At 37.1% G+C, this 72,089-nt stretch overlaps 1 protein-coding gene across 1 annotated transcript; it reads right to left on the bottom strand.

Moving 5' to 3' along the window:
• Positions 1-43,460: 43,460 nt before the first annotated feature.
• Positions 43,461-62,475, bottom strand: ANXA1 (annexin A1). Its single transcript, XM_006067682.4, has 13 exons — positions 62,286-62,475; positions 55,325-55,401; positions 55,120-55,228; positions 54,399-54,493; positions 53,226-53,339; positions 52,696-52,786; positions 50,998-51,077; positions 50,748-50,804; positions 48,871-48,964; positions 47,439-47,534; positions 46,294-46,352; positions 44,827-44,949; positions 43,461-43,804 (listed from the first exon to the last, which is right to left on the bottom strand). Exons 2-13 carry the CDS (start codon positions 55,388-55,390, stop codon positions 43,748-43,750), a joined length of 1,041 nt encoding a protein of 346 aa, XP_006067744.1. The 5' UTR covers positions 55,391-55,401; positions 62,286-62,475; the 3' UTR covers positions 43,461-43,747.
• Positions 62,476-72,089: the final 9,614 nt, after the last annotated feature.

Below are 72,089 nucleotides of genomic sequence, written 5' to 3'. Positions count from 1 at the left end.
TAGTGGTTTCTTCTCCACTTCTACATCCCGTACACTGTGTGCTTTTTTTTTTTCAAATGTGTGAGTTCTTGGACAATACAGATTTTGACATTTCCCATAATATAGAATGGCTCAAAAATCATTACAATCAACAATCATTACAATCAACTGGGTGAAATGGCTGGAAGATGCTTAAATGCCTTTAGTGCCAGCTTCTCACTCACTGAAGCAGACCTCAGACCATCTCTCACTGTTGATTAGGCCACGGCTTAATGCATTGTAGCTGGGACTCTGATTTGCTAGGAAAAGGGGAGAAAGGGGAAAAGAGGCAAAAAGTTGAATGTTTTAATATGAACTGAAAGGTCTCTCTCCTTTCTATATTTTGTAACTTCTTACTGCTCATATTTTCCTTCTGGTTACATTGAGAAGATATTTTGGGGATTCTGCATTAGGGCAAGGTTCTCTGTGCTTCCTGTGTGACTTCTCAATCTTAAGAGAACTAAGTTTGAGAAGGTTTTCCCTAAATGCATGTGATTTAAAAATTTATTATGAAAATGAGCTCTGTGCTCATCTCAAAGATCCAGACAGACATCTCCACATGATGGAGAGAATCTTAGTCTGTAAGTCAGTTCACCCAGGATTCTCGTCCAGTCACTGACAGATGTTGATGTAAAATGGACACATTCCTGCATCTCCCTAGATTTAGTAATCTGTAAAACAAATTAGAAACTTGGCTAAACGTTCCTAGTATTTCCTTCTATTCTAAAACCCCTCTAATTTCTCCCTGACACCATGGAATAAATACAAAAATCCTCGCCAAATAATCCATGTGTTTGTTTAAGCATCAAGCCATGACAATACCAACAAAATAAGTTATACCTATAGACTGCTCATTATTTGCAACCTCTTGTTAGTTATTAGTTCTTATAAACTAGAACAATTCTAAGGAAATTATGTGAACGCAAAGAGGGAAAAAGTAAAAAATAAAACCCATGTAAGATCCTACCAAGGAAAGGATCAGTACAGATGTATCTTTATGGAGAAATAATAATAGTAGAAAATTCTATTCTGATGTCCTCTGATTGGAGATAACCAACAATGCAATAGATGAACAGAGTCTGCCCACCATAATTCCACTTGAAAGAATGATTGAGGAAGCTTGTAGAGAAAAAGTGATCCTAGTGGAAGAAAAGTTTTTCAGGCTTGACCCATAACATCTCTGTATAAATACCAACAGGAGTGAGGGTGGGTGGACTGACTCAGCGCCTAGGACCTGAGTTCTGGAATAACTCTTATTTTAACTTGTTTTCTAACTGATGTTGTGGTGTAGGGTGAGGGACTAGGTAGGAGGAGGAAGTTGGCAATTATTTTGTTGGTAGATTTAAGCACCCACACTTCCTGGTGAGTACAAATGACATGAAGTGGTTCAGAGTTGAATACTGTTCTATTTTAATAGAAATATATTTAACAACCTATAACTCGTATATAAAAACCTATGAATTTTAAAGATACTGTTTTTTAGGATGTCCAAGGAAAATAAGTAATTAATCTGAAGAAAATGGGCAATAAATAATAATCCTTGTGGTGTGCAAATATAGCAAACATCTTAAAGGTGACCCATGAATGGGCAAAGTGTGGGGAAACACTTGACTTTCTAATTTCCTGTCTGTGCATATGTTTGGATTTTATGCAAGCTTTCATTTCTACTTTTTTTTTTTTTGGAGGGCATTTGAGAAGACATATTTTTAAATAATCAATTTAAAATGCTAACGGCAGCCTCCCATCTTTCTACTTGTTTAAAGGGGGATTTCCTCCCTCTCAGAACAAGGAAAGGTAGGGCTAAGCACAGTTCATCAAGACCAGGAATCTTAGCAGCAATGGTCTGTTGTAGGCACTGTTGAAACAGATTGGTTATAACACCATGTCTAATAATATCACGGAAAGCAAAACTATGATGGGTGTCCAACTTGGCAGGCCTTCCTCCAGAAAGACCATTTCGTTTTTGGCAACCAAAAAATAAAGCTTCATCAGATATACATGAGAGATGATTCACAGCATCTAGTCTCCAGACCTTACTTTCCTTCCTCCCATGGAGACAAAAAAGCCACAGCTCTTACCTCTAAAAACTGCATCACAGGAAGATGTTTTCAAAGCACTCTTCCTGGTCACTAACTGCTATAGACTGAAGAATTGTCCTGTTTCTTTAACGGTAATGAATAACAATGATAATACACGTTTTCCTAACTATGCTGGGAAAAAAAATCAAGCCTTTAACCCTTAGGTGATGTTAGGTGGGAAAATGTAAATTCTTAAATACATCATTTTATAGTGATTAATCAGTTTGGTAGGGTTATGGGAATTATAACAGATACTAATTTTTTTATTATTATTGAAAAATGGTAAATCTTGAAAGGGACATTCTGTTGCTTCAGAACTATAGTATAGAGCACTGATTTGGGGGCCATATTTAACCTCCAGTTAATTAACTGTTTGGCTCTAGGAATGATATTAAACTTCTATAAGGCTTCAGGTTACCTATGCAAAATAAAATGATAAGAATATGAAATTTAAAAGGTATATGTAATATTAAATGATATATTAAGTGCATAGGAAAGCAACTGGCATATTTAAAATTAAAGGCATTATTTTTGCATTGATTTTTATACATACAAGTTTCAAGGTCAACTTGATACTGTAGCTAAAATCTGGAAATGTCAGCTTGTTGTGCATAGCTACACTTTTATTAATGTTGTTCATTAAGTTTCTACTTTCTACATTCCCCTCCCCTGCTTTGCTCTATTTCATTCTCTATTGTCTTCTTTTAAGAACTTGTAGTTGCTTGCATTGTTTCCCTGCATAGTGGAGGATATTGGCAACCCATGTTTTATTGTATTTCATTTTTAGGGATGTGTTCTCAGCCCCTTAAATGTGGCACTGCATCTCCTTTTTGTATTGTCAACTTTTTAAAAAGCTTGATTCATTTAGCTGTGCACAGGCATGTTGTTAGAACTAGACTCTCACAATCCACTTGGGAGAACAAATAAAATCTTCCAGCCTCTGCTGATGCATAATCAATAAGGACCTGCCTGTTTGAGATTTTACTTATCTTATAGCTACCTCTGGAGCATAAAGGGAGATTAGAACACTTAAGAATTCTGGGGGTATTCATAAACTTTGCAGAGAGATTTTGGTTTCTGACTTAATGGACCCACGGTGAATATTTTTTATTGTTTTCCATCTACTGGAGATAGATTATCCATCTCTTTCCCTTAAGACATCCAATGTTAGCACCCGATTTACTCCTCAATTAGCAGGTTCAAATCCTTATCTCACTGCTGTTTTTGGCAGTACTTTTGGGAGAATATAGAAACATAGACGTTTCCTGATTTGACAGTTGGTGAAGGGGACTGCAAACTTTTTACTATATTATTTTGTCTTTTTCATTTAGCAAGTAGGTAACTCAGATACTAACTGTATTAGTTTCCTAGACCCACAACTAAGTACCACAAAATAAGTGGTTTAAACAATAACAAAGTACAGAAAGCTCTAGGCAGAATCTGCTCCAAGCCTCTCTACTAACTTCTGACAGTTCCCTGTCTTGTGGCAGCATGACTCCTGTCTTCATCTGACTTTCTCTCCATTTGAGTGTCTGTGTGTGAGTCAGTGTGTGTGTGTGTGTGTGTGTGTGTATTCAGTGGTATCCAACTCTTTGCGATCTCATGGACTGTGGCCCACCAGGCTCCTCTGTCCATGGGATTTCTCAGGCAAGAATTCTGGATTGGGTTGCCATTTCCTTCTCCAGGGGATCTTCCCGACCCAGGGATCAAACCCACATCTCTTGCATCTCTTACATTGGCAGGTGGATTCTTTACCAACTGCATCACCTAGGAAGCCCTCCCTATGTCCAGATTTCCCCTTTAAATAAGGATAAGAGTCCTATTGCATTAAAGGCTTCCACCCCTACCCTGGTATGACCTCATCTTAACTACATCCACAAGGCTCTATATCCAAACAAAGTCACAAGTCAACCCATAACACAACTGAACACATAAAGTCATCTATGAATTAATTACTCTATTCTAAGACCTAGTCTATAAGAAGAGCTTATTTTTCAGATTGATCTCTGGTAGATGAATTTACAGCATAGGGCTCCCAAGGATCTCACTCAAGATACCGAGTGACAGAAACACCTGGAAAAACACAGGGACGATTCTTGTTGACTGTGAGCTGACTGTGTAAGGAGAAATAGCACCTATCTTTTCAGTGCTGTGCCCCAGGTCTCTAGCAATCCCAACACACACACAAGCCAAGCATGGAAGCTTCTCACATACAATGTGGATTCACAACGTGACAGCACATCTGTACAGTATAAAAAGTCTAGACAGACCACTTCATGAATGTAATTCACACCTACGCAGAGGCGTAAAACTGTGAATATGTTAGCTCCAATTCAGATAAATTAAGCAATTGTTAAAGCATCTGATTCTTATTTCATAAGAGTGAACCTGACATAGAGGTCCATCTTTACATCTAGTCACTCTAAATTCTTTGAACTTACAGGGATGGGTCCTCACCATTCACATTGACCTAGGGAATTTAGTGAAAGCATGACGATAGATTTCAGGTGTACATTTACCCATAGAAGCAGAGCTTTATTTGGGAGACAGTCACTTAAATAGTTCCTTTAAAACTATGGTTTACTGAAAATTATGTCTATGCCTAACAATGCTTAGCACACAGCTGGTGCTGAACAAAGTATTTGTTGAATGAATAAAAATGACTTACCAAGAAATCAGTACTTACCCTACTTTAAATTTTTTCCATAACTATTCATTCATCATGGACATTTGAACTGGAGACTAAGACAAATGGGAATAAAGGAGAAAAAGGCTGAAGACAGAAAGGTGAAGAAAAATGCAAAGAAAAGGAGAGAGAAAGAGAAAGGACATCAGAGAGATTAAAAGATCATAATTCCTGTTCTGGGTGCTACACCACATGGCCCTTTCAGAGGTCATTCTTACTAAAGTACACTGGTACTTTCAAACAGAACTTGGAATTTGAAATGGCTTTTGAAAATGTAACATTCATTTAGTGTAAGATAAATTATTTGTTTCAGTGAAGTGAAAGTTGCTCAGTCGTGTCCAACTCTGCAACCCCTTGGACTATACAGTCCATGGAATTCTCTAGTTCAGAATACTGGAGTGGATAGACTTTCTCTTCTCCAGGGGATCTTCCCAATCCAGGCATTGAACTCAGGCCTCCCTCATTGCAGGTGGATTCTTTACCAACTAAGCTATCAGGGAAGCCCAATTATTTGTTAAAAGATTTTTTTTTTTAATGTTCAAGAGGCTGAGTTATAGCAAGAACTCTTAAATCCTATTGGCTTCTTTTGATTGCATTTGCAAGTACTTCATGAAAATGTGCAAATCAGCCCATTCTCAGTGTTTCAAGCTTCCTGTTGATTGTGTGACAGAGTTGCCAAGCACATAACACATTTGTTTTATAGCACCACATGATGAACCTACAGTGTTTTACCTCCAGGACTGAAAGTCCTTAATTTGTTCTTTGAGGAACAGCCTGTTTTCATCAGGAGACACGCTTTCGTTGATCAAGCAATTCTACAGAAAGTGAAATTCAAGAAAAAGGATCTGGAGATATGGGTTAGTGAGGAAGTATCTGCCCAGTGCCTGTGAAACATAGCAGTTCTTATTTTCCAATTAAACACATTTATTACTTTTTAAATGAAGTTTCCAGAATAGGCCTACATCCAGCATAACAGCAATCTCCAGGGCAAAGAAAAAAAAAATGAAACAAAAGCAAAGAAAACATTGATTAGTGACTCTGTACTGAGTGTTCTGTTTAAGAGAAGTCATATAAGTGTCAAAGAGTATACAGCATATTTAAAATATGACTTTGGTAAAACTTGCTCTCTGCTTAAGAATCTATTATCTTTTTTTAAAATCCAGCTTAAATATGTTGTAGAGTAAGGAAAAATATATGTACAATAGATACTGTTTTTCTGGTTGGTATTAGAATTCCTCTTAGGGAATACAACAATGCACTATATATATATATATATATATATATATATATATATAAATTATTTATCTCCTTCATGTCAGCCACTCATCCCCCAACTACCCTCTTCAGACACTGAGGAGGTAGGGGTGAAATGGCAGACACTTCTACTCCCCATGTGCAATTTACACTCTAGTCTGCATTAATGTGTGCTCAAGCATATCTGTCTCTTTGCAACCCCATGGACAGAGGAGCCTAGCAGTGCTACAGGATAGTCCATGGGATTTCCCAGGCAAGAATTCTTGCGTGGGTTGCCGTTTCCTTCTCCAGGGGATCTTCCCAACCCAAGGCTTGAACTCAAGTCTCCTGAATCTCCTGCAATGGCAGGCAGATTCTCTAGTTTGAACGCATCTGAAAAAAATCACTGGGGTTTAAGGTGAGGTTTGGGGAGCCGGGCTGAAGAAAAATAAGAAAGACTTGTAATGTACTCAGAATAGGAAAGGAGGAGTAACTTAGGGACAGGGCGAGCACAAAATCAAGTAGAAGGTAAGGATTTAGAGAAAAGAGAGGGATAAGAATAAGGCAAAAGCTTAAACCTGAGGTAGTGAAAAGGTCTGAGAAACACTGAAAAATCAAGTTGTCTAATATCCAGCTTTAAAATATCTGTTGAGCAAGTATTTTGTTATTACCTGTGAACAACCAGAAGAATCCTCTACACTCCTGGAACTACCACCATACATAGAGAACTGGCATTTAGAAGAAGCTAGAAACTGGAGCAGAGATGTCTAGTAAACATTACACACAGGGTAAGTCAAGGGACTCGGATAGGTCTAAATGAGAGATGAAAATCTGAGCATATCTTAAAGTGCTGTGGGGCCTCAAATGAAATCCATTAAAGAAATCTCTTCCACTCGTGTGTGTGTGTGTGTGTGTGTGTGTGTGTGTACATACCTGTGTGTATTTATTTATTATATACAAATAATTTCAGGTTAGAACTGGACATGGAACAGACAGGTTACAAATCGGGAAAGGAGTAGGTCAAGACTGTATATTGTCACCTGCTTATTTAACTTCTATGCAGAGTACATCATGAGAAATGCCACACTGGATGAAGCACAAGCTGGAATCAAGATTGCTGGGAGAAATATCAATAACCTCAGATATGGAGAAGACACCACCCTTATGGCAGAAAGTGAAGAACTAAACAACCTCTTGATGAAAGAGGGGAGTGAAACAGTTGGCTTAAAACAACATTCAGAAAACTAAGATCATGGCATCTGGTCCCATCACTTCATGTCAAATGGATGGGGAAACAATGGAAACAGTGACAGACTTTATTTTGGGGGCTCCAAAATCACTGCAGATGGTGATTACAGCCATGAAATTAAAAGACACTTGCTCCTTGAAAGGAAAACTATGACCAACCTAGACAGCATATTAAAAAGCAGAGACACTACTTTGCCAACAAATGTCTGTCTAGTCAAAGCTATGGTTTTTCCAGTTGTCACATATGGATGTGAGAATTGGACTATAAAGAAAGCTGAGCATCGAAGAATTGATGCTTTTGAACTGTGGTGTTGGAGAAGACTCTTGAGAGTCCCTTGGATAGCAAGGAGATCCAATCAGTCCATCCTCAAGGAAATCAGTCCTGAATATTCATTGGAAGGACTTATGCTGAAGCTGAAACTCCAATACTTTGGCCACCTGATGCAAAGAACTGACTCATTTGAGAAGACCCTGATGCTGGGAAAGATTGAAAGCAGGAAGAGAAGAGGATGAGATGGTTGGATGGCATCAACAACTCTATGGACATGAGTTTGAGTAAACTCCAGGAGTTGGTGATAGACAGGGAAGCCTGGTGTGCTGCAGTCCACGGGATCGCAAAGAGTCAGACACAACTGAGCGACTGAACTGAATTGAACAAATAATTAACCTTGAGAATTTAGACTTGAATCCCAAATTCAACAGCCAGACATTTCTGTTTCTTCAGTTGTAAAATTAATCATGCCTGGTGCTACCTGCCTTCACAGATCCTCAGTATGCACATCTGTGTGATAGGGGTTATTTCTTTCTGTTCCACAGAACAATTCTGAAAGCCAAATTCAACAATATGCATTACAGCAATTTGTAGTTTGCCACCTCCTAAACAATAAAATAAATAATAATAAAACAATAATTTTTATTTGGACACCTCTGAACATTCTAAAGCTCTTTATTGTACATTATCTTCTTTTTTGTTTACAACTACTCTGCAAGATAAACCTTACTAATACTACTGAAAGGCAATAAGAGAAAGCTCTGAGAGGCTAATTGAGTATCTCAAAGTCACACAGCAAATGTGAGCGATCACTTCTTATTTCAAGAATGGCATTTTTTTACAACATGCATTTTTTCTAACTGCTTGAAGAGATATAACAAATAACCTGCAGGAACATCAGTTTCACCTAACCCATCTTGCCTCTGACAGTAAACCAACTCTGTACAAATGACCCACTGTCAGAGACTTTGAACTGTCTTTATATTCAGTTAAAAACGAATATCCAGAGGTATGGAGCCATTCCCTTCTCCAAAGGATCTTCCAACCCAGGGATCGAACCCAGGTCTCTTGCATTGCAGGCAGAGCCACCTTTACCCTCTGAGCCACCAGGGAAGCCCAACACATGGAGAGGGTAGACTAAAAGGGAAGAAAGTGAAGAAAATGTTGACGTTGAAAACAGAGTTTTTATCGTGCTGGGTAATTGCTTTCCATAGGGTCTTTTTTTTAAGCAGAAATTATAGATCCATAATATGCTAATGAACATTCACACTCACAGCATGTGCTATAATGACTCCAAGTGGAAAAGCATGCAATTTCCATTCACTTTGAGCAGGCTGCCAGATGAAATCCTACCTGGTTTCAAGCAATCACAGATTAAATAATATCAGTAGCTTACATAAAATACACACACACCCCACCACCGTCACCACCAACATCACTACCGCCACAATAAAATAATATTCTGAATTACAATAAAATAGAAATAGAATCAGAGAGGAAAAGGAATCTTCAGAAGAAATTGTGGAATGACTCCCAAATTAAGCATTTTTAAAGGTTAAACAAAGCAGAATATATCAGGGAATCTGATGGAAACCTCCTTCTCATCCTACTTTACTGTCAATTACGATTGTTAGAAATGCCAGAACCTGAGAGGCATAACATCAACAAAAAATGTTGTAGTGATATTAAGCACAGGACAATCCTCTTAACACTTTTTATAGACCAATACAACTTCTCACCTCTCCATATGGCTCAGCTAGAGTATGGGTGTATTATACATGTATGTGAATAGAGTACCCAATCTAGCCCCTGCCACCCATCCCTTCACAATAACACAGTTGCCAGCATTTCAGATCTGAGCACACTGAATTTAAATCATTTACTCATGTTCTCCCCACATCACTTTGCCAACTGATAGGGAAAACCCCAGTCAGTAAGTGCTGATAATGTTCATTATTCCTGTCTGTGCTGTGTGACTGCAGTATGGTACAGACATGACTCTGTGTGGTACTGTCACCTCTTTTTTCTCCTGTTTTCTCCACTTAGGACTACAATAGATTTAGCCATTTGTCCTAATTGCTTCCTGAAGATGAAGTTATTCTACTCTTGCCCTTCCTTCCAAAGAATTCTATGCATGGTTGAGACAATACTTCCTCAGTCCCAGAAATATACATCTTATCTAGTTCCCCAATTTAAGACAGTTCTATATTTATGTATACATGGATATACAAGTGAATACACAGGTATGGTTTTAGGTTGGGTTCCTCCAGAACCTTGAAATCAGGACTGAGTAAAAATAGTTGGTTTGGAACTTTATCCCAGGAAATATTAGTGAAGGAGGGCAGTCATAGGTTGTGTTAATTCTTCTTCCACTTTGCAAGAGGGCAGACCTGACTCCAACTATTAAAAAAAAAAAAAAAGCCGCTGGTCAAAGACAACAGAGTGTGGCATTTAGAAGTCAGCTGTTTGTCAAAGACAAACAGAATGTAGCATTTAGAAGTCAGAACTGGATGCATTACTGGTTAATGTCCTAAGGAATATCACCAGGCACCAGCAGCATTTGCTTTAGGATAGATATAATGCAAACAGGATAATAATGGAGTGCACATGTCAGGGTGCTGTTAGGATAAAATGGATACATGTGTATAAGCCACTAGGGTCTGTGCGTGATAAGTATTCAATAGGCATGTTATGCCTATGATAATTATGATTATGATGATAGATTATTTTATCAATTTGTTGTTTCTTCATTTTCATTTCCATAGTTATCATTCATCTCTTCCTTTTCTATATTCCTTGCCTGTTACAGAAGTTATTTTATTGACTTATGATTATAGTAAATTATTAAAATGTAGAAAATAGAGAGATACAATTGGAAATACAGAAAGGAGCAATGAGTGGGACTGAAAACACATATCACAGTGACCTACACATTTGTCATGACAGATATATTATACATCAACATATAGATATTTCTCAAAGCTGTTTAAAAGGCAAGATTAGCAAGATGGCAAGCCAGAACTAGCTTCTTGTTAAATCTGAGCAAAGATGCCAAGAAAGGATTGAGAATCTCTTCTGAAGTCAAGAGGCCTGGGTGTTTCAAGATCCAAAGACAGCACAAGGGAAAAATCAGCCACATTTTCCCTAAAAAGTGTGTTCTATTACCAGAGATACAGAACACATCAGCATATGATATGTTTGCTCTTTATACACAGATGTAGTGTGTGGATTGGTAGTATTTTTATGGCACTGAGACCAGAATTAATACTCCACAGTTCCATTTATTAAGTAGCTAGCTCCAAGCAATTGAAAAAGTATTTATGGTTCTAACAATGTAGTAATCATTAAAAAAAACACATATTTAAATAAAAAATAATATTTCTGTTTATTTCTTAAGTAAATATTATAATGGAATCTGCTTTCTGTTGGACACTGCATGCTAACACTACCTGCAAAATCTAACTCTTGCTTTCCTTCAACTAAGAATAATCTTTGACTTTCTCACCTGTGTTTCTTACGTGCGATGGCAAGTGAGAAGTGCCAGGGAATCAAAGTCCCCCAAGAGTATTTCCTAACCAATTAGTGATAAGAGTTGATGTATAAATACTCCAACTCCCTTAGCCATGAAGGGGTGGAGCTGAGGTGTTTGTTCTAGTCTGTCTCCCTGAGTTCCCTTATGGCATTAAGTTTCAGTTACCTACAGTAGAATTCTGCATGATAATGCACCACTTTACTGGCTGCTTTTCCTTCTGTTTAATTTTCTTACTCCCCTTCTAGCATTTCCTGGAATCACCACCTAATCAATAACCTTTGTACTTGAACACTTGTCCGAGAGTCTTGTTCTGAAGGAAATCAAATTAAGAGGAATTAATGATTCATCAGCCTTGTGCACTTGCTAGTAATTCTTTCCTTGTAAAATTTCTCACTTCTTTCCTTTTCCTTTTATCTTAGATGCTAACGCAAAGTGTTATGTATATGACAGGCACAGTTAATCATTATATTCTCACAGAGCCTAACCACACTACTGTTCACTCAACTGCAATACATCATGCACCCAAATTTTATATACTGTGCTCAGTGCTGGAAATACTAATATAAATAAATATAAATAGAACATACAATTCCTGCCTTCACAATTTTATAGTCCCCAGAGAAGAAATACTTACGAATTGATGACTACTAATATTAAGTAAATGCTTGAAAACTCTCAATAAATAGTTCCTGAGTACTTGAAGAGAGATAGACATCCTTCTCATCCCCATAATTTTCTTTCTTTCTTTTTATTTTTGTTGTCTTCCCCTCTGTCACTTCATACAGCATTGTCAGAAAAGAGCAAAAGCAGTGAATACAAATCATAAATCACATGTTAGTAAAACCCTTCTTTGTTGTTTCTGCAGTGAATGTAGGGTCTATTTGACCCATTTGTTTAGAATAATGCATTGTGAGCCCAAGATTATAAATCTCACCTCGGGCAGACATACAGAAAAGAGAGCATGAAAGAATTAACACCAATCTATCACCACTGCTAAAGAAATAGTTTAAAATTACCACTCATGGTGGGATTAGTAAAGGAGGTTGATTCATAAAAAGAGTCACTTTCCCCCTTTCACAACTTATCTTGTTAATAGTAAAGGTCCCTTGGGAAAGTCATCGTCACTGATCAGGGATCAGGAAAGTGCTACCTAGGCCATAAACATTAAGTTGAGCAATCCTTTGCCAGATTACCCATGATTCCTCAAGTGGGATTAAATTAAATAGCTAGCTAGCTAAACATAAAGATATATATTGAAGGATGCAATAATTAATTGTATTAATTATCCTTAATTCCTTGCCCACCATCTACAACAAAGATAAAATGACTTTTAAATAACTAGAGTTATTTTCAATTTAGCTATATTTTCACCAAAGGTCTAGGTTTCCCTGGTAGCTCTGCTGGTAAAAAACTGCCTTCAATGGAGGAAACCCAGGTTTGATCCCTGGGTTGGGGAGATATCCTGAAGCAGGAAATGGCAACCTACTCTAGTATTCTTGCCTGGAGAATTCTTTGGACAGAGGAGCCTGGCAGGCTATAGTCCTTCTACAAAGATTTGGACATGACTGAGCAACACTTTCATCAAAATTCTAGAGAGGTCTTGTTAGGGGAGTAGAAGGAAAACTTATATTAAAGCTCAACATTCAGAAAATGAAGATCATGGCATCCGGTCCCACCACTTCATGGGAAATAGATGGGGAAACAGTGGAAACAGTGGCAGACTTTATTTTTCCGGGCTCCAAAATCACTGCAGATGGTGATTGCAGCCATGAAATTAAGACGCTTACTCCTTGGAAGGAAAGTTATGACCAACCTAGATAACATATTAAAAAGCAGAGACATTATTTTGCCAACAAAGGTTCGTCTAGTCAAGGCTATGGTTTTTCCTGTGGTCATGTATGGATGTGAGAGTTGGACTGTGAAGAAGGCTGAGTGCTGAAGAATTGATGCTTTTGAACTGTGGTGTTGGAGAAAACTCTTGAGAGTCCCTTGGACTGCAAGGAGATCCAACCAGTCCATTCTGAAGGAGATCAGCCCTGGGATTTCTTTGGAAGGAATGATGCTGAAGCTGAAACTCCAGTACTTTGGCCACCTCATGTGAAGAGTTGACTCATTGGAAAAGACTCTGATGCTGGGAGGGATTGGGGGCAGGAGGAGAAGGGGATGACAGAGGATGAGATGGCTGGATGGCATCACTGACTTGATGGACGTGAGTCTGGGTGAGCTCCGGGAGCTGGTGATGGACAGGGAGGCCTGGTGTGCTGCGATTCATGGGGTCGCAAAGAGTCGGACACGACTGAGAGACTGATCTGATCTGATTGCATACAATATCATAAGGCAAGTTATAAAGTTATCATGATCTCAACTAGTGGTCACAATATGAAGACCTCAAATATCAGGAGGTGGTAAAAGACAACCAAGTGGCTACCACAATGAGGGCTTGAAAGGAAGGTCATAATTCCCTTGAACAATTTAATACTCTATTGGTCTGATATAGCCTACAATTTGTGTCCTTGGAATTAAGCACTGATGGAAAGGAAACTTGAAACTAAACCAGAGCATTCCTCGAATGAATTGTTGATAAGGAGATATTGTGTTTATATGGTTATGGATGCTATGTTGCTACAAGATACAAGGGAAACAGGAAGCTTTTCATGGCCCTACCATCTCCTTCAGTTTCGGACTGCAAGAAAATTCACTTCTCTGCATCCATGCATACTTTTATATAGACACAGACCCACACACACAAAGACAAGAACATTTTAAACCCCTATACAAAATCACACATAGTACCTATGTCCCTGACAATTTTCAAAGCCAGTCACTGGTTAAATACCAGGAATTAACTAGTGGCAATGAAATGTGTATTACATCATATTCAACAATTATGCATCACTTCCAAGAACAAAGGGACAAAAATAATTTAGAAAAATACCCTTTTTCTCTGTAATTATTTGTAGTGACCTTTTAGAAAATAGTAGTAAAGTAGCTGCTCCTTTCACATTTTGCTAGAATCCATATCACAAACTCAGTAACACTATACATCTTACATTTTGTAGCATCTTTTGGTAGTACTTCGAAAAGGAAAGAAGCTTCAGGTTTATGTGTTTGTATAATTTGGGGGATTTTAAGTGGGTGTGCCGAAGCAGGGAGAATAAATAATACATTTAGCAAAACTCCCCTATTTTAAACTAACTAAAAGGGAACATCCTGAATTAATGACTATGTTGAAGTCAGTGGTATCTCTTTCCCTCCTGAGTATGTTCAGTGCCTCACACTAGGCTAATAAAATGTTGCCTAGAAGCAGTCATTAGAGAAACTACTTTACTAAGTAAGAATGTAAATAAGGGTAAGTCACAATTTGTAGTGTATCGATTGTTTTAAGGGAATATTCTGAAGTACTATTTACATTAATGAATTGAAGATGACCCTAACAAACTAGTTTATGTGATAAAATCAAGCCATGGACTCTTATAACTAGAGAACTCATAGTCCAAAAGTTGTTAGACATTTACCCAGCAAGCCCAATAAAAATATATCATTTCAAAATAAACACTACAAATCTACAGTCTTGCTACTATATTCCTTTTACTTATACTGGACAAAGAAAAGGAGCATTGGCAATTTGCCATATACAGATACACACACATACATCCTTTGTTGATATTTAGCACAGAAGAAATAAAAACCTCATACATTTTTTTTTCTCTTGCTATCTAGGGCCTAAAAGAATATCATAAAGGGTGAAAAGTACAACATCTAGAAAAAAATTAATATACTAATAACCAATAAATGGCCCCTCTGGAAACAAAACAAAGCAAAGATAAATAACAAAAATAATATTTTTTTCTTCTAGGGAATAATAATTTAAATACATTTTTTAAAGGTGTAAAAATCATGATATCAGAGACCAAAGAAACAAATAAAAAACTGTTGCAATGATAGTTTTGGGCAAATATTGATGAAGAGATGTATTAAAAGACAATTAAAAGAGCATCTTTAAAAACACATACTACTGACTGAACTATGAGCCCAGCAGGCAAATGCCAAGAAATAAGGGTCTGATATTTCCTCTTTCCCCGACATTTGTATTCAAGAGTACTGTGATTTTTTAAATGTGGGAGACAGCAGTGTCTATAATCAAAACAAAACAAAAAAAATGCATTTTAGATGTGTAATGAAGAGTTTTCTTTGACAGGCACAGAGAACAAACACTGTTCCTGGACTGATTCAGGATAACTTACCACCAATTCTATAAAGAAAGATAATATTCAAAGTCATACAAAAATATATGGTTCTTTGTTTCAGTTTGAGCCAATCTCTGTCAGTTATCAATAAAGAAAATATGAATTATTTTTATCATTAAAAAAAAACTGAAATTTTTTCCATTGATTCTTGTCTGCTTTCAGTGAAATTTCAGAGGATTTTATGCAGCCTCCAAATAAACATCAAAGCTGCAAGAGTTCGTGAAATGATTTTCTCAATCTCATAGATACTTAGAAACCCGGTTTCAGCTCAAATAAGCTGTCCTGATAGTATCTCTTAAAGAACTTAGCAGAGTGGATGTGTCTTTGGTTCAGAGATAGAACAAAAGCTGACAGACAATAGAAGTTCATGTTTCCCTGTTTTTATTAGCTGACAGACAATAGAAGTTCATGTTTCCCTGTTTTTATTTTTTCTCATCAATGTCACAGAATCATCACCAATTAACTATCCTGGCAAAAACCGCATTACAGTAATCAGCCGCCCAACAAGATGGGTCTTTTACTAAAATGGAGAGAATCTGAAGAGAGTACATTTTGAGTGTAGTTAGTCCTTGGCTTCTCTGCTAGGATGGTAAAGGAGAGTCAGGCTTCATTAATGTCAATGCTGATAAAATTGCTGGAGACATGGGGACTTCAGTTGTGGAGAAGTGGACTAAGTCTACCAATTCTTTTAAAACCAACATCTAACAAAGCTTTCTGAAAATATTACATATGGCATGTATCAACCTATGACATGTGACCAATAACAACAGATATAAATTTAACATGGGAAATTAGATATGAAAGGCATACAAACTCATTAATAACGTGTATTATTCAACTCTAGATACAATGCACAAGTAATTAAGCACGACACAGTTGGAGGGTCAGAGGACAGTTTTGACCACGAGTGCTGTCAGGGGCGCAATGCAGGAATTTACAGTGAGGGGCGATGGAGGTGTACCTTTTGAGTTGTTGGGGATGTTTGGGGGGAAGTTTTCCAAGAGATTTGATAGTGAAAGGAGCCGTCTTGCATATTGTCAAGATTACATAGGAATGAAAAGGCTGGTAGCAGGGAAGAAACAGAGCTTTATTACTGTTGAGAGATATATTTGCATTAGAAAGAGAAGTCAACAGTGGATAAATAATCTTGTTTAAAGAGTAATAATGTTGTCAGATACCAAAACCAGTCATTATCTGTGGGCAATGCCCAGCACTGGGTAACATAGAGGGTATGATAGAAGTAACGGTTATAGTCCTTCCATCAAGAAACTTGTATTAGAATTGAGATACTCACAAACTAAAGGAAACTAAAAGACTGCATGCATAAGTGCGTGCTAAGTCTCCTCAGTCATGTCCAACTTTTTTGCGACCCCATGAACCGTAGCCTGCCAGGCTCCTTTGTCCTTGGGATTCTCCAGGCAAGAATACTGGAGTGGATTGCCATGTCCTCCTCCAGAGGATCTTCCCAACCCAAGGATTGAACCTGTGTCTCTTATGTCTCCTGCATCGGCAGGCAGGTTCTTTACCACTAGAGCCACCTAGGAAGACCAAAAGAATGCATAGCAGTATGCATAAAATATAGTTACCCAAAAAATGTACTGGAGAAAAGTATCATTATTGTTCAGAAAAGAAGTTTAGCATAAAAAAGAGAAGAGTCAAGGCTCTTAGAGGAATTACAATAAAAGTGGGCCAATTGAATTTCTTTTTTTAATTCTATTTTATTTTTTAAATTTTTATTTAAAAAAATTTTTAAATGTTGTCTTAGTTTCTACTATACAGCAAAATGAAGCAGCCACACATACACTTATATCCCTTCCCTTTTGGACTTCCCATTCAGGTGACCACAGTGCACTAAGTAGAGTTGCCTGTGCTCTCCAGTGCGTTCTCATTAGTTATATATTTTATATACAGTGTCAATAGTGTATATGTGTCAATCCTAATCTCCCGCTTCCTCCTACCTGCCCCCTGTTTTCCTCTTGGTATCCTTACATCTGTTCTCTATATATGTGTGAATTTTAAAGTGAGAAAGGGGAGATGCACATGCAAGCTGTGACGTAAAAGCAGGTGTAGGTAGGAATGATCACATTCTTTCAGGGGGATTTTGAGTAAATAGATTGGACTGAAGCACTGGGTTCTAGACTGTGGACTTCTTGATCGTCATGCTGAGAATGATATTATGTTCATGTCCAGTAGAACTTTCTGTGATGAGGGAAATGCTTTATACTGTTGCTGTCCAATGTCGTAGGCTTATGTGGCTATGCTGCTGCTACTGCTGCTAAGTCGCTTCAGTCGTGTCCGACTCTGTGAGACCCCATAGACGGCAGCCCACCAGGCTCCCCCGTCCCTGGGATTCTCCAGGCAAGAACACTGCAGTGGGTTGCCATTTCCTTCTCCAATGCATGAAAGTGAAAAGTGAAAAGTGAAGTCGCTCAGTCGTGTCCTACTCTCAGAGATCCCGTGGACTGCAGCCCACCAGGCTCCTCCACCCATGGGATTTTCCAGGCAAGGGTACTGGAGTGGGGTGCCATTGCCTTCTATGTGGCTATGGAGCACTTTAAATGTGGCTAGTGTAACTAAGAAATGGAATCTTAATTTTATTTAATTTTAATTAATTAAAATTTAAATTTAAGTGGCCACATGAGATAAGTGGTGTCAGTGTTAAGCAGCACCGCTCTAGAGAGTAGGGAATCACTGTAGGTTTTAAGCAGGGAAAGACAAGATAAAAAATATATCTTAAGCAGATTAATTTAGCAGCAGTGTTTAGGAAAGGGAGAAAATGAGTAGTTCTTTTGAGATTGTGCTAAATTTATAAATTGATCTGGGAGAATTCACATTTTTAAAATGTATTCTGATCATGAACATGATGTACTCTTCCATTTATTTAGTTTTTAAATTTCTAAATGTCTTTCAACAGATTTTAGTGATATACTCTTTCATTTATTTAGTTTTTAAATTTCTAAATGTCTTTCAACAGATTTTAGTGATATACTCTTACATTTATTTAGTTTTTAAATTTCTAAATGTCTTTCAACAGATTTTAGTGATATACTCTTTCATTTATTTAGTTTTTAAATTTCTAAATGTCTTTCAACAGGTTTTAGAAACTTACAGCAACATAGTTCATAATAACAAAAATGTGAAAATGACCAAAATGTTCGTATATAATATGTGAGTAAAATACAGTCTAATTGTCTATTGCAAGAAAATGAAAGAGCTATAGCTATATGCAACTTTATGAGTAATATTGGATAAATGAAATAACAAAATGGTATATATAGTATCACTACATTCAAAAAGGACAAAATAACAAGCAAGCAAAATTTTATTATTTATATACATAATAAAATCATAAAGAAAAACAAATAAATGATTTACTATAAAAGTCAGGATAATAGTTTTTTAAATATGGAAGGGATGCTGTTGCAACACAGGAAATTTCTAGGGTTATTTTAAATTGGTTTTATTTCTCAATTAAGGTAGTTTGTGTAATAGACCAGTTATATTGTATATATTATGGCTCAGATGGTAAAGACTCTGCCTGCAACGTAGGAGACCCAGGTTCGATTCCTGGGTCAGGAAGATCCCCTGGAGAAGGGAGTGGCTACCCACTCCAGTATTCTTGCTTGGAGAATTCCATGGACAGAGGCACCTGGCAGGTTACAATCCTTGGGGTCGCAAAGAGTCGGACATGACTGAGTAACATTTTCACTTTTTTAAAAAACATAATAGTCATACAAGTAAAACTATTATTTGCAACAAAAACAAATGTTGCTCAAATGCTTTGCTGTTACTGTCCGTAAAATTTCTAAGCTATATAAACTCATCTGTTTTCTTCAATAAAATTACTTACAAAGGCATCAAAGGCTATAGAAACCTTGTTTATGCATTAAAAATCACAGGGTTTTAAAATTTTTCTACTTATTGATTATAATTTTACCCACTTGACAACCTTTCATTATCCTGTTCCACAATTGTGTAATTACATATTGATGAATCTGCTCCTATTGAGTTGTATCAAAATCTTCCAATATTGGTAAGATTCTGAAATTTGGTAAGCTGGCTAAGGCAAAAGTAATGATAATCTCAGAGTACCTGGCTATTAATTTAAAGAAACCTCATTTCTCCCATTCAAAACAAAATAAAAGCAAAAAACGAAAAACTAAGCCTTCGAAACAAGTATACACATTAAAAAAATAAAAAGAGTGTTGATTTGTATGTGTCCAGAGTTCCCTGTATTTTGTAAATCTCTAAAGAATATTATCCATGTGAAACTAACATTGGCATATGCCACCTGGATGTTTTCGGAAATAGTAAAGCAAATAAAAGAGAGATGAAGATTTTTCAGGGTTATAGACTTTGAATACAATAATTTCAAGGGCATATAGAGGATTTAGAAGAGAAATCTGGCCTGCACGGGATGAAATTTTCCTCTGTTTGTTATTTAGTCACTCCCTGGTTCCTTTAATAGCTTTTCAGTGAAAGAATTAAAAGAGAAGAGCAGAGGATTGTTTGGGGAGTGACCAGGGCAAGGGGATAGGGGAGCTGCGGCCTCTTGAGAAAGGGGAAAGGATTCTGAAGAGATGGGAAGAGAGTTATTAGACCCAACTATGGAAAGAATATAAAAACATTCTGAATCCCAGAGGCTCAAGCAAAGGAAACCTTGGGGAGCTTTTCTGGACCTGAAAAAGGAATAAGGGCTGAGAAGCAAAGGCACAATGTAATTTCCTGACGTGGAGAAAAACTGCAATAAGAGCCCACAAAACAATTAATCCTGAATGCTGAGAAACAGGTACACCAGAGGACTTGTCTTTGCTTTATTCAATGGGATTCTGAATGTGAGCTCATGGTCAACAAAAGCATCTTTCTCCTCAGCCAGTAATAGCATACAGCTAACATACTTAACTCCTTTCTGTTTATATAGCTATAAATGGGTTACACATCTTTGTGTAGTTTCAGAAACAAACAAACAAACAAAAAAAGCCCTTACCTTTATTTCAAAAGATGTTTTCACAAGAATCCATATTATTTCCTGATAAACTCCTCTACTACCATTAAGGAAAAAAAGTTGTAAAGACTTCATGGTATAAAATTTGAGTGATGTAAAAAGAGAGTGGTGTAGATTGGCCCCTTTTGAGAGCTTCTGTGTGGTTTGTGTGTGTGTGTGCCTTCATTAATGGATTTAGAATCATTGAATTGCAAAAAGAAGGCAGAAAGGTGATGTTTTGACAAAATGAGCTCAGTTGTTTGGAAGCGGCCCCTGAGGCAGTAGCTCTGAACTGAGGGCCTTGTGGATTTCTCCATAATGCAGATAAAACTTCATGATATATTTAAATCCTTTTCCGCAAACATTTTCCTGATTTGTTGCCAAGCTGTCACTGAATTTAGTAATCCAGACAGATTACCATAGGGGTTCTATTTTTAGGGTCCTTCTGTTACTGCGGCAGTTGCAGCTGATCGGATTACAGCTATATCCTACCCATGTAAAACGCACTGATGCTTCCAGAGAAACCTGCACTCCACTCCCGTAATTACAACGTCAGACTCACTCCTAGATATTTCTCCCTAAGTTGATTTTGTAGCTGCATTGTGGCCAATCCATTATTAACTCACTAGATGGTGTGTTTTCTTTTAGTTTTGTTCTGCGCCTTTCAATACTAGCTTACTATTGTGTGTTTTAGTGATGGGGGGTGGGGGGTGGGACGTGGGTGATGGAAAATGCATGGTGTGGGTCGCAGAGGACATAACATTTCTCTAATTTTGAAGGCAGAAAAATGTGTAACCCAGCCTTTACTCTCTCCTATAAATGACAATATCTCCATCTAGTGGTGAAAATGAACTTAACCATGGCGCTGTCAGATGAAGAAAGAGGCAAATTTGCCTCGGAGCATAAATTATATTTTACCTTTAGAATGCAAAGGGATTCCCTGGTGGCTGAGATAGTGAAGAATCTGCCTGTAATGCAGGAGACTCAGGTTTGACCCCGCGTTGGGAAGATCCCCTGGAGAAGGGAAAGGCAACCCACTCCAGTATTCTTGCCTGGAAAATTCCATGGACAGAAGAGACTGGTGGGCTACAGTCCATGGGGTTGCAAAGAGTGAGACAAAACTGAGCGACTAACACTTTCACTTTAGAATATACATTTTTTCTTAAGAATACATAGTCACTGAGCCAAACTAGACTTCTTCCTGCAGTCTTTGCAAGGGAAAAATAATTCGATTTACTTCAGGGGAAGTTTGGCCTCCAGAAACGACTTTTCAATAGCCAGGTGTACAAGTTGTCAATAATCTTTTTTGTGATTTTTTACAAGGCTTTGGAAGGGAGGCAAAGTCTAAGGAAATACTAATAACAAGTTGATTTAATATCACATGGATTCTTGTATTTGGTCTAATTTACCCAACAAATTTCTCATCTCCCTATAAAACTTCTATTAATTTCATAGTATATAGACTCCAGTGAATTAGTATATATTATACACACCTAAGCAAGTAAATTACATTATTTCCTTGAAAGTATAGATGCCAAAGAAGAATGTTAAGATTTTCCCATTCTGTAAGATATTGCAACCTTAATTAAAAAGTTCTTGTAATATAAAGTCAATAATTTAAGGCTGTCTTTTACAAATGTTCTTGATTACTGCTATTTGTATTTGCAAACTCAGGATTGTTTTAAATTAATCTTCCAACTCCTATTAAGTTGTAGAACCAAGACAGCCACTGAGCTTGCAGCAGATTTCCACCAGGTGGCAGCACTTTTGTGGATACATTCCGGATCCTGGTCCTTAGACTCTAATTCCCAATTTTGGTGTGCCATGCATAGCATTTTGAGCTTCTCTTGCGACTCAGAATCTGCCTGCAATGCAGGAGACCTGGGTTCAATCCCTGGGTCAGAAAGATACCTTGGAGAAGAGAATGGCAACCCACTCCAGTATTCTTGCCTGGAGAATTCCATGGACAGAGGAATCCGGTAAGCTACAGTCCGTGGGGTCACAAAAAGTCACACGACTGAGCAACTAACACTTGCACTTTCATAGGAATTTGGTCTCTCTAAAAGGACTGCGTAGGGTAGCCCAGTGCAGAAGTCAGATATTTCAAGTCAGAATGCCAAATGATTTGTGTAAAATTGAGGATACTCCTTTCTTGAAGCTATAATGTCAGAATACATAGAGAGAGATCAGAGAGAGACAGCTATGAAAATAAATACAAATACATGAGCAAATACACATCTATTTTCCAGTTCTATGTGCTGAGCAGCCATAAGAACAATCACATTCCAGTAGTTATGCAAACATAGTGACTAGATTTGACTAAAATCATTCTCCTTAAAAAGAAGTGAGAAACAGAAATGAGTGATTTCAGGACTCACTGAGGGAAGTGCAAGATGAGCCTCGAACATATGTTTAGCCAGAAAATATGGAAGTTCTCAGATAAGATGGAGATCTGTCAAAATAACAAAGAGTCCAGACCAAAGAGGCTCCAGTGGTCCAACTTTAGACAATATGTACATCAAAGTAAATGATAATATTAGCAGATTATAAGAAATCAGGGTTATGATTATCAATGATAAACTGAGAAACTCTTCTAAAGCAAAGAAAACTAAAGAGACAGGACAACTGAATACAGCATGTGAATCTGGATTGGACCTTGAACCAGATATTGTCTGTTGGAAGGAGGATGTCTATAAAAAGACATTATTGGGACAACTGAAAAACATAAAGTGGGCCTGAAGATTAAATAAGAGTATTGCATAATGTTCATTTCTTGATTTTGATTATTATGCTATGGTTTTGTGGGGAAATATTCCTGTTTTCAGGAAGTGCATGCTGAGATATTTGGTGGTGAAGGCTAAAAGTTGCTTTCAAATGAATCAGAAAAACATGTGTCTGTGTTGTATGTAGAAAAAGAGAAGAACAGAAATGAGTAAAATGCTACAATGCAAGGGTCTGAGTAAAAGTTATATGAACATTATTTGCATTATTCTTACAACTTTCTACAAGTCTGACATTTTTTTCTTCAAAATAAAATTTAGAAATTTAGTGTCTAGAAAAGTTATACTAACACAGTTCCTGGCACATATAATCTTCACAAATATCAAGCTTAGAATTCATGATTCCCACAGAACCTTGTGAATTAATCACATAGTATGGGCTTCCATGGTGGTTCAGCAGGTAAAGAATCTGCCTGCAGTGCAGGAGATCTAGGTTCGATTCCTGGATTGGGAAGGTCCCCTGGAGAAGGGATAGGCTACCCGCCCCAGTATTCTTGGGCTTCCCTGGTGGCTCAGCAGGTAAAGAATCTGCCTGCAATGCCAGGTTCAATCCCTGGGTTTGGAAGACCCTCTGGAGAAAGGAAGGGCTACCCACTTCAGTATTCTGACCTCAAGAATTCCATGGACTGTATAGTCCATGGGGTCATTAAGAGGTGGACATGACTGAGCGCCTTTCACTTCTCTCTTCTTCATGATAAACTAAAGGGCTTACCTAGTGACTTAGACAGTAAGGAATCTGCCTGCAATATGGGAGACCTGAGTTTGATCTCTGAGTTGGGAAGATCCCCTGGAGACAGGAATGACAATCCACTCCAGTATTCTTGTCTGGAGAATTCTATGGACAGAAGAGCCTGGTGAGCTACCGTCCATGGTGTTGCAAAGAGTCAGACATGACTGAATGAATAACACTTCCTTTTTTCATGATGAACTAAAGTAATATGCCCCTGCCATTCAACATTTAATAATTCACAGGGTGAAAAATAAAATACCTGTGTGTTATGTTTAAGTTAGAGGATATACTTTAAAAATGATGTAATAAACAGTTTAAAAAGCTGAAATGATGACAAGATTTTTCTTTCCTTCCTTCTTATGAGCTCCCTGAAATAATAGTAAATATACACAAGAAGAATAAATTACAGAGGTAAAAATAAAAGATGTCATCAAGCAACCACATAAATATTGCATTTCTGTAATATAGAAAATATTGATATATGGATATATTCAAATAGAAAAAAAAAAAAAACTCTGAAGGAAAAGCCTAAAAAAGATGAGAACAATTTCTTTCTAATTAATCACAAATGGCCAAGCTCAATATTACAAAAAATGGAGAATGTACAGGGGCAGAACTTGTCAGAGTACTTAGTATTAGTAAAATGTTGAGTATAGAATGGCTGAGCCTCTGTAAGATCATACTATAAACTGCCAAACAACAGCACAGAAGGAGGAGGTAATCTTGTGGGTACACTCTACCCCAGCTCTCTCTTGTGTTCAAATGAGTGAGGATATCAGTCATAGTGTAGAAGGCCAAGAGATTGCGAAATTGTTGCCAGTTAGCCTCTTGGCCAACCGTGGAGCCATATACCTCTGAACTTTTTATTATGAGCAGAGAATAAATTCTTATTTGTTTAAGCCATAATTCATCAAGCTTTCTTCTATCTGGAGCCAAAAACATTCCGATATTGATCCAACATTTAAATGTGAAAATGCAATCATTAGAAAAACTCACAATAATAATATATGCTATTAACAAAAATGTGTAGGAGTAGGTGGGGCTGGGGAGATCAAGTAAGAAAGATACCTTCCTCTTTTGCAGGAGAGATAAATTAAGAAATGGATGTTGCTAAGTCACTTCAGTCGTGTCCGACTCTGTGTGACCCCACAGACGGCAGCCCACCAGGCTCCCCCATCCTTGGGATCCTCCAGGCAAGAACACTGGAGTGGGTTGCCATTTCCTTCTCCAATGCTTGCAAGCGAAAAGTGAAAGTGAAGTCGCTCAGTCGTGTCCGACTTAGCGACCGCATGGACTGCAGCCCACCAGGCTCCTCCGTCCATGGGATTTTCCAGGCAAGAGTACTGGAGTGGGTTGCCATTGCCTTCTCCGAAGAAATAGATGTATAGGTTTATAATAAGAATTATTGAGTTGAGACATATTAAAATATAAACTTTCGAACGGGTTTATTTATAGATAGAAGTGCATTCTCAGACAACAGAAGAACCAATTAAAAGAAAAGAATTGATTCAAATGCCATCATTATAAATTAAAGCATCCAAAATTATGAGATGAGATGAGAGAAGATGAAAGAAGATATCATATGATTATCATTTTCTTAATTTTTTGAAGTTTATTTCTTTATTTTTGGCTGTGCCGGGTCTTTGCTGCTGCTCAGGCTTTCCCCTAGTTGCGGCGTGTAGGGGCTACTCTCTAGCTGTGGAGCCAGGGCTTCTCATTGCAGCGGCCTCTCCTGTTGCAGAGCACGCGCTCTAGGGCACGCAGGCCTCAGTAGCTGTGGATTGGATGCGTGGGCTTAGTTGCTCCATGGCATGTGGAATCTTCCCAGCCCACAGATCGAACCTGTGTGCCCTGCATTAGCAGGCAGATTCTTTACCACCAGACCACCAGAGAAGTTCTTATTTTCTTAATTTAATAACATGTGAATATTTACTGTACAAATTTCAAAATATAAACAATGATTTAAGGTTTTTCCCATGTGTCTGTTGTGCAGTTTTTCCCTCAAAAATGGACATAAGAAAGCCAAAATATTTTCTTTTTTTTCTCTCTGCACAGTTGAGAAAGAATCAAATATTCACAGTGTAAAGAAACCAATTTACTTAGTCTTTTGGAAATAGATTTTAAAGATCCTTGGAAAGAAGTAATTGAATGATTATCTGATTTCATACACTGTCAATGGGTGCTTTTTTTCCCCCTTACATTTCCATTTTCAGTCCTCTCCTTTCATTTCTTCTCATTGTGTTAGGTACACACCCTCCATTTGATGCTAATGGTCTTAAACATCTGAAAATCTTCCTTTAAAGCGTGACCTGACTTTAGGCAATCTCCAGTACATCCGAGAGTCCATTGGCACAGCACCAAGAAGCAAGAGTATTTAAAAGCAAGATCATTCATCCAAGAAGAGGGATGCTTTCTGCCAGAGTTCTATTTTCAGATTACCAAGTTCTAAATGGAGCCATTCATTCTAATTGACAGTTGACAATGTTAATAGCCAGCAAAGTGCTTCTGTGAGCAAACATTCCTATTTTCCTTTGTGTCTGCTTCCACCCCAGTGATAACCATTGGCAGCAATCAGTGCCCACACTATGCTTCTGTACCAGCCCAGATGATTCTTGTGAGAGGCTGCTGTGCCTCATCCCTGCTCTCACAGACCTCACTCACTTCATCAAGACTAAAATTTACTTTCAGATTGAAAGTGGAGACATGGTGAGCTTTACTTCCCCAGGGGACATCCAGATGTTCAACAGGTCACCAGATATTCAAGGCTAGAGCTCTTGGGAATCAATTCTTACACATTATATCTGAAGTCCATCAAAATATGGATGAAGGATAAAAATGTAATGCTATATAAAATCATTACTGCTTCCATTAAACACACAGCTTTCCCTCATTGTTGATAATTTTTGTTTTTATATTCTTTGAAAAATGATTTTCCACATTTTTCATGCCTACAGCTTATGCATCCTTGGCTAAATTGTAAATCCCATGAAGAAATAGAACTTACTTTTTAATTTTTTTACATTTTTTAATACAGCACGTTCCAAATAGAAAAAGGAGTTCGTCAAGGCTGTATATTGTCACCCTGTTTATTTAATTTATATGCAGAGAACATCATGAGAAATGCTGGACTGGAAGAAACACAAGCTGGAATCAAGATTGCCGGGAGAAATATCAATCACCTCAGATATGCAGATGACACCACCCTTATGGCAGAAAGTAAAGAGGAATTCAAAAGCCTCTTGATGAAAGTGAAAGAGGAGAGTGAAAAAGTTGGCTTAAAGCTCAACATTCAGAAAATGAAGATCATGGCATCCAGTCCCACCACTTCATGGGAAATAGATGGGGAAACAGTGGAAACAGTGTCTGACTTTATTTTTCTGGGCTCCAAAATCACTACAGATGGTGACTGCAGCCATGAAATTAAAAGACGCTTACTCCTTGGAAGGAAAGTTAGGACCAACCTAGATAGCATATTCAAAAGCAGAGACATTACTTTGCCAACAAAGGTTCATCTAGTCAAGGCTATGGTTTTTTCCGTGGTCATGTATGGATGTGAGAGTTGGACTGTGAAGAAGGCTGAGCACCGAAGAATTGATGTTTTTGAGCTGTGGTGTTGGAGAAGACTCTTGAGAGTCCCTTGAACTGCAAGGAGATCCAACCAGTCCATTCTGAAGGAGATCAGCCCTGGGATTTCTTTGGAAAGATGATGCTAAAGCTGAAACTCCAGTACTTTGGCCACCTCATGTGAAGAGTTGACTCTGATGTGAAAAGACTGATGCTGGAGGGATTGGGGGCAGGAGGAGAAGGGGACGACAGAGGATGAGATGGCTGGATGGCATCACTGACTCGATGGACGTGAGTCTGAGTGAACTCAGGGAGTTGGTGATGGACAGGGAGGCCTGGCGTGCTGCGATTCATGGGGTCGCAAAGAGTCGGACACAACTGAGCGACTGATCTGATCTGATCTGATTGTACATCCATTTAGGAGGACATTCATGGAGTTTATCACTAGATGGCAGTAAAGATCAAAAACTGAATGAAACCAAAAAACTTCTAAGTAAGAATTTTGAAATAAAATTTTAATTTGAATAATTGAAATCAATATAAAAGTTTTATGATCAAATACAAGGACTAATACATATCTGAAAAACATGCTGGCTACCGTTTGCACTTAAAAAGTGGATTATTCAGGGGAAAACAATGGAAATATTGAAATCAAATGGTTAAAAAAACACAGCTAATAATGATATGCCTGTTTGTATAATAATTATGCATACAAACAACTCCCGGGAGACAAACTTACAAGCATTTTACATTATGTGACAATTTTGCCTAAAATATTAAAGTACAATTCTGTGCCTTCTGTCAAAAAAAAATGCATTCCCCAACAAGTAGAGAAATTTCTTCATTTAGTATTTTAATATTCTTCATTCTAGCATAATATTTTCTTCATTTTTCAAAAGCAATTGGATAATGCAAAAACATAAAACAGTATTAGAATGATGCACAATAATTCTCATTATATTTAATGACACTTTGCTGTTGTTGTTTAGCCATTCAGTCCTGTCTAACTCTTTTGCAACCGTGGACTGTACCCTGCCAGGCTCCTCAGTCCATAGGATTTCCCAGGCAAGAATACTATAGTGAGTTGCCATTTCCTTCTCCAGGGGATCTTCCTGATCAAGGGATAGAAACTGCATTAAAAATTTTTAATAATTTCACAGTTTCTATTTTTTTTGCCAGTGTTTTATTTAGAAAAAGTATAGTGTTTGTATAGTGCTGGAAGAAGCACAAGCTAGAATCAAGATTGCCGGGAGAAATATCAATAACCTCAGATATGCAGATGACACCACCCTTATGGCAGAAAGTGAAGAGGAACTCAAAAGCCTCTTGATGAGAGTGAAAGTGGAGAGGGAACAAGTTGGCTTAAATCTCAATATTCAGAAAACTAAGATCATGGCATCTGATCCCATCACTTCATGGGAAATAGATGGGAAAACAGTGGAAACAGTGTCAGACTTTATTTTTTGGGCTCCAAAATCACTGCAGATGGTGATTGCAGCCATGAAATTAAAAGACGCTTACTCCTTGGGAGGAAAGTTATGACCAACCTAGATAGCATATGAAAAAGCAGAGACATTACTTTGCCAACAAAGGTCCGTCTAGTCAAGGCTATGGTTTTTCCCGTGGTCATGTATGAATGTGAGAGTTGGACTGTGAGGAAAGCTGAGCACTGAAGAATTGATGCTTTTGAACTGTGGTGTTGGAGAAGACTCTTGAGAGTCCCTTGAACTGCAAGGAGATCCAACCAGTCCATTCTAAAGGAGATCGGTCCTAAGTGTACTTTGGAAGGAATGATGCTAAAGCTGAAACTCCAGTACTTTGGCCACCTCATGCCAAGAGTTGACTCACTGGAAAAGACTATCATGCTGGGAGGGATTGGGGGCAAGAGGAGAAGGGGACGACAGAGGATGAGATGGCTGGATGGCATCACTGACTCAATGGACGTGAGTTTGAGTGAACTCTGGGAGTTGGTGATGGACGGGGGAGCTGGCGTGCTGTGATTCATGGGGTCGCAAAGAGTCGGACACGACTGAGCGACTGAACTGAACTGATAGTGTTTGTTAGTCAGTCATCTCCAATTCTTCTCAAGTACATGGACTGTAACCCGCCAAGCTCCTCTGTCCGTGGAATTCTCCAGGCAAGAACACTGGAATGGGTTGCTATTCCCTTCTCCAGGGGATCTTCCTAACCTAGGGAAGGAATCCAAGTGGCTTGCATTATATGAAGGTTCTTTACCATCTGAGCCACCTGGGACCTATCTTGGAGCATATTTATCATTTTGTTTATTTGCTTACTGTGAAGAGTTATGATAAAACATTTTGTTGTATAGACTTTGCCCTCTAAACAACACCATTTTGTCTTTTGATCAGAGATCAAGGGAACCTTAACACCTACATGGACAGATTTACCTCCAAGAAAGATCACAAAAGTAGGATGGATTAGTGAATTGCTCAATGGATTGGAAGGTCTTCCTCTCAGCTCTGTTTTGGCGTCACTTTTCGCTAAACAGTCCTTGCAATGAATTACCCTTTACTTAATTGGAGAAAGAGTTGCAAAGAGTTGAACATGACTCAGTGACTGAGCGCAAGCACGAGCTTAAGCTTATGGTGGCACCAGGTGCCAGGGGCTTGTACTAGACCAGACGCTATTTTTTTTGTTTGTTTTATCTTTTAAGATAAAAAAAAGTCTTGACTCTTTTGAGTGAAGATAGGAAAGAACCAGTAAAGGGGAAGATTAAAACACAAGTAGTTAATAATCAGCCCCATGAAGTGTAAATTCTTACCTATTTGGCGCATTTATATTTGTATTCTGTGCAATCCATCCAAACACAGAGAAGCAAGAGGAAACAACGGTTGTATCCACTTTAAAAAAAAAACAACTAACAAATGATTTTACTGCAGGTTTTTTAGTAAGAAGTCAACTTTGTGATTTTATATAAAAGTAGAAATTTTTGGTTTGACTTTTTAAAATTATTTTAGAAAACGACAGAAAAATCATCAAAACAGAAACTTGCAAGTTTTCAGAGAAAATATTAGAAAAACTATTATACGTGACTAGGTCATAAATTCCATATGGCTAGCTTGGATGTAGAGCAATGTACAAACCTCTTATTTTGTCTTTAGTTAATTGGGTCTTTCTCCCATGCTCCCAAACACTGGAAGAAAAAATAATTCTGAGCCCTATCTTGTTTAAAATCCAATAACGTCACTGCCTCTAAGGAACAAATGAAATGGCCAGTGTCTCACAGCCCAAGTTAACCTCTGATGTCAAGTTTTTCCCCCGAGTAGACGAGAAGTGTGAATCAGCAAACAGAATGTCCAGGGGACTCTGAGCCAGAGCCCTCAGTTTTTCCCTCCACAGTGACTCACTTCACCATGGTACACTCCAAAAATTCTTAGAGAGTAGCCAAGGAAAGAGAAATGGGAGAGAAACTAAGAAACTGAGCTGTTTTTTCTAGACAGATAGAGGAGGATCTAAAAATAGATTATTAAACAGACTAAAATTCACACCAGATGGCACTAAAAGTTCATTTTTTTCCTCCTTAAACTGAGTGTGAATTTTTTGAAGAATAATAGATTATATTTAGACAACAAAAAAGAGCTGCATTCAGGGTCGGCTTCATGAATACGTAACCTCTACCATGGGGCCCCACTCAGAAGTCACCACCATTTGGTTCAATGGTCTGCTCTATCTGTCTTGAACTTCTTAATAATTTTTGGACAAGGACCCTCACATTTTGCCATGTACCCATGCTGGGCTATATTTCCTCTGATCGATTTAGAAAGACTAAAGTAGACTTCTGAATGTGGAGAATTTAAGAGAAAAAGCACACATGCTAGATAAATGAGGACAAACATATTTAAAGTATAAAAGTTGAGAGACTTGAAATGAATAGTTGGTTTGCATGCTGACAACACAACATTTCCAGTGGTCACGATCTTCATGAAAATAAAACAATAATTGTTTCCAGCTAGAAGCCAGAGACTTGAAGTTTATTTCCATTAGACTGGCCAAAACAAAACAGACTTCTTTCTAGATGGGTGGTTTGGTGGATGACTCAGCTTGGGACTAAGCCTGAATTTCTATGGATTCCTGTGGTGGGGTAAAAAAGGTAGAAAACAAAAACAAAAACAAAAAAACCCACATACACAGTGAAATTCTTGATGTATAGATATATTCAAGCAATTTTCTTTTCCTTTTCTTTCTCTCATACTGTTTTTGCATTCTATTCCTGTTCCTTTTTTGCAGGTACTTTTCCTACTTTTACCTTGGACCCATTTTTAGTTCCATGGCCTTCCCAGGCGGCTGCATATTTCAAACAGCAAGATCAATAGATGCAGATAACCAGAGAACATTGTTTAGAGCCTAATTCAGAAACCCCAAACAAAAAAATAACTGGTAGTTAATTACAATTTTTTTTTTATTCTTAGGTAAAAAACCAAAGTTTTTAAAAAGAGAATGATAAGCATTAAGCCTTTTATCACATGAGAACCAGAAGGATTATGTACTAGAATAGTGCAGTATTTTTTTTCCTGACAGCTCCATTCAAGTTCTAACTTACCAATAAGAAGTCTCTTTACTTCTGTTGGGCTTCCATGATTGTTCAGCAGTAAAGAATCCACCTGCTAATGCAGGAGATGCAGGTTTAATCCTTGGGTCAGGAAGATCCCCTGAAGAAGGAAGTGGCAACCCACTCCAGAAAATTCCATGGACAAGAGGAGCCTGGCAGGCTACAGTCCATGGGGCCACAAAGAGTCCAACATGACCGAGTACACACATTTGCAGAAAAACAGAGTCAATAAATAAGCTTTTCACTGTTTGAAAGGCTAACACTACTGAATTTAATAATCTCCAGTGAGGTAAGAGTATAAAGAAGATAATCCACAACTCAGTTTACTACATACAAGAGCTCTCATTTCATTGCTCTTTGCAGCACCTAAAAATGATCTGATGTTTCTAATATTATTGAACATTTCATAATGTATTCTCATATTAAAGGAAGCTTTCTTTGGCAAAAATGCATGGCAAGCTCCTCATCATAGCAGAAGCTACTGTGTTTTAATTTTTACTGAGTTCTTTATGTGAGCTCAATGCTGATTATCTCATTTATTAATAGTTTTCATCACAAGCATCAGTGTCCTCATTTTACAGACGAGCAAACTGTGGCACAGAGAAGACAGGAAACTTAGGCAAGCCTCACAATCAGTGAGTGGTAGGGCTGTATTTGAATCATGAAATCTGACTAATTCTCAATTATGATTATGAAGATGCTGATCGCCTGTGAATCAGTCTTCAGAGCCAGAAAAGCAAACAGTGGTAATATAAGACGATGCATTGTTTATACATCACGGCTAAAGAAAAGATTTGGAAGGCGGGTCACTTTGGCTATTGAATCAATATCCCAGGTTTCTACCACAGAAACTAAAGAAAGGATCATTTCCACATGACTACACCTTAGGTATCAAGAAACGAAAAAGACTTTTCTTTTCCTGCATTTCTGGCTCAGCCTGAAACAGGTATACAAACTCCACAACAAGGATTTCTTTTCAGAGCTTTCAATTTTTTTAAGTTATTTTGGTTTGGAGTTGAAAACTAGTTTGCTACTGCTGCTGCTAAGTCACTTCAGTCATGTCTGACTCTTTGTGAAACTATGGAACGTAGACTGCCAGTCTTCTCTGACCATGGGATTCTCCAGGCAAGAATACTGGAATGGGTTGTCACGCCCTCCTCCAGGGGATCTTCCCGACCCAGGGATTGAACCCATATCACTTATGTCTCCTGCTTTGGAAGGCAGGTTCTTTGCCACTAGCACCAACTGGGAAGCCCCAAAACTATTTAATCCTAGTTTAATCACTGTAAGATCTATATCATCCATAGCAAAAAAAAATGGATGAAATATAAACACCATTCAATTGTATTAACTGTTTCGCCTATCATTACCAATTAACTCAGGATTTGAAAGCATTGGTTTTTTTCACTTTCTCTTAGATGGCTTAAAGCATATAGTTTGTACTCCTCCACACCAGAATCTACAAGTAGTCTGTGTGTGTGCATATTTTAACAAGATCACTGTAAGTGTACAAAAACTCATGTAATCAAGCAAGGAAGCATAAATGAAATTTTTTTTTCAGCAAATGCAAAACACTAGCTATCTGCTTTGTGTGTTTGTTCATTTATTCCCTAATAAGGAGGGGAAAAGCTTTCTTATTAGCATTGTACTTAATTTCATATCTTGTCAGGGAATCTGAGTTGACAGTTTTTTATTCTTTTTCCTCTGAATTTTGACAATGAATACATTTCTCTAATATTTGATATTTACATCTCGATTATTTTTCCTTTAAACTTGGGCATTAAAAGAAAATTTGCCATCAAAAAAAGAAAAGAAAACCACCTTTATGGCCTTGTTTATTAGAATCACCAAAAGAATAAGTAAAATCACTGAATCTCTAAGGAACAAAGGACATTTTGATTGTTACCTATTAATAAAAATAACATCTTTGTCAAAAGACATGGTGTCTTCTGAAGCAGGTTCTCATTAAGTCTCATTTCTTTCTTAATTTTCCTTTGGGGTCAGAAGAACTATGTTCAAATTTATATTCAAAATTCATTCACCATTCACATACTGTGGACCTTGGGCAAGTCATGTGATCTTAGGAACTTTAGATTCCTCATATGTAAAAAGCACACGACACTTCCCTGCCAGACTTGTTTGAAGACTAAATTAAAAATGTGTATATGTATAACAGCTTAGACTAGTTCTTAAGAATAAGAAACTCTCAATAAATTTATTCATTCAATAATTCAATAGGATGAAGTTTTACTGATCCTTCACATATTCTTCATTTCATAGCTTTTCCCAATTCTGTTACACTCTTATTTCACTCAAGTATTTCATATATGTCTATATATAATGATTATTACATTATATCATCAACTTTTGCATGATTCTTTCTGGATTCAAAAGTTGATTACCACTTTTTTTCTTAATATACTTTTTTTTAGGAATATTTTAAGTTTGCAGAAAATTGTATAGATTTCCCTTTTAGTGTCTCTCTATATCTCACAATTTTCCCTATTATTAACATCTTAGATTAGCAGGTACAATTTAAAATTGATGAACCAATATTGATACATTATAATTATCTAAACTCTATACTTGGGTTTCACTCTTTGTTTTATTGTCTGTCCCTGGAATTCTAAAGGTAAGAATTCTGGAGTGGATAGCCATTCTCTTCTCCAGGGGATCTTCTGGACCCAGGGATCCAACCAAGGTTTCCTGCATTGCAGGCAGATTATTACCATCTGAACCACAGGGAATCCCATATAACTCTATCAGTTCAGTTCAGTTCAGTCACTCAGTCATGTCCGACTCTTTGTGAACCCATGAACTGCAGCACACCAGGCCTCCCTGTCCATCACCAACTCCCAGAGTTTACCCAAACTCATGTCCATTCAGAGAAGGCAATGGCACCCAACTCCAGTACTCTTGCCTGGAAAACCCCATGGACGGAGGAGCCTTGTAGGCTGCAGTCCATGGGGTCGCGAAGAGTTGGACATGACTGAGCGACTTCACTTTCACTTTTCACTTTAATGCATTGGAGAAGGAAATGGCAACCCACTCCAGTGTTCTTGCCTGGAGAATCCCAGGAACGGGGGAGCCTAGTGGCTGCCATCTATAGGGTCGCATAGAGTTGGACACCACTGAAGCGACTTAGCAGCAGCAGCAGCATGTCCATTGAGTCAGTGATGCCAATAACCATCTCATCCTCCGTCGTCCCTTTCTCCTCCCGCCTTCAGCCTTTCCCAGCATCAGGGTCTTTTCAAATGAGTCGGCTCTTCACATCAGGTGGCCAAAATATTGGAGTTTCAGCTTCAACATCAAATCTTCCAATGAACACCCAGGACTGATCTCCTTTAGGATGGACTGGTTGGATCTCCTTGCCGTCCAAGGGACTCTCAAGAATCTTCTCCAATACCACAGTTCAAAAGCATCAATTCTTTGGCACTCAGCTTTCTTTATAGTCCAGCTCTCACATCCATACATGACTGCTGGAAAAACCTTAGCCTTGACTAGAAGGATCTTTGCTGGCAAAGTAATGCCTCTGCCTTTTAATATGCTGTCTAGGTCATAACTTTCCCTTTCAAGGATTAAGCGTCTTTTAATTTCATGGCGGCAGTCACCATCTGTAGTGATTTTGGAGCCCAAAAAAATAAAGTCTGACACTGTTTCCACTGTTTCCCCATTTTTTCCCATGAAGTGATGGGACTGGATGCCATGATCTTAGTTTTCTAAATGTTGAGCTTTAAGCCAACTTTTTCACTCTCCACTTTCACTTTCATCAAGAGGCTCTTTAGTTCTTCTTCACTTTCTGCCGTAAGGGTGGTGTCATCTGCATATCTGAGGTTTTTGATATTTCTCCCAGCAATCTTGATTCCAGCTTGTGCTTCATCCAGCCCAGCGTTTCTCATGATGTACTCTGCATATAAGTTAAATAAGCAGGGTGACAATATACAGCCTTGACGAACTCCTTTTCCTATTTGGAACCAGCCTGTCATTCCATGCCCAATTTTAACTATTGCTTCCTGACCTGGATACAGGTTTCTCAAGAGGCAGATCAGGTGGTCTGGTATTCCCATCTCTTGAAGAATTTTCCACAGTTTATTGTGATCCACACAGTCAAAGGCTTTGGCATAGTCAATAAAGCAGAAATAGATGCTTTTTTGGAACTCTCTTGCTTTTTCCATGATCCAGTGGATGTTGGCAATTTGATCTCTGGTTCCTCTGCCTTTTCTAAAACCAGCTTGAACATCTGCAAGTTCACAGTTCACATATTGCTGAAGCCTGGCTTGGAGAATTTTGAGCATTACTTTACTAGCACGTGAGATGAGTGCAATTGTGCAGTAGTTTGAGCATTCTTTGGCATTGCCTTTCTTTGGGATTGGAATGAAAACTGACCTTTCCATAACTCTATAGGGTTTGACAAATGCATAGTACATGTATTCACCATTATGATTTGTACTTAGTGTTTTAATTAACCTAAAAATGTCCTGTGCTTCACCTATTTATCTCTCCCTTCTTCTTCCTAACCTTTGGCAACCACCAGAAGGTGCCCAATATGCTACTGGAGATCAGTGGAGAAATAACTCCAGAAAGAATGAAGGGATGGAGCCAAAGCAAAAACAATACCCAGCTGTGGATGTGACTGGTGATAGAAGCAAGGTCCGATGCTGTAAAGAGCAATATTGCATAGGAACCTGGAATGTCAGGTCCATGAATCAAGGCAAATTGGAAGTGGTCAAACAAGAGATGGCAAGAGTGAATGTCGACATTCTAGGAATCAGCAAACTGAAATGGACTGGAATGGGTGAGTTTAACTCCGATGACCATTATACCTACTACTGTGGGCAGGAATCCCTCAGAAGAAATGGAGTGGCCATCACAATCAACAAAAGAGTCTGAAATGCAGTACTTGGATGCAATCTCAAAAATGACAGAATGATCTCTGTGCGTTTCCAAGGCAAACCATTCAATATCACAGTAATCCAAGTCTATGCCCTGACCAGTAACACTAAAGAAGCTGAAGTTGAATGGTTCTACGAAGACCTACAAGACCTTTTAGAACTAACACCCAAAAAAGATGTCCTTTTCATTAAAGGGGACTGGAATGCAAAAGTAGGAAGTCAGGAAACACCTGGAGTAACAGGCAAATTTGGCCTTGGAATATGGAATGAAGCAGGGCAAAGACTAATAGAGTTTTGCCAAGAAAATGCACTGGTCATAACAAACACCCTCTTCCAACAACAGAAGAGAAGACTCTATACATGGACATCACCAGATGATCAACACGGAAATCAGATTGATTATGTTCTTGGCAGCCAAAGATGAAGAAGCTCTATACAGTCAGCAAAAAAAGACCAGGAGCTGACTGTGGCTCAGATCATGAACTCCTTATTGCCAAATTCAGACTGAAATTGAAGAAAGTAGGGAAAACCACTAGGCCATTCAGGTATGACCTAAATCAAATCCCTTATGATTATACAGTGGAAGTGAAAAATAGATTTAAGGACCTAGATCTGATAGATAGAGTGCCTGATGAACTATGGAATGAGGTTCGTGACATTGTACAGGAGACAGGGATCAAAACCATTCCCATAGAAAAGAAATGCAAAAAAGCAAAATGGCTGTCTGGGGAGGCCTTACAAATAGCTGTGAAAAGAAGAGAAGTGGAAAGCAAAGGAGAAAAGGAAAGATATAAACATCTGAATGCACAGTTCCAAGAATAGCAAGAAGATAGATAAGAAAGCCTTCTTCAGTGATCAATGCAAAGAAATAGAGGAAAACAACAGAATGGGAAAGACTAGGGATCTCTTCAAGAAAATCAGAGATACCAAAGGAACATTTCATGCAAAGATGAGCTCGATAAAGGACAGAAATGATATGGACCTAACAGAAGCAGAAGATATTAAGAAGAGATGGCAAGAATACACAGAAGAACTGTACAAAAAAGATCTTCATGACCCAGATAATCACAATGGTGTGATCACTGGCCTAGAGCCAGACATCCTGGAATGTGAAGTCAAGTGGGCCTTAGAAAGCATCACTACGAACAAAGCTAGTGGAGGGGATGGAATTCCAGTTGAGCTATTCCAAATCCTGAAAGATAATGCTGTGAAAGTGCAGCACTCAATATGCCAGCAAATTTGGAAAACTCAGCAGTGGCCACAGGACTGGAAAAGGTCAGTTTTCATTCCAATCCCAAAGAAAGGCAATGCCAAAGAATGCTCAAACTACTGCACAATTGCACTCATCTCACGTGCTAGTAAAGTAATGCTCAAAATTCTCCAAGCCAGGCTTCAGCAATATGTGAACCGTGAACTTCCTGATGTTCAAGCTGGTTTTAGAAAAGGCAGAGGAACCAGAGATCAAATTGCCAACATCCGCTGGATCATGGAAAAAGCAAGAGAGTTCCAGAAAAGCATCTATTTCTGCTTTATTGACTATGCCAAAGCCTTTGACTGTGTGGATCACAATAAACTGTGGAAAATTCTTCAAGAGATGGGAATACCAGACCACCTGATCTGCCTCTTGAGAAATCTGTATGCAGGTCAGGAAGCAACAGTTAGAGCTGGTCATGGAACAACAGACTGGTTCCAAATAGGAAAAGGAGTTCGTCAAGGCTGTATATTGTCACCCTGCTTATTTAACTTATATGCAGAGTACATCATGAGAAACGTTGGGCTGGATGAAGCACAAGCTGGAATCAAGATTGCCTGGAGAAATATCAATAACCTCAGATATGCAGATGACACCACCCTTATGGCAGAAAGTGAAGAGGAACTCAAAAGCCTCTTGATGAAAGTAAAAGTGGAGAGTGAAAAAGTTGGCCTAAAGCTCAACATTCAGAAAATGAAGATTATGACATCCGGTCCCACCACTTCATGGGAAATAGATGGGGAAACAGTGGAAACAGTGTCAGACTTTATTTTTCTGGGCTCCAAAATCACTACAGATGGTGACTGCAGCCATGAAATTAAAAGATGCTTACTCCTTGGAAGGAAAGTTATGACCAACCTAGATAGCATATGAAAAAGCAGAGACATTACTTTGCCAACAAAGTTTCGTCTAGTCAAGGCCATGGTTTTTTCCAGTGTTCATGTATGGATGTGAGAGTTGGACTGTGAAGAAGGCTGAGCGCTGAAGAATTGATGCTTTTGAACTGTGGTATTGGAGAAGACTCTTGAGAGTCCCTTGGACTGCAAGGAGATCCAACCAGTCCATTCTGAAGGAGATCAGCCCTGGGATTTCTTTGGAAGGAATGATGCTAAAGCTGAAACTCTAGTACTTTGGCCACCTCATGTGAAGAGTTGACTCATTGGAAAAGAGTCTGATGCTGGGAGGGATTGGGGGAAGGAGGAGAAGGGGACAACAGAAGATGAGATGGCTGGATGGCATCACAGACTCGATGGACGTGAGTCTGAGTGAACTCCGGGAGTTGGTGATGGACAGGGAGGCCTGGCGTGCTGCGATTCATGGGGTTGCAAAGAGTGATCTGATCTGATCTGATCTATCTTTGTACTGTCTCTATAGTTTTGCCTTTTCCAAAATGTCATATAGTTGAAGTCATACAACCAATTTTTAGATTGACATCTTTCACTCAGCAATGTAGAAGATTAATACATGTCTTTTCTCCAATGTCTTGATAGCTCATTTCTTTTTATGGCTCAGTAATAAATATACTAGTTTATACATTAATCTTTTGAAAGACATCTTGGTTGTACCCAAGTTTTGAAAAGAACCAATAAAGCTGCTAAAATCACTTGTATGAAGGTTTTTATGTGGACGTAGTTTTTCAACTCATTTGGGTAAAGACCTAATAGTGTGATTGCTAAATTATGTGACTGTCTTTAACTTAAAAGAAGCTATCAAATTGTCTTTCAAAATGTCTGTACTATTTTTCTTTCCTGTGAACAATGAATACGACTTTTCTGTTACTCCACTTGGAATGGATTTTGGCCATTCCAGTAAATGTATAGTGGTGTTGCATTTGCTTTAATTTTCCATTCACTACTGATGTATGATATAGAGCATCTTTTCATATGCTTATTTGCCATCTGTGTATCTTCTCTGGTGAAATATTTATTCAGATCTTTTGTTCCTTTTTAATTTAGGTGCATGCATGCTAAATTGTTTCAGTCACGTCCAACTCTTTGTGAACCTGTGGACTGTAGGCTGCCAGGCTCCTCTGTCTAGGGGATTTTCCAGGCCAGAATACTGAAGTGGGCTGCCATGCCCTTCTCCAGTGAATTTTCTCGACATAGGGGTGGAACCCATGTCTCTTATGTCTTCATGTCTCCTGCATTGGCAGGTGGGTTCTTTACCACTAGCGCCACCTGGGAAGCCCTTTTTAAATTAGGTTTTTTTTTTATATATATATGTTTTGGATGCCAGTGTTTTATCAGATGTTTTGCAAAGATTTTCTCCAGGTCTATGACTTGTTTTCTCATTCTGTTTACCTTGTCTTTTACAGAGCAGAAGTTTTTCATTTTAATGAAGTCTAATCAATGTTTTTCTTTCATGGATCATAGAGTTATATATTTTTATCTTCTAAAATGTTTCTTTATATCTCTACTTACTTACTTCATACTCTCCTATTCAACTGTGTATCCACTTATCAAGCCTAGAATCTGGAATTTAGTCAGGAGCCTCTCAAGTAGTTTTTTATAAAACATGTAGATCAGTATCTCTGAAAAGTATCACCATACAGAGTCCTAGAAGGAAAAGACTGGCCCCCCAGGCTGGGAGTTACCTGTTAGTGTTAAATAAGGGACTATTTAGAGAGGTGGAGCAGGTTATAGGAAACAACATTGCATGTTGCAGCGCCCAAGGACCAGTATCAGCATGAATTCCAGGATCCAAGTAACAAGAAAGGAAAAGTTCTAAAAAAAAAATTCTTGGGAGCTTGGGCCATCCATAAGATGTTATACTTGTAGAACACACATGTTAATAAACCTATATAGAATCAGATTTATAAATCTGTATAAAATCTCTATAGAAGGAATACCTCCTCCTGATCTCCCTTTTTCTCCCAAGGCCTGAATTCACCCAGAAGTCAGAAGATAAGTGAGCCTGTAGGGTGAAGTCTTCAGAAGTCAATTTCCAGAGGGGAGCAAAAAAGAGTAGAAAATGGATGGGGATGGTAAGACAGGAAAAGAAGAATAACAAGGTTAGGCAGTTTCTTTATAATTTAGAAGAGGAGGAAGTGTGGACTCAATCTTTTTCTTTTTTTTGGCTGCCCAGCAGGGCATTTGTAAAATCTTGTTTCCCCAATGAGGGATCGAACCCATGCCTCCTACAGTTCTGAAGTGAAAATATGGAGTCCTAACCACTGGACTGCCAGAGAATTCCCCAGCAGAATTTTTTTTGGCCATGCCAAGTGGCATGTCGGATCTTAGTTTCTTCATGCCCTGCAATGGAAGCACAAATTCTTAACCACTAGATGCCAGGGAAGCCCCACAGTTTCAACTGGCAGAAATATTATTTGATCCACCTTGACCTTATGTTTAGAACAGTGACAACAAAAACACCTGGATAAATCCATCCTGTCTCAATGAACCAGCACCACGTTCCTTCTAGTTTCCCACTCAGGTACTTCTCAATCCATCACACAAGGGAGGTATCACATATAGTAACAAAAGAACTAAAAAAGTCAGCGACGTAATAAGCAGCATGTCTAAACGGCAACCCACTCCAGTACTCTTGCCTGGAAAATCCCGTGGACGGAGGAGCCTGGTAGGCTACAGTCCATGGGTTGCAGAGTCGGACACGACTGAGCGACTTCACTTTCACTTTTTACTACTAGCCTCAGTTGGGCTAATATGTTATGGACCAAGTCGTCATGGTTGTTCCATAAGATGTACGTGGAGGAAAGTGAAGGAAAGGTAATTAAGGCAAATAAAGCTACAATTAAGTGAATAAAGCTAAGATATAGTCAGAATTTTAAATACCCAGCTGAATTATTTTGGGAATGAATAAATTATCACCTCTGTGGTAAGAATACTCTCATAGGAAAATTTTGATTTTTTTTTTTTACAAAAGTGCAAAAGCAATTCAATAAAAGAAAAATAGCCTTTTATACAAATGGTGTGAGAACAATTGGATATTCATAAGCAAATAAAAGAATTTTGACCAAGTCTCATCTCACATGTTACACAAAAATTAGTTCAAAATGAATCACAAACTGAAATAGACAATGAAAAACTATAAAACTCAGAGGAAAAACAGAGGAGAAAATTTCCAGGACCTAAGGTTAGGCAGAGTCTGTAGATGTGACACCAAAAGCAAAATCATTAAAAGGAAAAAGTGAACCTCATTAAAATTTGAAATATTTCCTCTGAGAAAGTCTTTTATCTATTAAGATGATAAAAAGCTACAGACTGAAAAAAAATATTTGCAAACCACATATTTGACAAAGGACTAATATCTAGAATTTATAAAAAGTTCTCAAAATTCAACAATAAAAAAATAGACAATGTCAAAATACAAAATAGTGACAATGTCAAGTGCTGATGAGGTTGTGGAGAAACTAGATTACTTATATATTTATTGTGGGAAAGTAAAATGGTACACCATCCTGGAAATCAATCTGATAGTTTCTTAGAAATCTATACAAAGCTGAAACTCCAGTACTTTGGCTACCTCATCATGCGAAGAGTTGACTCATTGGAAAAGACTCTGATGCTGGGAGGGATTGGGGGCAGGAGGAGAAGGGGACGACAGAGGATGAGATGGCTGGATGGCATCACTGACTCGATGGACGTGAGTTTGAGTGAACTCCAGGAGATGGTGATGGACAGGGAGGCCTGGAGTGCTGCGATTCATGGGGTCGCAAAGAGTCGGACACGACTGAGTGACTGACTGAACTGACTGATACATGCAACTACCATTTTTTTAAAAAGTGAGGAATTTTTATTGCTGATGCCATTTCATCTTTATACTGGTTCATGAAATATAGCAGAATGTTCAACTGTTACAATGCTGATGCAATAAATTCCACTATTATACAGAGATACCATCTCAATAATCTGTAACCAGATGGTAAAAGGGTTAGTTGTTCAGTTGTGTTCCACTCTTTGTGACCCCATGGATTGGAGCCTGCCAGTCCCCTTCATCCATGGAATTCTCCAGGCAAGAAGACTGGAGTGGGTAGCCATTCCCTTCTCCAGGGGAACTTCCCAACCCTGGGATTGAACCCAGGTCTCCTGCATTGCAGACAGTCTTTACTATCTGAGCTACAATACATACAATGCAAAGTAAAAGTGTTAGTTGCTCAGAATTTCATGGACAGAGGATCCTGGCAGGCTATAGTCCATGGGGTCACTAAGAGTCAGACACAACTGAGCACATACACAAAGATGGTAAAATGTAAAAAGTACAGTTTCTAACTCTGTGAATATTTTATTTAATATGCAAAATCTATTTCAACAAGTGATCATAATATAAAATTCAGATTCCTGTCCCTTGATATCAAATTAAGCAACTGCACTACACACAAAAGAAAATCAGAATAGAAAAATCAGTAACACACCAACTGTCCTGTAAAATCATTTTATTTTCTGCAAGATAAATATTTTTCTTAGGCATTGTTACTAGAACAACCTCTTTGTAGGGTTTTATAGTTTGGAATAACTATATTTAAAAAAAATTTGTATTTATAAAGAGTTGTAATACAAAAAATGATTTATAGGCTATTTTTCAGGAAGAAGTTACTAGACTATATTTCTATTGAAGAAACTTTCCTATTTAAATCTATGATATGGAATGAAAAGATGATTAAAAAGTCTTCTGATCAAAAAGCTTGAGATCATCAAAGGAATGTTTAGTCTCTTCCACAGAGAGCCACCAGGATTTTTTCATAATCTCCTTTGGTTTCATCCTGTTGATAAAAATAAAGTATATTTAATGCTACCTGAGACCACAATCAATAGAAAATATTTTTAAATTGTAGACTAATTATTGTATTAGGCTTAACATACATCACAGTATATCAATTTTTTAGGATCTTGGATAAGAATATCACTTATTTAATTAATAAAATTTATATAGCAGATAACTGGTATTTTTAATTGATTATATGAAAGCAATAGCTTTCAAAATTCAGATAGCAAACTTCTTTCGATTATTCTATATTAAAGCCATTATTTTCCAAGAATGAAATATAACACAGAATAAATATAGCAAAATATAATTTCATATCACCTCTGACTTGCTAAACCAGAGTGAAGGTTACAAGTCCACGATAGTCTCAATTTTCATGTTAGATTTTTGTTATCCAATATAAATGCCAAATTGAATTTAAATAGTCATCTATCTTTCATTAAGTTCAAAACTCCTTGACTTGTCTTTCTTTTTTACTTTCTTTTTTTTTTTCTTCTTTTTTACTTTCTAACTTGAACATGCATTCTATATTTTCTACATATGACAAAGTTAAGGAAAATTTTAGAATAAAAAGTTTCTAATCCTCTGATCAATATTCATTGCAACATAAATCATTATATATCTCTACCAAAGTATTTTGATTGCTAAATGTATGTATGGTAAACTGTTTCCATGACTATTGAAAAATCTGCAGTCTTTCTACATAGAACTCACTAGAATATTTTACCAGTGAAAGTTCAATTTACTTTAAATTATGTATCTTTTTAAAAATTTTTATTTTTTGGTCATACTGTGCAGCAAGTAGGATCTTAGTTCAGCAACCAGGGATCAAACTCATGTCCCTTGCAGTTAAAGTATATAGTCTTAACCACTAGACCACAAGAAAATTCTCTGTATCTTAATATAACAAATTAATCTTATATATGTAATTTATGGATACAGTAAGCCAGCCCTTCTTTATGAAGAAGTTGCAAAAAAATTATCATTTGTGGGGGTAACATTATGAGAATTACAACATACCAGGATGGCTTGACAGAGAGAGATGCCATATAACTTCTGATAGCATGCTTTGATGTCATTCATGTCAATTTCAGAACGGGAAACCATAATCCTGATCAGTGTCTTATGACGAGTTCCAACACCCTGTCAGAAACAAATGATGGCAAGTGTCCCTTATATTCCAAGCTTACTCTTAAGGTAGTATGTGGGTATGAATGTGAAGTTCTTTTGCTAACCTATATAGTTTTTATGGAGAAACTATTTCCACAGTAAAATATGCACAAACACACACACTTCAAACAAGTGGTAATAAAATGACACGAACTCAACTGTGACAAGAGAATTATATAGAGAGCTTTTAAAACCTCCTAACTGATCTTCCACTATCCAGTCTTTCCTCTGTCTAAGCTATTCAAGAATTGCAAAGTAAACTTTCTACGTTGTAAATCTGATCATTTGATTCATCTGCTTAAAACCTTTTAGTGACCTTCTGTTAATTTTAGGATGAAAATCAATCATTTTACCTGGGCTTACAATGCCCTGCCTAATTCTACAACTTCTTCCACCATGCACCATCACTCTAATTATATTTATTATCCTGAAAGGGACATGCTGTGTTCTCCTCCAGGACCAGACTTGCTTTATCCCTTCATTCTTTACACTCCTGCTCTCATCTGGCTAATTCCTGTTCAAATAGCATGTTGTGATTTAGCTGACAGCTACACTGCTTTCCAAAGTCTGGGACACAGGTCCCTCTTCTCATTTACAATACTAGGTGTTCTCATTACCCATCTAATAACCTCACTAGGTAACAGCAGGCATGGGGTCAGGAACTGTACTGCCAACTACCTGGTGGAACATGCCTATCACATCACAGGGACTCTTTTCTATTAATTGAACGGTTACATTGCTTTCTCCTAAGACTTCCTTATTTTGGAGTTGCAAAGGGAAAAAATAGACAACTTCATAACTTTTCACAAGTATATAGGTACCATCCTATATAATAAAATGCAAGCTAGACAATAAAGTGCAGTACTTAAAGTGATATCTCAAATACATCTTAACAACACCTTACACTTTGATGAGCTTAGAATGACATTTTAAAATCTTAGAATGACATATGGAAGGCAAAATAATAAAAATGATAAATGAAATTTAGAAGAGATTGTAAAGCTTAGAATCTTAGCAGGTTGCTAAAATCATACATTAAAAGAGGAAGTATATCGCCCTTCCTCTGCTGACTCAGATTTTACGCAAATCATGAGTAATCTACAAATTGCTTTCAAGCTCACCTTACTATCTTACCTATAAAAGAGTATAACAAGTCTAACAGAATTTTATTTTAAGAAGTGCATTACCTCTTGCATTGGATAGAAAATAATTTTTAATGAAAAGATATCAAAAAATAAATGTAATTTTTAAACAATATGGGATTTTCTGTTCTCTCCATACACAGTAATTTTTCCCTCAAAGCAAATCATATGTTACCTTCATGGCCTGATGGAGCTTCTCAGCAAAGAACATTGGCTTGTTTGTAGCACACTTCACTGTAAGAGAGGCATGTTTTAGTTGATATCTTTACCACAAAAGAAGAAAGATACATATGAAAGAAATAGGAAATACAGAGGTTTTCAAGTAAGATTCTGTTCTCTTTTCCTGTTCCTCACCATCCACCCCCAGTAAGGGATATTTGGCTTAAAAGAAGCTATTTTCTAGATGGTGATTTTGAATATTCTGTCCTCTGACAGTATCATTTATCTCCTATTATCCTAAGTCCACCGATAGCAACTTCAATAGTTCATGTTATCCTGAGTATACTCTTCATGGAAACAAGGAAACCAGTAGATATGTTAAAGGCCGTGTTGGCAGGCAAGAAATACTTTTTTTCCTGTTGTAATAAGAAAAAAAATCCAAGTGGGACAGGACAGTCATAAAATATAAGGCAACTGCCAAATAAAATACTAACAGATGTGTCAATCAGTATTAAGAAGATTCTCTACCTTCTTACTCCAAGTGTCATCTATGGACCAAAAGAACTGGAGTCAACTGAGAATTTGTTAGAAATGCAGACTTCCAGTTTCCACCCAGACCTACTGAATTAGAATCAGCGTTTTAGCAAGATTCCCAAAGGATTCATGTGCACATTACTGTTTGAGAAGCACTGCTTTATAGTGTAGGTTTCCAAACTTGGACTGGTCATCTGAATAAAAGGGAAAACTTTAAAATTCTTTTCTTCTGAAGGCCTAAATCCTTTAAGCTTGCCCAAGATTACTCAGCAAGTGACAGACCAGGATATGGACCTTCATTTATCTAATTCCAAATCCCATGCTCTTAATGACCATTTTGACTTTCCTTTTTGCCATGCCCAGCCTGGTATATTGCATGGTACAAGTAGATGCTCAGTATTATCCACCAGCTCATCTTTTTAATCAAGGAAATAATACCTGTAATCATAACAAGACTATTGCATCACTTTAGTTAAATATTTATTGCCATTATCTTACATGCTACCTCTATTTGCAACATAAATTATATATGAGTTTTTGTCTTATTATTATATTTTGTAGATTATTGGACAACATTGACAATACAATTTCAAGTTAGAAAACTCTTCCCCCTCCAGGACTACATACCAATAACTGTGAGGCATTTCTCGATGTCACCTTTCAACTCCAGGTCCAGAACTTTGTTCATGTCATGCTTACTATACTTGGAATATTTCTGAAACACTGAATATTAAGTTTAAATTTAGAGATGTACAAAACATCCTTTTTTTTTTTTTTTTAGCAAACTAGCAAAATCAGGCATGGCCACAAAGTCAAAGCATTCCTTATGTGTATGCTAAGTCACTTCAGTAGTGTCTGACTTTTTGTGACCCCATGGACTATCATCTGCCAGGCTCCTTTGGCCATGGGATTTTCCAGGCTTATACTGGAATGGGTTGCTATGCCCTCCTCCAGGGGATCTTCCCAACCCAGGGATCGAACCCACATTTCTTAACATATCCTGCATTGGCAGGCAGGTTCTTTACCACTAGCACCACCTGGGAAGCCCAAAGCATTCCTTAGGAGGACTGAACTTCAAAAAACACAATGTAAATCTAACTATTCATCTGAGCATATTTTGGATACATCATCTTCTCTGAGGGATGTAATTCACATGGCTATTTTTGTGCTTCTGTGTATTTTGGGAAAATTTTTGCAAATGTTGACATTTATTAGAAGTGACATTTGATTGACAGCCGTAACTCCACATCAGAGCCAAATGTCACAGCAAATGGATCTTTCTTTATATAAAGATCTGTGTTGTAGATTCCTCTTAATTCTAATCTCAGAGTGCTAACAGAGTGCTGTTATCAAATAATAAACTTGAAGTAATCATCACGTCCTGCACTTTGTCTTGACTTCCAAAACACTCAGGGCTAAATCTTGTGGCAAGAACTCTCTTTTAGCTTTTGTTTCTGAAGTTTCTAGATACTCTTTTCTTCACTTAGCCTCAGGTGTTTTTTTCTTCATTGTAATTTCATGTGTTCTGTTTTACCTGTATATATTGTCAGACCTATTCCAAATATTTTGAGGAAAAAAAAATAGTAAAAATAACAAACTAATGTTCTACATGCCAAAGTCATAAAATGTGTTTCAAATACTATCAAGTGGTGTCTGTACAAAGCGGGACAAATGCACAAGTAGCGATAAGAGATCAGGAGCACTGCATCCGTTTGGTTTCAGAGTGCCACTGATTAAGATTTCTTTCTTGCTTTCTCTTGAAAGTGTTAGTCACTCAGTCGTGTCCAACTCTTTGCGACCCCATGGACTATAGCTTGCCAAGCTCCCCTGACCATGGGATTCTTCAGGCAAGAATACTGGAGTGTATTTGCCATTCATTTCCTTCTCTGGGGAATCTTCCTGACCCAGGGATCGAACCCAGGTCTCCTGCAGTGCAGGCAGACTCTTTACCATCTGAGCTACCAGGGAAGCCCTTTCCTTTCTCTTGCTTGTCCTCACTGGAAAAAAAAAAAAAGTGACTTCTGCAAACAGTCCCAGGGAACATTTGTTTTCTTCTTACCTCTGCGAAGATGGGGATAGCTCCTGGTGGTAAGAATGGTAATGAACACATTCACATCTGTCCCTTTTCTTCTTTCTCCTGCTTCATATAAGGCCTGTTAAGAAACACAAAAACAAACACTTGACCATCTGAGGACTTGATATCTGCATAAGAATGTCAGATCTCTTCAAAGATTTTGGAGGCAGCTGCTTTGTGTCCGATACAATCAGAGCAGGTGGCAATGCTAAGATTACAAGTTCCTTAGAGATGGAAACCTTGTTTTGTCAAGTATCTTCCATAATCTCTCAAGTTGCCTTGCAAACGCTAGAGACTGAATCTATGCATGCAAAATAAATGTTTATTGAGTTAACTTGCTTTAAGATTGCATTCTATATCAAGAAAACATCAAGGGACACTCTCTAATTTTTACTTTTACTTTTAAGTGTTCAAAGTGATTTTCAGTGAATGGTACTAATAAATCAATAATTCAACCATTACCTAGGTGTTGATTTTGATGTAAGAATTTTGGGATTCAAATTCTGACTCTGCAACTTAATCGTTCCTAGATATTAGTACTAAGATATCTTAGTAATCTTATGCAGTTTCACATTATTAAACTACAGACTTTCCTCTTTTGTAAATGGAAAAGATAATCTCTGCCTTATTGTCACCAACATGCTCTGTTACCTTTGAAATGTTAATTACCACCCCCCTCCTGGGTCACACTAATCCATGTAATGGCCATAAATACACATCTAAGAGCCCTGATAGTCTTTTTTTATTTTAATTTTTGCCTGCACTGGGTCTTTGCAGCTGCATGTGGGCTTTCTCTAGTTGTAGAGAGCAGGCACTATTCCCTAGCTGTAGTGTGCGGTGGTTTCTCTTGTTGCAGAGCACCGGCTCTAGGCACATGGGCTCAGTAGTTGTGGCACATGGGCTTAGTTGCTCCGAGGCATGTGGGATCTTCCTGGACAAGGGATTGAACTGGTGTCCTCTGCATTGCAAGGCGGATTCCTAACCACTGGACTACCAGGGAAGCTCCCTGATAGGCTTACAATGGAAAGCAAATTCAGAAGTATCACAAGCAAGTAAGAGTAATTTCTTACTATGGGCAGTTACTCAAAGTTATTCGGGACTTTCTGAGCAAACAACTGATATAGAAGCATTTATTCAACAAAAGTCAATAGATGCCTATTATGTGCAGGATAATGCACTGATATAGTGAAGAGAGTGTAGTAGTCAAGTAAGTTTCTATTTTTACTAACTCACTGTGATGCCTTTGTGGAGAATACTAACTGTACCATGAGAACAGCATATGTAAATACTAGATGCCATTTTTTTAACAAAAATTCCAAGTCCCAAAATGACACAGTTTTTCTAATATTGCCAATACACTGATGTATTAAAAAAACAAGCAACCTCACTGAAACAATATATAATAATATACTTCAAAATATATAAATGCTATAACTTTTATAATTTTAATATCATTACCATAATATTTTTACAATATAAACTTACACCTCTAAACCAATGTTCACTGTTTAAAGAATTGTTAGATGTGTTTATTTTTTTCACTTTTACTTTCTTATACCTGGTAAAATAAAAACTCAGGGTTTTCTCAATAACAGATCAAAATTTTACTATTCTTTCTCAATCCTCTCCAGCTTCAAGAACAGTGCAACCGTTGAAAACATAAAGACCACATTTCCTCTCGTGGATTGTTTGAGTCCTGGCTGGTGGGCATCCTTCAGGGAATGGACATTAGGTGCCATTATCCTTTTGGAGAATCTCATATCTGCTTTCACATGGAGGCCCTCAAGTAGTACCTCACCTCAGGTCGGACCTAATTGAAGTAGCAAAGTGGATTCTAAGAGTATTCATAAGCACTTGCTTACCCTGGCATCTGAATCAGCCAAGTCGTCATTTACAGCAAGCTCCTCAGATCGGTCACCCTGGAAAATATCCCATTCTCGTGTAAGTAGTTTTCTAGCATATAATCACATGGCTTATTTATTCTCTTAAAATCAGATGAGTAATATTCTTTGCAGAAAAAAGGGGTGAATTGCTCATTTCTAGAGAGAGATGAAATCTAAGATTTTACTTTTCATCAAAGAAGAGATATTTCCAGATCTATTTTAGTTATACCTTAGCAAGAGAAAGCAAAGCCTTCTCATAATCTCCAGATGTGTCTGAGGCGATGTCTTTAGCCAGATCTCTCTTCAGTTCTGAGAAATAGGAAAAGTATATTTTGTAGTAAACTAGTGATAATGGTGATGGTAATAATATCTAACATCTCTATATTGGGTCACAACTTGCAATGCCAAATGTTCAATGATTTATGGAACACATTTCAAATAGTTTCATTTTTTAATAAAGCAAAATCAGATCAAGTAAAATTTTTGATCATCAAATTTATTTCCTATAAAGCAATTAAAACAATTTAGATAACACTGTGAATGAAACTCTACAGCCCTAAAGCTTTTGCTAACAAGAATAAATTGCACAGGAATACATTACTAGATAACTATTTCTGAAATAAACTATACCAGAATTTAAGCAATGGGGTGAATAGAACAGTTATTTAAAAGGATAAAACAAAGTGCTTGCTTGAACATAAGAGTATTTATTTACTTTGAAGTGATAAATATCTTATATGGAATACAATTTAGTTATGTATGCATATGTGTATGTATACACATCTACAGTAGATATAGATTTAAAATGTTTCTCTGTTAAACACCCTTACTTAACATTAAAAAATAATGCTGTTATTATCTTTTCAGCAAAAATTTACCTGAATTTATAGTTGACTAGAAGGCAGAACATTTTAATAAACAGTCACTGAACTGTACCTCGGGAATAATTTATGGCTATTTGCCTTTGTAAACTATGTTTTATAAAATAAAAAAAAAATAGTAATAATGCCCCTCTTGATGACTGTCACTGATAAATAGACCTAAGGTAAATATTGATAATGAGGTAAGAATTGCAGAACATGAGGTTAAAAGCTTCCTTATTCTGATTCCTTTATTAGATTGCTGTGAAAATAATACACGAGGACTATTGTATTCTCTGTGCTTGGTTTTAAAATCACGCAGAATGATCCTCTATGGTGCTACATATTGGGTTGGGAAAATTAAACAAAAAAAAAAACAAGGGGCTTGGGAAACTAGAAAAAGAAAATAGTGATGAGCCAACACTGCCCATGACCCATTTGCAGATATCCTCTTTACAGTGTTAAGCATACCATTGAAATGAGATGTTTCACTGAATAGATAAAATGAGCCGTGGCTAGTCTCTCATCCCCATGAATCTAACTGGATGTTAACAGTGAGTAAGTCATGTATGTTCATAATGGTAAAGTTAGCTTCCATCAGAGAATTATAAGCACCAAGCTGTTTACCTTTTCAAGGACAAATGTTTGGAGGGTTTTTGTTTGTTTTTGTTTGTTTTTGTTGTTGTTATCTTTTCAAAGTGAAAAGACAACGGGACATTTTTATGAAATAAATCTCTGAAAAGTAGGAAATGTTTTTAGAAAATTCTTTAAATTCAGATCTTTGAATTGAGGGTTTCATTGCAATACAATGTGGCCATTTGTCCCAGACACAATTTTTTTAAGTGCAAAGTTGATGAGGACTGAAACAATCATGTCCCTTATTTGTACCCCACTAACTCTATGTGTCTGGTAACCATATGTGCTTGTGATAGACCTGTGACAGACAATGAAAGAAAAATTTTAATATGTACTTTTCCCATAATTAACATCCACACTCAATTTTTCAAAAAGTATATCAGAATTCCTTTTCAACTAAGACACTTGGACTGTTAGGCATTAAAACTTACCTTCTCTATAGACTCTGTTAATTTCTCTGATTTCTCTGTTAGTTCTTGATGCCAGAATTTCATTCAGAGTGTCTTCATCAGTCCCAAGGCCCTGAATTGAAAAAGATTTAAAAAAAAAGAAGAAATGTAGAAAAATCTTCATTCAAAAGTATCAACTAGTTATTATGTTCCAAAATTTGTCTGAATCTGACATTTAGTAAATTTCTCACATTTAATAAATATCCACAATATTTATTAATTGCAATAAAGTATGCATTATATTGCTTAAAAAACAAAATGGGTTTAATGCCAATATTTTGGGCAAATAAATACAAAGTGAGATCTATTAAATATGGTAACATCATGAAGATAGTGGAAATAGCATAGTTGTTAACACCAGCATCTATTTTTTCATTTATTTATTCATTCACTTATTCATCTTATTACCACTGATGGGTGGCCCTATGCTGGTTGTTGAGAATATACTAGGAGGCATAAGTGGTTTGGACATGCTTTGAGGAAAGGAGCTTTGTTTAAATCAGGTGGTTTACCTTCATGGCAGCACGGAGCTCTTCAGCATCAAACTGGGCTGGAGTTTTCAATAGAGCCAAAACAACTTCCTCAAGGTGACCGAGGAGGGCTTTCTTCAGAACTTCATCCAGAGGCTATAATAAGAAGATATATAACCTTTTAGTAAATAACACATTAGGTGATATAGTAAAGCAGTGTTATTTGATGTGTAGCTAATCTTACTGAGTCCTAAACCTAACCATTTTTCATAGCTCCTTCCCTTTACATAGAAAAGGGTACCCAATATTTAATATCTTAATCTTTTTGGTTCTAGAGTGATTAGAATGAAATTTACTGAATTTATTGATAACTCCTTAAAGGATAGCATTCTCAATCTTTTATAGAGGGAATAAATGACAAAGCTCAAATTATAAAGATTGTGTATCAACTGAAATAGTAATAAGAATACTTAAAAAATAATGTATTAATAACTTTTCCAACCATTGAAATTTGCACTTTTCAAATAAGCACTGTAATCAGACATTATGTGGTTTTCTAACTACACTCCTTAAAAAAATTACCCATATTTTGTATAAAATAGAAACCTTACTTTTAAAGTAGAATTATACATATAAACTTTACGTTCAGACACTAAACAACTCAGTTTAAAATTTAACAGAAGTCACATTTCAATCAGAATATATTTCTTACTGCCAACAGTAATCTTGATGTCTGTTATGCTCAAGTTAAAGGCTTATCTCTAATGTAGAACACCACATGTGCAAAGAATCAAAACAATGCATAAAACCAGCAAATTTGATAGCATTGATTACATTGCAACCAAGAAAATAAATACAGTAATCCCAGACTTAGTTGTAATGGAAAACAGTGGCTAGAGACTGAAAGAACTAGGCAACTGAATTTCAAAATCTACGCACGCATACTTAGTTGTATTCGACTCTTTGCGGTCCCATCAACTGTAGTTCACCAGGCTCCTCTGCCCATACAATTTTCCAGGCAACAATACTGGAGTGGCTTACCATTTCCTACTCCAGGGGATCTTCCTTACCCAGGGATCAAACCTGTGTCTCTTGTGTCTCCTGCATTGGCAGGCAAAGATTCTTTACCACCACTCCCTGAGAAGCCCATCAAACGCTATATTTAAACATAAATATGACTGAAATTAATTATCTAAATTAACCACTACAACCGACCTTTCCTTTCTCCTGCAGATAGGCCGCTTTGATCTGCTGACGCTGTGCATTGTTTCTCTTAGTCAGAATTTCAATGATGGTTGCTTCATCCACACCTGGAAATAAAGGGCCTCTAGACTTTAAAAATCAATTTTCTTTATTGTGAATAACAGACATAAAATGATTCATTATCAAGATGCTTCAAATGAAGATCTTAACAAAACAAAGAAGTATAAATTATAACAGGCTGGGACATGGATGCGACTCTGTATATCAGATGAAAGCACTTGGGATGACATTCTCTTCTCTCTGAGAAAGTGAAAAAATGGTTCATTTGTGTCCTACTCTTTGTGACCCCATGGACTGTAGCCTGCCAGGCTTCTCTGTCCATGGGATTCTCCAGGCAAGAATACTAGAGTGGGTTGCCATTCCCTTCTCCAGGAGATCTTCCCAGCGCAGGGATTGAACCCGGATCTTCTGCACTGCAGGCAGATTCTTTACCGTCTGAGACACCAAAGGAAGAAGAAATTCTCCCCAGCCCTCAGTGCTGCAGTGTTTGTTCCGAGTTCACACCTTAAGTGCGAACAGAGGTGCTGACTTCAGCATTCAGTCTGTTAGAAATGAGATTGATAAAGATCTTGTATCTTCAAAACGAAGCAGACTCTTTCCATTGCACATGTTTGTTTTTCAGTAGCCATTCTGAAATGTCTAGGAGGGGACTGTTTGGGGAAGACAGAATTACCTTTAACTGTGATTGCTTTGTGCAAGGCCTCAACATCCGAAGATGGATTGAACGTAGGATAGGGGCTCACTGCTGACCCAGGACCACCTTTGGATCCTTTCACTGTTTTCTGTGAATGAGAAATAAATTACTGTCCATTCACTTACATTTGCTTCTATTTTAATACTACGATTTAAGTAAGTTATTTTATTGCCTCTCGACTTACAATGTATTCCTGCTCTTCATTTTCAATAAACCAGGCCTGCTTGAGGAATTCAGATACCATTGCCATTTTTGAAGGATCTGAAAAGAAAACAGGTTGATGTTTTTACAAACCACAAACTCACCACATATACATACCACTCCACTCCCTTACATACGTAAGACGTAGAGCTGCCTTGCTTTTACTTTCCAGGATTACTCTTAGGAGCATCATACAATGCTAGATTTAGTGTATTTCTGGCCATGCTGCATGCCAAAAGATGTGGGATATTAGCTCCCCAACCAGGGATTGAACTTGCACCCACTGCAGTGGAAGCAGGAGTCCTAACCCCTAGACTGCCTGGGAAGTCCCTAGATTTGAATTTATTTTAAAGAGACTCTACTACCTTTGAATAGAAACCCAAAGCCTCAGAAATGTAGCTCTTTCTCAGTATATTCAGGCCTAACCTTAGGGCTCAGATGACGTCTATAAGTAAGCATATAGGCTGTAAAGAGCGAAGCTGGTGTTTCATTTCACTGTCCTAAATTTACAGATCACCCGCTGTATAGCAAGCCCTGAGGGCACAAAAACACTGAATCATCCTTTGCCTCAAAGAACTTAAAGCCAGTATGTGCTCTTCCTAAGAAAACTCAAAAGTTTAAGAATTCTTAGAGGAAGTTCTGGGTGATCTGAGACTCTTTTGGGGGAAGGTTTGAGATTAAATTGGCTAAAAAGTTAAAGAGAACAAAACAGAGGAGCCTGTCATATTTGGGAAGTTGAAAAGAGTTTATTAGCTCAAGAAGCCCAAATTTAAAAGGTCAAATGTGTTTCCAAAGTTTTGGATAAACATTAATGGGTTTTTTTTTAAGTTATATTTCAGAAAAATGACTCATCCTGTGTCATAGAGAATGCCTAGGAGATGGGCAAGATGGAATATTAGAGACCACTTAGTAAGCTGTGGGAGAATCCATGTAGGGTTAATGAGGACTTGAACAAAGCTATTGGGGAGAGAAAGAACATTATACTGGCATTTATAAGGTAAGATAATCTATGACAATCTACAGGAGTGGATTCAGACTCAAAACTCTACCTAAAAAAAAAAAAAAAAAGATATTCTTGTGAGATTTCTCCTTGAAATAATTCAGTTTTCTTTTCCATTCCTTGGTATAAAATTATTTCAGCACCTGGAATAATCACTACACTCACATTTCTTCTATTTGAGCTGTCTGAATTCTCATCCTACATGTGTTGTTTTTCTTTTTTTACCAATACAAAATAATCCTGGAAAAGAATTATTTTATACCAGCTGCTTTGCTCTAACAGGATTCTTTAGAGTGAAACTGCACCATGCATGCCCTCCATTGGAAAACTGTATGTTAAAGAAAATTGCTTGACTTACTATCATCATTCAGCAATATTTTTATTTAATAAGCTATGTATATGTTTAAAACTTGAAGTACATTAAAAAATTAATGCGTTTACTGCATTATCTACAAAAGAAACCCTCAAGGATCCTTTTTGTCTAGGATTTTTTTTTTTTATGAGCCTAAGCTCCAGGTCTATGCTGATCGATCTCTCCACACCCTTTTATTTCTCTGGAGACTGCTATTATGAGTACATCTGAAAGAGACTGGAAGGAAGATCTTAGCAGTTTTGAATTCTCCCTGTGAAGCTAAATGACTCGTGAGGAGTAAAACCCATAGCCTGATTCTTTACCGGTATGTTCAAAGTATTTCAATCCCCACCTACTGAAAAGGGGCAGAAATTCTAAGTAATGAGATTAAATACATGAGGGAAATAATATCCAAAGCAGAAACTAGCTCTACTTAATTATCATGGGAATTGTTCAAATTACTGTTCTGTCATCTGTGAGGAGAACCAATATATTGTGCTCTTATTTAATCTCTGCCCCCAGCAACTGATCAATTTAAAGTTAGCTCCTGAGGTGAAGTGATGGTGTACAGTTTTGCACAAGGTTTTAGTTCCTGTTACACCATAATCCGCTGCAACTCTTGTTGGCACATGGAGTTTCATTTTCCTCTTGCTTAATTGCATATACAAAACTTCTTGCAATTTCTGGCAAGGTTGCAGGTATTTAAAATATCCATTTTTTATCTCATCCACGCCCTTTAGAAAGTAGACTTCTCAAAATGAGTGATATAATCGGTCACTTAGTGGAATAATTTTCCCTCAGTAATAGAAACAGATATTCCAATATTTCCACTTTTTTCAATTAGAAGCGAAAAACTTCAAAAGCGATCAAAAAGGAGATTAAGAATATTGTCAAATATAACTTTTAAAATGATCCTCACAACTTCAAAATAAATTTTATGAAAACTTTACTGTACATTACAATTTTTTCACTTAAAAATGCTTATATAATGCATTAATTTCTTAAAAGAATAAACTTGAGAAAGACTAGAAAATATTTCTCTATTAATTATATTATACAAAATAACAAAAATAAAAGGGTTAAATAATTTGTTTCACATATGTCCATAGAGAACACAGCTTTGTGACATATCTTCTGTGTTCCTAGATTTTGGTCAGAAGCTATTTAGGTGACCTGGAAAAGTGATCTGGAATATGGTTTGGAAAAGAGAAGTAGCCTGAATAGAACCTTCTTCAGGAAAACAATTAGAGGAAAATGGACCCTCAATTCAGACAAATAAGATCCACTAGCTCTCAGCAAAGCTTAAAGATAGAAAGATTGTGACAGGATGTTAAAAAAAAAAAAAAAAAAACTCCCTACAGGAAACAGATTTGTTCATATACTGCTAGTTAAGTGCTCAAATGCAACTCCATGTTTTAACAGAACCTTGAATAGTTGCAACATACCTTACAAATACCACAAACAGCAAAAATATTTTGCTCAAATTGTATTGCTAAACCATTCTGTCTTTTCAATACCTAACCTCTGCATGAAAACCAATGTGTTGTACTCGATAAAACCCACTTAATAATTTGAAAGTAAGATTTCTTAACTATCAACAAATAATGCATGCAAACACATTTTATAGACTGCAACATGCTATATAAATGTTTGTCATATATTTTTACTATTCAGAGAATGATCCAGTCTAGAAATTAGAATTGTACATTAAAAATAAAAAATTAATAATCCCATGAGTTCACAAGAGCCTTTTTTCCATCTTTCTTTTTAGTTGCAACATTTATTTTATTTTAGTTGCAACATTTAGAATATGTACTAGGTATTTAAGAGCCTATTTTCTTAATATTCCTTGGCTCAATATATATTTAATCTGGCTACCAATGAGCTCTGAAACCAAGATCATCTCAGTCCTTAGCATCATCTAATTTGAAGATGAAATTGAACATCTATAAATAGACTGATTTACATGGAAATCAATAAAATTCCAGCGTTGTTCTAATTAATAATCTGTGAAGATGCACTGCCTACCAATCTCATTTATCTATGAAAAAGTGTATACTTTTCTAGAAATTAACATTTTTATGTCATAAGAGAGCTCTCTTCCTCTCACTCAGCAAGAAATTAAAAGAAAGTAAATATGCATTAAATGATGCTTGCTAAATGTAAGAGAAAGGTATTCTAGAAATGGTACATTAGCAATTATACCAACTGTACAATTTGAGAAAACTAAGACATTGTATGAAAGTTAATTTCCTGATTTTTTTTTAAACTGCACTATGGTTGAAGTATTTAGAGACAGAGGGACACCATATCTGCAGTGGTCTCATAAATGTTACAGTAAAAATAACTATATAGAGAGGGTAGAAGAAGAAAAAGGAAGAATTAATGATAAAGCAAGTGTGGTAAAATATTAACACTTGGGGAATTTCGGTAAGAAGTATATGTAATTTTGTGCAATATTCTTGCAACTTTTCTGAAGGTTTGAAATTATAACACGACTGTTTTTAATAACTTTAAAAACCACATTTTCTATCTCAGTCACCTTCATGAAACCCTACTTCCAGAATTTTTGACAGAGGAAACTGAGTTTTGTGGTCTATCATGCCTTCCTGATGGTAAGTAAGAAAGATCAGAGTTCTGCAAAAACAGCAGCAGAAATTGATCTTTGCAGAGGACAACATCATTATCCCCATTTTCTACCTGGGGGAAAAATGTAATTTTTTTGTCAGTTTTCTAGATACTAGTGACAAGCATCAAGGCATACATAAATCTATGCTTTCTGATTCCAAAAGAGTGTATATGCTTTTAATGATCAACGATATTTTTAATAGCGGTGGCTCAGACGGTAAAGCGTCTGCCTGCAATGCGGGAGACCTGGGTTCGATTCTTGGGTTGGGAAGATCCCCTGCAGAAGGAAATGGCAATCCACTCCAGCACTCTTGCCTGGAAAATCCCATGGACGGAGGAGCCTGATAGGCTACAGTCCATGGGGTCGCAAAGAGTCGGACACGACTGAGCGACTTCACTTCACTATAGTTAAGAATCAAATTCATTCACAGTAAGCCCATGGAGACTGTGGCAGGTTTTACCCCAGCCTGAGGGAGTTTATTTTTCAGTGCTTTGGCCTGTGTAGTTTTTTTCCTCGATTATATATTTCACAAGTCTTTCCCACACCTACTCATGTGAGAAAAGGCAATTAGACTGTACAAAGGCATGACTTATGAAGAAACACTTTATGAAAGGTAGTTTCATGAATGTTTTGCTTCCAGGCCTTTGAGTAGGGTGTTCTGTTTGCCTGGCATGCTATTTCATTCTCCATATCCAATTCTCTTTGCCTAAATGATGCTTCTTAGAAAGGACTTAGCCTAGACCTCATCACATCCTCCAGACGGGCCTTCCTTAGTTTAACACTGGGGTAAGCGACCAACCATCTGTGCTCTCCCAAAGCATCCTGCCTTCACCCCTACACTTGCCCCTATTGTTCTGCATTATCACTTTCTATTTACTCATCTATATTTTTAGAGGCATTCCATGGGGGCAGTGATAATCTACCATGCCTGGCAGAATGCCTGGTACTTAGTATGCTGGAAAGCATTACTGAATGAACAAATAGTGTATCAGTGCTAATTATTTAGGAAAAATATCTATACTAATTTAACTAATGTTTTCTATCCACAAGTATAGGATGTAAAAATAAGAACTGAGGAGTTTTGAACCATATCTTGACTCTCTTTAGCTGGCCGTATGACCTGAAGAAAGCATTTAACTTTGGGGGTGAGGAGGGCTCTCCAATTATAAAAATAAGAGTTGGAATGCACAGTAGCTGAGATTCATTACAGCTCTGAAATGCTAGTCTTAAATTTCACCTCAAGTACCAGGAGGTGGAAAAAATTAGCATAGTGAAAGAAAAGTAGAGTGATGTTAGTCGCTCAGTCGTGTCTGACTCTTTGCAAACCCACGGACTGTAGCCCACCAGGCTCCACTGTCCAAGGAATTCTCCAGGCAAGAATACTGGAGTGGATAGCCATTCCCTTTTCCAGGGGATCTTCCTGATCCTGGGATTGAACCTGGATCTCCTGCATTGTAGGAGGACTCTTTAGGGTCTGAGCTGCCAGGGAAGCCCACAGTGAAGGAAGGTATTACATAAATTGTGTCTGTTATCTTTCTTATAAAAATCTCTCCCATTTTAAGGAAAGAGGAAATCATTTACTCAAAAGACAGCTTTTGGTTTATCACTGAAAAATAATATGTCCGCTGGTTTCAAATATGTCATCACTTAATGGGTCTAGAGAAGATTAAGCAGCAGCTGAGCAAGCTAACATCAATAGAAACCAATCTTTGCAGATCTTCTGATTGAAAAAGTATTTAATAACCACGAAACTTTAGCTGGTTTCTTAATAATATTATTATTAGCTATTCTGTCAACAGCTGTCAAATGATGGCTGTCTGCCAGATGTGGTTGAGCCTGGGGCTAGGGTGGTAACCCAGCTTCTGGAGAAGAGGCTAGGACTTTTGAAATTATGAAACTGGCATTTTACCACATTTGAGGTGTTCTGCAATGTGCCTACCAAAATACATTCCTGTGGGCAGAGGAGTCCAAACATAATTTTAGACACAAACTAGGCAAGAAAAGTACATAGTTTTTGATTAACTAGCACTAAAAATTAGATATCAGATCATTTAACTTAACACTGAGAATGAGCTAAGAAAAAATTCTTGAAGGAACATTTGTAATAAACAAGAGCCAGATATATGGTTAGGATTCAAAAATCCCTCACTTTTGCACATACATCCAACACCAGTAAAATCTCTACTTTAGATATGCTTTTTGCTTTTCTAAGGAGTTTTACAACCATTAGCTCATTCGACAATCAAGATGCTACTAAGTGGAATAATTTTTAGAGGGCCCTAATGACATTCCCAAGGGATAACTTATCTGACACCACCCAGGAAGTGTTTCCTTTCCCCTTAGGTTTTCAAATCTGCACTTGAAAAGCCAGTCTATGACACAGAGGCTCCAGGGGAAAGAATGTGGCCACACCCTCTCTAAATGAAATAAGTGGATCCTCTTATTTATTTATACTGCATGAGAGAACATAACATTAATTTAAAATGTTAATTACAAAGGGCATAATTTCCACTATGAGATTTGAATCTTTTTTTTTTTTTTTTTTTTTTTTTTAAGAAAAAAATAAATTATTTAAGTCCCTGGAACCCACCTCTGGGTTCTTCAGGCCTGGCTCCCCACAAACACCCACCATCCATCATGATTTCTACATAAAGTTCATACAGATCTTGGAAACTCATAGCTTGTAGGAACAAACACATTCATCTCTTCTTTTCCATGGTAACTCACCAACAGTACAGAAAGCCAGTATTAAGCAAAGTTTTCTTGTTTTTAAAATTGTATTTTACTAAGTAAAAATATAACTACAATTTGTGATTTCCAAAATATAAATTCCCAATGTAATCTTACAGAAATGTTTGTCAAAGATATAAGTGCAGTAGCCAGAAGTTCTACAGTAGTAACGTTAAACACTGACAGTAAAAGTTATCAAAACAGCCAAAACTTAAAGGAAAACTAAGACTTACCTTTTTGTTTTTTTCACCTCCGTACAAAGAACTAAAGAGAGATTCTTCTCTGAACGGTTTGTGCTGGAAGTGGAACCCTGAGCTTCTGATTTTATAGAATTTCAAAGAGGCCACACCTAGCAACCAGAAGTTAGTAACTGGCAGTCTTTTGTTTGAAATACAGGGCTCAACCTTGCCCCAGAGTGAAACAAGCCTTTCAAAACTATTCGCTAAGCCAACTCAGAGCTAACAGCAAGAAGGAAAAGAAACGGAAGTACAGATTTTTTTTTTTCCCTTCTTTAGTTTGCACTGCTTTTTTCAGGGGAGCAGAATACAAGAAGTGTTCAAGTATGCAGTACTATCTGCCTCAATCCTGATACCAATGACTGACATTTTTTTTTAGTTAGATGAATTGTGGAATGAAAAATCATAAACTTTAAAACAAAATAAAACTCTCACTGGTTAAGTCTCAGCTTCACCACTAGTTACTATGTGATTTGGGGGACATATTTAACTTCCCTGAATTTGCTTCAACTTTTGTGAAATAGGGATAGTACTTTCTAGGCTGCCAACTTACTAGAATTCTTGTGAGGATTAAAAAATAATATATCTGCAAAATTTAGTGTTATGACATACTGGGTCATTTTTGTTATTTTGTTATTTATTATTTTGTTATTTTATTCTTTATTTTTTAAATTGGAGTTATAATTGCTTTACAATATTGTGTTAGTTTCTGCTATACAATAATGTGAATCAGCTTGGATAGTTTTCTATTTCTATTTCACCAGCATTTTTCCTGCCTTCAAAACAAAATATGTTCTATGCTTACATATACCTTGTTGATATATATAAGAAATGAAAAAGACATAAAGTTTCAAATTGTCTCAAAATCTCAAAGTTAATTCTAGAAATATAACCATTATGACATTCTAAGAAAATATTGACATTAGAGAAAGGCTTAATACATTAATTATTTTTATAGACTAAGTTATATATAAATTTTCATACAAATAGATCCTTGGTATTCTGCAGAATTTGAACAATAAACCAGAACTACAAAATGAGAGGATTAGTGGAGTAGCAGCTGTTTCAGAACGAACAGGTATCACAAGAAATTTCCCACTTGACTCTAGGAAAGGAAATTTGTTTGGTAGTCTCGATGATGATTCATTTTTATTCTTCATGAAACCTTATAAGGTTATATATGATGTTTTCATTAAACTATGCACAAGAATGGACTCTCTCATAGTATTATAGATCAGTTTATGCTACATTTTAGTAGTTCTTTTTTCTTTTAGATATCTCAGGTTATTATATATGTATATATCAGGTTTGGAAAAATCAGTGAAGATAGTTTCTTATGATTGTCAATTTTTAAAACATATTCTAAATTTTCAGTGCTAATGTTAATGAAGTCAACATATCCTGAAGAGGGAGATCATCTAATCTAAATATTTTGTCACCTACCATAACAAGTATGTTTTGAACTATTTAATTAAGTGCCAACTAATTAATTGATTGGTATTATTGCAAATTGGTATTATTGCATCTTGGACAGAGGTAGACCAGCTTTTTAATACCACATTTATTTTTGTCAGGTGAAAAAGGAAAAGATAATTACACAAATTATCTTATATTTGTATTTTTATTCCTGATTTTGACAATGGAAACATTGGAACATGCACAGTGACACTCCTGTGAAATGAAGAAAAAAGTCCATATAGTTTTTAGAAGACTACCTAAAAGAAACATATGGCCCCATTTTGTCCTGTTTTTGTGGTTACCAGTAGCATTAATGTGGAGGAATTGGGTTGTATATTTGGATTTGTAATACACTGGCAAACATATGATAGCAACAGTAGATGTGGTACCTTGGCAGAATTAAGGACAAAAAGTTAGAAAAACATTTTTTTCCAAAATTAACTTTCAGCTGTAACTCTAAAGGTAATGAAACTCCAAAATATAAAAAGAAAGTCACTAATCATATAGGAATATTTCTGTGAGTAATCTATTGGAAACTCTGTCCCCCCAATAATGCTGTCAAGTGGAATCTGGAAATAAAACATATCATGTGTTACCATTAGCAGCTTAAGGGATAATAACTGGTTAAATGCTTCGTGTACGTGAAAAGCCACATACTCCAAGACTGGGGGAATGAGTCACCACTCTTGCTGTTTCTAGAAGATGACTCATTAGTTCCATTTATTTTACACAGAGAGAACAGAAAATGAAGAAAAGGGGGAGAAAGAGAGAGTTAAAGTATCTATTATGTTTTATATTTTCTCTACTCCTGTAGTACAGACCTGATAGTGAAAAGGAAATAAAACAAGGATACAAAGTATGGAGTCTCTCACACATATCATACTTTAACAGAGCAAAAGTATTTGGACAAAATCTGACAAAACATCTGATTTAAGTAAGGGGTTTCCTCCACCCCTTTGTTTTAGGTTCTATCTAAGCATTCCTTTTCATGTGGAGAAAGAGGAATGCTCAGAATCATCAAAGACAGCAATTCTCTGAAATCTCAAAATTTCCCCACAGCTTTCTCACACCCATTATCCACAGTCAATGAAAATACTGCCTTAGTTTGTATTTCTAATGTGTGCATAGGTTAAAGAATTTTGAGAAATAGTGTTCTAAATGGTTTTCCCTTTATCTCTGGAAATATCAGATACTCATCATCACAAACACAACTAAATTATTGATTGTTATTATTACTCAGTTATTCCCAACATCATGTGAAATAAAAAAATAATTTTTTTAAAAAAATTTTACCCTCCCGCCCATTCAATGAAATAGTCCAATGAAGACACTGAAGGCCAATGGAGTGAATTTTCATTGGAGTGCATCATCTCACTGAAGTAAAAATAGACAAAAGCATGTATGTGTAACAAGTTGGAGGAAGGAACTTCATCTTCTTAACTAGGCATCCCAGGAACCAGGGAGCACAGCTGGAGGTGAGCAGCAAGCAGCCAGTGAAGCTTCATCTAGTGTTTGCTTTAGAGTGGCAGTGGTGATCAGATCAGACGGTGGCATTATAAATGTAACAGCACTTGAATCATCCTGAAACCATCCCCCCTGCACCTCCCCTCCATGGAAAAATTGTTTTCCAAGAAACCAGTCCCTGGTGCCAAGAAGGTTGAGAACCTCTGTTCTTAACACATCAGTACAGGAAGGTGGTTAATTGAGAATGTGAAGGAATAACATTTAGATACATTATCTTGCTTCCTTGATATGGATTTAACAGGGAAGAATGAAAGTTATCTCCCTGTCTGCCAAAGAATTAACCATGACTAGAATGCCCAGGGATTTGGAATCTTCTTATCCTCATGGACTTTGGAAGGAAAATAGTTTCCTAAGTTTTTCATTAGGGTCAAGCCAAAGTAAAACAATATTTTGTTTGTTTTGAAGGTCCAGACACATCTAGAGCAATGTTTCAACTGCTAAATCAAAATCATTAGTGAATTATGAAGTCAATTTGTTACGCAATGATCAACACTAAAAAGAAAGAAAGGAGTAGAATAGAATGAAATAGAACAACGTGGAAAGTATTGGTATGTTTCATTTATTATAAGGTAAGTATTATTTTGTGAAACTTTAGCTTATAATGCTATGTGTGTTGATGCTTGTATGAATGGTGTAAAAATGTAATAGGTTGGTGGAAACAAAATTAAGGTTTCACACCATGATTTTAAATCATTATAACTAGGCTCAACACATCTGTATTAATCAAAATAGAAACCACTACAATCAACACATTTTTGCCAATGAGAAATAAGTCTGCTTATTCCTGCAGCATAACAATCTGTGCTTTGGAATTTGACTAATTCTTGGAAAGCGTTTTCTGCATCCTACTGGTTGTGGAAACGTTTTGCCTGAAAAAAATGTTGTCAAGATGCTTGAAGAAGTGGTAGTTGGTTGGTGGGAGGTCATTTAAATATGGCAGATGAGGCAAAACTTTGTAGCCCAGTTCATTCAACTTTTGAAGAATTGGTTGTGCAATGTGCTGTCAGGCATTGTCATGAAGAAGAACTGGGCCCTTTCTGTTGACTGCCTGCTGCAGGGACTGCAGTTTTCAGTGCATCTCAATGATTTGCTGAGCATACTTATCAGATGTAATGGTTTCACTGGGATTCAGAAAGCTGGAGTGAATCAGATCTGCAGCAGACCACCAAACAGTGGCCCAGACCTTTTTTTGGTGCAAATTTGCCTTTGGGAAGGGCTTTGGAGCTTCTTCTCAGTCCAGCCATTGAGCTGGTTGTTGCTGATTGTCATATACAATTCACTTTTCATCGCACATCACAGTTTGATCAAGAAGTGGTTTCTTGTTATTGCATAAGAATAAGAGAAGACATCTGGTCCCATCACTTCATGGTAAATAGATGGGGAAACAATAGAAACAGTGACAGACTCTTTTTTGGGGCTCCAAAATCACTGCAGATGGTGACTGTAGCCATGAAATTAAAAGATGCTTATTCCTTGGAAGGAGTTATGACCAACCTAGACAGCATATTAAAAAGCAGAGACATTACTTTGCCAACAAAGATCTGTCTAGTCAAGGCTATGGTTTTTCCAGTAATCATGTATGGATGTGAGAGTTGAACTATAAAGAACGCTGAGCACCGAAGAATCGATGCTTTTGAACTGTGGTGTTGGAGGAGACTCTTGAGAGTCCCTTGGACTGCAAGGAGATCCAACCAGTCCATCCTAAAGAAAATCAGTCCTGAATATTTATTGGAAGGACTGATGTTGAAGCTGAAACTCCAATATGTTGGCCACCTGATGCGATAGAGTTGACTTATTTGAAAAGACTCTGATGCTGGGAAAGACTGAAAGTAAGAGGAGAAAGGGACAACAGAGGATGAGATGGTTGGATGGCATCATCAACTTGTTGGACATGAGTTTGGGTAAGCTCCAGCAGTTGGTGATGAACAGGGAGGCCTGGTGTGTGCTGCAGTCCATGGGGTTGCAAAGAGTCAGACATGACTGAGGGACTGAACTGAACTGAAGAGAAGACAACACATCAAAACGACAATTTTTTTGATTTGCAGTCAGCTCATGAGGCACCCACTTATTGAGCTTATTCATCTTTCCATTTTGCTACAAGTGCAAAATGATGATAGAAAGGTCAAGGTTGAGTTCTTCAGCAATTTCTCTCTTGAGTCTTCTGCATTGACAGGTGGGTTCTTTACCAATGCAGGAGACTTAAGAGAGTATGTTATTCCTTTGTAAAAACATTTCACTATTTATTTATCCATTTTTCTCTAGTCACATATTGGAATGTTTCTAATTTCTGGCTATTACAAACTGTGCTACAACAAACATCCTTATACACACCTTCTGGTTCTTTTGCTAGGTCATGGTGTTTGCATGCATTCTACTTTAGTCAATACTGCCACTTAGTTTTCCAAAGTTGTACCAAGTTACACTTGCAAACAGCAGTAAATGAGAAATCCAGTCTTTCCTTATCCTTGTCTTTTTCATTTTAACAATTCTGGTGTTGTGAGTGGTATTACCTTGGGTTTTTAGTTTAACACCCTAATATATATACGTTGATTATTGGATATATTCTTTCTTAGATTCCAGTTCTAGTTTTTGGTCCATTTTTTCTGAAGGGTCGTCTGCCTATTTCTTACTGATTTGTAGGTGTTACTTATATATTCAAATGTTTTATACAATGTTCACAAACAGGCAAGGTTTATCTATTTTAATTTTTTGAAAAATACTTTAAATTGAAATAAATTTACATACACACACATACACACTTACACATACCACATGCACAAAGTAGTTGGCCTGACCTAAAGAAGTGGTTGCAATTCTCAGTCCTGGAAGGAACACAAGAGCTTTGGGTTTTCTAGATCATATAGTGTGCTTGAATCCTCTCAGATGCTTCTATGCTAGCATGGTCACAGAAGGGGCTGACTCCATGGGACATGAAAGAAGTCAGCACCAATTGCCATGGTCTCAGGGCCTTACTGAAGGTGCCCATGATTGAAATGGTCATCAGCAAATGAGATCATTGAAATTAAGAGCAATGTGGTGCCCTTTCTCATTTCACTAGGTCTTCCAAAACCTTGTATTCCGGTGTGACGCAGGGATAAGAGAGAAAGTGCTGAACACGCACTCAGGTTAAATTTACTGCTAGTCTCAGGGTGTGAATTTTGAGGTAAAAGTGAATCCAGTTTATAACTTTAAGAAATATTTTATCTCTCCTGTGTTCAAATTGTAATTCCAATAGCTGTCAAACAAAAAGAGGTGATAGCATACTTGTGCTAAGATCTTATATCTCTGCTCCTCTGTGTTTTCCTTTGTGGGTGATAAATCATAGATAAAATAGAAATTCAAATTCAGTGGAGGCTTAATATCTATTATTATATGACTTAGGAAAAGTCAGTGAATAATTCAGTGAGTCAGTTCTTACACTCCTACTAACAGGATCTTGCTAGGATTAGAAAATGTTTCACAAGTCTTTTTTATCCTTGAATATGGTGTCACCATTCCTCTCTATGTTATTCTAAAAAGGAGAGAGAATAAAATGGTCACATTGGCTGCTGCTGCTGCTGCTGCTAAGTTGCTTTAGTCGTGTCCGACTCTGTGCTACCCCATAGACGGCAGCCCACCAGGCTCCCCCGTCCCTGGGATTCTCCAGGCAAGAACACTGTAACTAATTTTATTTCAATAAATTATCAAGAAATTTGTAGGCAGAAAAATTAAGGTGTCTGTTAAGGTCAAGAGGTCAAAATCTGCTTTCCAGGTTCAAGGAGAGCAAAGCATCTGTTTAAATCCAATGTTGTGAAATTTCAGATTTCCTAATGCTAGCTTAATTACCATATATTTTGTACACAAATTATTTTATAACCTTTAGTAATTTGTGCTATCATAATGATTTCTTCCTTTATGTTCAACCAACTTGCAGCAAAACTTTGTGATGAGAAAAATACATATATATATATAAACTAATTTCATGATGATATTAGTTTGAGTAATAAATATTTATTCAAAACTCCAGTTGGCAGGGACACTTGTTAATTGCTGGTAAGGAATACACGATGGGACTACCCTTTGGAAGATAGCCTGATAATTTCTTAAAAAGTTAAACATAGTCTTAGGATACAGTCCAGTGATTGTACGCCTAGATACTTACTCTAATGAGTTGAGAAAATTATTTTATCACGAAAATCTGCACACAAGTCATTATAGCAACTTTATTCATAATTGCCAAAAATTGGTGGCAACCAAGATATCCTTTAATCGGTGAGTGGATGAACTATTATACATCCATACAGGGCTTCTCAGGTCACGCTACTGGTAAAGAATCCACCTTCCAATGCAGGAGATGCAAGAGATGCAGGTTCGATCCCTGGGTTGGGAAGGTCCCCTGAAATGGGAAATGGCACCCCACTCCAGTATTCTTGCCTGGAATATTCTATAGGCAGAGGAGCCTGGCAGGCTATAGTTCATAGGCCACAATTCATGGGGCCTCAAAGAGTCAGACATGACTGAGCAACTGAGCATAAACATACATACACACACACACATAATGGAATTTTATTCAACAATAAAAAGAAATATGTTATCAAACTAGGAAATGTCATGGAAGAATCTTAACTGTGTACTGCTAAGTGAAATAAGGCAGTATGAAAAGGTTGTATACTATATGATATTAACTATATGACATTCTGGAAAAAGCGACCTCCAGAGACTGCAAAAATATCAGTGGTTGCTACGAGTCTGGGAGAATGGTAAGAGAATGAGTAGGTGGAGTACAGGGGACTTTTAGGACAGGGACATTTTTCTATACTATCATAATGTTATATATACGATATTTTGTATTTGGCAAAATCCATAGAACTGTACAACATAAAGAGTGAACCCTAATGTAAATTCCTGTGTTAGCTAATAATAATATATCAATAGAAGTTCACCAGTTATAACAAACGTACCACACCAATGCAATATATTAATAATAGAGGAAACTAAGGAAGAGGGCCTTTATGGGAACTCTCTGTATTTTCTATTCGGTTTTTCAGCAACCCTTAAACTGCTCTAAAAACTAAATTTATTAATTAAAAAAAACACAGTTGACTATATAACAATAGATTCACATCTTTTAATTAAATAATAATGCTATTTGCAACTTCTATTTGAATTCAATGGGTTAAATAGATAATTTAAAACAATTCTTTAAATAGGAACAATTGGAAAACTGGATCCCCATTTTATATCATGTTAAAAATATTTCAGATAGAACTAAGATTTAAATGGAAGTAAATATATAAATGGGGCTTCCCTGATGTCTCAGCGGTAAAGAATATACCTGCAATGCAGGAGACATAGGAGAAGCGGGTTCAATCCCTGGGTCAGGAATATCTCCTGGAGGAGAAAATGGCAACCCACTTCAGTATTCTTGCCTGGAGAAACCCATAGGCAGAGGAGTCTGGCAGGCTACAGTCCATGGGATCACAGAGTTAGACACGACTGAGTGAGCATGCAAGCACAAATATGTAAATAACAGGCATAATCTCTGGGCTAGGAAACATTTATTCATTCATGGAAATCTAGTATGATTTAGAGAGAGAGATTTTAATAAACAAAAATAAAAGTACATGTGGAAAAATATAAATAAAATCAGTAGATTCTCATAAAAATTCAAATCTTATTTTCATATATTAAGAAAAGGCTGATATGTATACTTAGCAGGAGCTTTTATAGACTGTTGAGGAAAAAAATTCAAGCAACCTAAACAGCAATAGAAGTGAGGCGGAAATGTGAATATTCAGAGAAGCAAATTCAAATGGCCAAACCATGGATTTGTGTAAGAAATTTCTCCTTGTCCAAAGGGTATTCCTACTTCCTCCTGCTTACTCCTCTCTGTTGACCTGATCTAGATTATGTAGCAGAATTGGGAGTAGATGTTCCTTTGGTTGTTGGAGAGGCAGTGGATGGGTCCCAATGCCTCCTCTCATAAAGATGAGGGATGCCTTGTCATCCCCTTAGGACTGTAGCTAAAGATTACCAACAAGCTCCTTGGTGTGCACCCCCAAGAAAGTGCAGGTCCTGAACTACTAGCAGTAGAAAAAGAAATTTATTTCACCAACAGAGAGTAAACAACAAATTTTGTTTGCACGGTTTCAGATAAGGAAGCAGTGGACATTAGAATAAACTTTAGACTGATCATTGTCTCCTGGTACCCTAAATATTGATTATTATGAAGAATTTAAAAGCTATTTTGTCTAAAGTATATTGTTATCTGACTTTGACAAGGTCCTAAAGCAACTTTACTTTCCTATTGCAAAATATATGTTACTGTAGTTTCAGGGTAAAGAGTTTTGCAACAACATACCATATTTTTTCAACATGCAAAAGAATGGCATGGGATTTAAGACTGATTTTAATAACTGAATGATTCAAAATGTCTTTCAATGTCATAATTGTACAAAAATGTTGATATAACTCCTGTGTAGCTAGCTAGTATATAAAAATTATTCTTTTAATTTTTAGATACTTTATAGTTTTTGTACATACATATTATGGAAGGTCATGAAACCTGTCATAAAATAAGTATCAGAATACAAGACCAAAAAGAGGAGAAAAGTTGCACACTTTTTATAACCAAGATCATCTTTAAGCTCAAAGCCAAACATGCAAATTCTAACATTTTCCCTAAATCTGCTACATAACCAGGAGTCTTTTGGAGAGACTAAAAATAAGCAAAATGTGAAAAGGAAACAATTCTAAATTCCATGTGTGTTAGCCAGGTTCAGAAGAACCCCAAGAAATTTAAATTCAGCTAATGGGTTTATAGTGAGCAATCCAGAGAAT

Source organism: Bubalus bubalis, chromosome 3 (assembly GCF_019923935.1).
Source record: "Bubalus bubalis isolate 160015118507 breed Murrah chromosome 3, NDDB_SH_1, whole genome shotgun sequence".
In the NCBI taxonomy this organism is placed as follows: domain Eukaryota; kingdom Metazoa; phylum Chordata; class Mammalia; order Artiodactyla; family Bovidae; genus Bubalus; species Bubalus bubalis.
The sequence above is the reverse complement of the archived record's forward strand: the minus strand, read 5'-3'. Positions and strand labels throughout refer to the sequence as shown.

Excerpts from the sequence above, each read along its gene's own strand:
- ANXA1 (XM_006067682.4), bottom strand. The coding sequence starts at position 55,390 with ATGGCAATGGTATCTGAATTCCTCAAGCAGGCCTGGTTTATTGAAAAT. Across the intron at positions 51,078-52,695 it reads TAACAGAGTCTATAGAGAAG|AACTGAAGAGAGATCTGGCT; the intron begins GTAAGTTTTAAT and ends CCTATTTCTCAG. Across the intron at positions 46,353-47,438 it reads GAAATGCCTCACAGTTATTG|TGAAGTGTGCTACAAACAAG; the intron begins GTATGTAGTCCT and ends CCTCTCTTACAG.